The sequence below is a fragment of the Alnus glutinosa genome, chromosome 13 (assembly GCF_958979055.1).
Source record: "Alnus glutinosa chromosome 13, dhAlnGlut1.1, whole genome shotgun sequence".
NCBI lineage: Eukaryota > Viridiplantae > Streptophyta > Magnoliopsida > Fagales > Betulaceae > Alnus > Alnus glutinosa.
In genome coordinates, this window is record NC_084898.1 from 21284122 (window position 1) to 21349415 (window position 65294).

General features: G+C 35.1%; 4 protein-coding genes and 1 pseudogene across 4 annotated transcripts; 3 read left to right on the top strand and 2 right to left on the bottom strand.

The window, feature by feature from the left end:
- Window positions 1-5099: 5099 nt before the first annotated feature.
- LOC133853966 (probable receptor-like protein kinase At2g23200) lies at window positions 5100-7920 on the top strand. Its single transcript, XM_062289985.1, has one exon. It carries the CDS (start codon window positions 5100-5102, stop codon window positions 7596-7598), a length of 2499 nt encoding a protein of 832 aa, XP_062145969.1. The 3' UTR covers window positions 7599-7920.
- Window positions 7921-28122: 20202 nt separating this feature from the next.
- LOC133854829 (probable receptor-like protein kinase At2g23200) lies at window positions 28123-30351 on the top strand (annotated as a pseudogene).
- Window positions 30352-41968: 11617 nt separating this feature from the next.
- Window positions 41969-53800, top strand: LOC133854888 (secretory carrier-associated membrane protein 4). Its single transcript, XM_062291153.1, has 12 exons — window positions 41969-42155; window positions 44571-44684; window positions 44779-44841; window positions 45082-45115; window positions 45220-45342; window positions 48602-48664; window positions 48765-48858; window positions 50553-50598; window positions 50696-50763; window positions 51431-51479; window positions 52913-52978; window positions 53594-53800. Exons 1-12 carry the CDS (start codon window positions 42099-42101, stop codon window positions 53624-53626), a joined length of 810 nt encoding a protein of 269 aa, XP_062147137.1. The 5' UTR covers window positions 41969-42098; the 3' UTR covers window positions 53627-53800.
- Window positions 53801-56800: 3000 nt separating this feature from the next.
- Window positions 56801-57395, bottom strand: LOC133853736 (receptor-like protein EIX2). The gene has a single exon (XM_062289757.1). The coding sequence runs from the start codon at window positions 57342-57344 to the stop codon at window positions 56850-56852; it is 495 nt and encodes a 164-aa protein (XP_062145741.1). The 5' UTR covers window positions 57345-57395; the 3' UTR covers window positions 56801-56849.
- A 130-nt stretch (window positions 57396-57525) lies between these two features.
- On the bottom strand, window positions 57526-59855 carry LOC133853967 (receptor-like protein EIX2). Its single transcript, XM_062289986.1, has 2 exons — window positions 57664-59855; window positions 57526-57562 (listed from the first exon to the last, which is right to left on the bottom strand). The coding sequence occupies exons 1-2, from the start codon at window positions 59853-59855 to the stop codon at window positions 57526-57528; spliced, it is 2229 nt and encodes a 742-aa protein (XP_062145970.1).
- Between the last annotated feature and the right edge of the window lie 5439 nt (window positions 59856-65294).

Below are 65294 nucleotides of genomic sequence, written 5' to 3' on the forward strand. Positions count from 1 at the left end.
CAATTCTATATTATATGAAAATAAGTTTCTCAATGAGTAGAATACTCACCTTGGCTGAATTAGACCCATAACTCGAATTTTACATTGGAGAACCCATTGAAGTCTCAAATCCAGACACTATCTTGCAAACATTAATAACATTAGACTATACTATTGAACTCTATACTCTATGACACGTATACTACCCACGTGCTCACACGTCGCGTAATCCGCTTCTAAGGCTTGTTAGGTACCTTGGTTATCATTATGTCGATCATTGGTTATAGGTTCATATTTATTCATCTTATTATCTTTAAGGTACCCATATTATCTTATTTGCTTATTTATTTATTTACCAACTTAGCATTATATATCGAACTCATATACATGTATATATATATATATATGTGTGTGTGTGTGTGTGTGTGTGTGTGTGTGTGTGTGTGTGTGTGTGTGTGTGTGTATACATATACATACAACGCAAGTTAAGTTTAAGCCTAACTTGATAATACATTTAACTATTCCAAATGGATTCAAAGCCTAACTATGTATCTTAAGCTATTATTAGGCTAATCTTTGGTTCTAGGTTTTTATTATATTTTGCTTATTAACACAAGGATGTATTTATTATTTTCATTAGCTTATACATATTTGTTGTATCACATTATTATTGTTAACCCTTATACATTTATTGTATTGTCTTAGGACACCCGTTCTACACTAATTCTTCATCATTCCTTCTCTCAAACCCTGATCAATCTATACAACAAATCTCTCAAAATTAGCCCAAATGATACTTGAAATTCTCATTTACATATTAGAATCAATCCCTCTATGAGTCATACAAATAATCCACAACCCATAATCAAACTATACTCCAATTTAAAAATGAACACCCAATCCCAAGATATTGGTAATTCCAAGATAAAATCAATCCTCCAACAAACAATACAAGGATTAATATAATCATTCAACAAACCATAATTTACCTTCAAGACTCTATATACCCAATACCAATGCGTCAATATTCAATGAAAATCAACTCTCAACAACCTAAATTGCCAAGATTTCCTCATAACCAATGATGAGTGCCAAATATTGTATATGTGGACCCCTTAATTTGCATTTACTAAACCTTTAGTTTTGTTATTTTCTAATTTTTTTGTTAGTTTTGGTATTTTAGTATTTTGCAGGTCATTGAGAGAAAACAATAGCTTTAAGGTGAAAGAAAGCACACTTTGAGAAGACCTTGATGATGTGGTTATGTTCAACCAAATCAAGGAGAGGACAAAATCGAAATTTCTTTAATTGGAGTCAAAATCGGATTATAATTTAGATTCTGCACATGTCATAGTATTTTGGCTATAACTTTCAGCTCAAATATCCGATTAAGCTGAATCAAGCAGCGTTGGAAATCTAACTCAATTTTTCTACAAATAATTGTGAAATACAATTTTCCTAATTCGGATGTCTTCTATGCCAAAAGTGTCCCGCAATAAAAGACCGCAAATCTGAATGAATTTGGAGTCATTTTCCTTATTGGATTGAGTTTTGAGTCTCCTACTCAAACTAGGAGACTAACCTCCGATTTTAATAGGAATTATAGGGCTTCTAGGATTTGTTTTCTACCTATAAATAGACATCTAAGGCTCAAGAAAAAAGAGAGTGAGAAGCTATAGACCAAATATATTCTTTTCTTTTTAGTTTTTCTTTAGGTAGGTTTTTATTTTCAATAATCATGTGTAGCTACTTTTTCACCATTGAAGAGCAACAATATTTTCATGTAAGTTTATACTATCCGATTCTATTTGGTTTAATTTTTCCATTGTTTTACTTCTTTTCAATTTGTGGAATGATTCTTGGATATCTATTGTGATTTACGGATACATGTGATGATTTGAGATAATTTCACATAATTGATTGCTTGGGTTTTTATTTATCAAAACGTTGGATATTCATTGTGTTTCGTTCTACGGATACATTTGATGATTTGGTTTAAACCGGATATCTTTTGTGATTTGTACAAAGAACAGATTCATTGAATGATTTAATGATTTTTTGAAGCATAGTAGAACATACATAAGAATTGTATGGTGAGAACTTCGGATGTGTATTGATGAACATGAGAATATGTTGCTATGATTTGGTGGGTGTGGATTCCAAAACCTTAGTACATTTTCTTTTGTTTTATTTGGGTTTTATTTTATTTATGTTTTTTTTTTCTTTTTATCAAAAATAAAACCTTTTTTGGAACTAGGTTAAGATTTAATTAGTTTAGACATAAATTTGTTTTTCAAAAACACAATTTCCTGTGGGATCGACCTCGCACTTACTAAACCCTTTATTGCAAACGATTCGTGTACTTGCGAGTACAATTAAAATTCACATCAAGTTTTTGGCACCGTTGCCGGGGAATTGTTTGAATTTTTGAAAACTATTTATTTCTAAATTGATTTTATCTTTCTACTAGTTATAATTAGGATTTTTATTATTATTATTTGCAATTTGCAATTTGTTTTTGTTATTCCTATTTCTAAAAAAAAAAAAAAAGATTTTATCTTTTCTCTGTTTTCTTCTATTGTTATTATTATTATTTTTTTAAGAAAAAATTTGGTTGATGTTTTATTTGGGATATTTGCATGTTAAAAAGTGAGAATGAAGCATGGATTTTTCTAATTATAGTAATTTTTATGCACAAGATGCTCCATCTAATGGTAGGACACCTGCTCCTACCAACTACACTCACAATTTTTACCCACATAAACCATGTTCATATTGTTTCAATCCTTATCATCATATTAGTGATTTTCTAGCATCTAGATAATTTTCTAATTCATCTTGTGAACAAATAAACACAAATTTCTCCAACCTAAGGTTTAATTCAAATTCCAATTTTTACAACCCGGATTGGAGTAACCATTCTGATTTTTTGTGGCAAACTCAAGCCATGGGAAATCGTGCTTCCCAATACCATGAACTGCACCATTCTGAATATCCGCAGTTCGATAACCAATATTCCCATCCTTCATCCTACAATTATCCAGCACAAGAATTATCATTTGAAGACACAGTCAAAGCATTAATTCTATCATTTAACAATTTAATATTTGGCCCTATATATATTTAAACTACACTTTTGTTAATGTAATTAATTATTTATTCAACTGAACCCACTATAACAACTATAATTATTTTCCTATCATTTTACCTTAGGCTTATTTTATTTTAGTAATATAAATATTATTATCTAGAAAATAATTATAAATCCCATTTATTTTATAAATATAATTTATTAATTGCTAAGTTATCTATTTATTTTTTTGATCTTTACATCTCCCCCTAGATCAATATTGAAATGTTTATTCATATGATTATGTTGGCAGCTTGGACTTGCGGAGAAGAACATTTTGAACTTTGAATTTGATTTGGTGGCCTTGGACCCTAGTGATGCTAATACAAGCAATACTACTAGCTACTTTGTTCTCGGATGACACAAATGACAAGTCTCGCAGGAGCATCAATCCTGAGATGGGATTGTCAACCCATCAGGAAGATGAGGTGAGTGTACTATGGGCTTGGAATTTGGTTGCTCAAAATTATAAGATCACCTCTGCGTTATGAATTAATTGATTTGTGAATTGTGACAATGGTTGGCCCTAATGACAATGGAATGTATATAAATTGTGATTGATTGTATCAATTCGAGATTGACTTTACAGGTTTAGTTATTGCTTTTTCAAAATCTGGTTTTTGAACATTAGTGTTTTTTTTTTTTTTGGGTTTTATTATCAGGCTTGGTATCACGGCAATTGGCTCAAATATACCCCCCCCCCCCACAAAAAAAAAAAAAAAAAAAAAAAAAAAACAAAGAAATATTTGAAGAAATAATTAATGAACACTAGGAAATTTGCTGGTATACTGCAACGCAGGTAATCATTTTGATGCTGTCAGAATCAAGATTCTATCATTTTTGGCTAACTTTTTGTATGATGGTTGGCATGGTCCATCAGGATTTATTGTTGGCTGATCAATATTCAAAGTTGAAGGTGAGTGATGTTAAATTTTCTTTGATTAGCTGTGTTGGCAATGATGATGAACTAAGGTCGTGGTTAAATTATTCAAAGACTTAATGGTTGTGGCTGGACAAAAATGCTCATTTTTCTCAAATGTCAGTTGATAATCTATACTGTATATGAGAGTTTGGATTAGTACCAACTTATGGGACGAAATGAAAGGAATGGGGTGATCTGTGCTGCCCAACAATGTCAAATGAAAGGAATTCGATCAACTTTTAAGTAACTAAAAGGAATGCAAAGTGGCTAATTTTATGTTATTCCGTTCTCGATCTGGTTGTACTTTGTAAATTACTAGGCTACTATAGTAAATATATTGTGTTGGATTATGGTTAGCTTCATAGTAAGTTTGAATTGTATTAAGTTCCCATCTATTTGTATATTTTATCCTTTTCTTTCTTGTGTATAAATTACGAAATATATATGAAATATATGTATAAATTACTAATGGCGTATTAAAAAAATTAATTTTTTTTAAGGTATTAGCGTTGACTAATGACCTATTAATTTATTTATTTTTTTTAATTTTTTGGGTATTAGTGTTGACAGGGTTGACGCTAATGGTCTATTATTATTATTATTTTATTATTTTATTATTTTTAGTATATCAGCATCCACAAGAGTTGATGTTGATGATAAACCATTACCAGCCGTCGACATTGACTCATGGTATATGTGGTATAGGTTTTAGCATTGACCGCATATAGTATTAGCGTCGACATATGTCGACTCTAATAGTCTATAATCAGGGTCGACCCTTGAATTAACAATGATGATCGTCTGATGAGCATCAGTGTCGGGCTTTTAGTGTCCAAAAGTCAACGCTAATACTCATTAGCGTCGACTTTTAGACTTTTAGCGCCTACCAAGTGTCCACACTAATGAGCAAATTTTTTGTGGTGGCGTAGAATATATCCAATTCTGTTCATAGTCCTAGCTTGTTTAATATTTCCATTTTCATGAATGATTGTTGCCAATTAACTTTACGAGTTTCCACTCTCAGATACCCAAACCCCTGAAGAAGTAGCAACTCTTACCAAAAAATCCATGGAAACGCTTCACTACTCCTGTAAGCTTCAGCTTCATCTCCAACTCTGTCTTCTCTTACCTCTCCATTTCTCTTCCCTTCTGCTTCTCTCTTCAGCTTACACTGTTCCTGATAAGTACTTCATCAACTGTGGATCGTCCGACAACATAACCTCTGCCGATGGCCGGCGGGTCTTTGTTGGCGACCGAGTTTTCTCTGCTGGAAAAGGCAAAGCTGTCAAAAGCAGCAACTCATCAACAGACCCTCTGTATCAAACAGCAAGAGTTTACGAAAAGACATCTTCATATGAGTTCAAAATCAATGAGAACGGTACATACATAGTACGCCTCCATTTCTTTGTCTTCTCTTCATCTCCTGATCTGTCTGTTGCTCGGTTCAATGTTTTGGCTTCTGGGTTTTCACTTTTGACCAATTATAGCATCCGAAACGTTACTACTTCTCCAAGGATTGAGGAATTCTTGCTCACCATCTCAGAAGGAAATTTTAAAATCTACTTCAAACCTTCTCAAGAGCCATCTTTGGCTTTCGTAAGCGCCATAGAAGTCTTTCTTGCCCCTGACAAACTCATCCCCGATAGCACCACTCCCAGAACTTCTATAGGAGATAACGTTACCTACAGTGGTTTGATCTCTCAGGTTCTACATACAATCCATAGGATCAACGTTGGAGGTGACTATATCAACGGTGATGATTTATGGAGGAATTGGGTGCCAGATGATAATCACTTACTCAGATCGGCGACTACGAGTAATACGTCCTATAGTTCAACGCCTGAATACAAGACCGGAAACCAGTATTTTGCCCCAGATGGTGTCTATCGGACAGCCAAGCAGTTGAATGCAAATGATAGCAGCAATTCCAATGTTTCAAATGCAACTTGGAGTTTTCCCGTCAATAATAATGCTACACACTTTGTTCGGGTACATTTTTGCGACATAGTAAGTATTTATAGAAGACCTAAGGAGTTGGATTTTGTGATGAATTTTGGGTTCAATCTCTATATCAATAGGAACTATACTATGATCAATCCTTATAGTATAACTAAACGGTTGGCTGCTCCATTCTGCTTGGATTTTGTGGTTGATTCAGATGATTCTGGATTTATGAATTTTAGTATAGGCCTGCTGGAGGACTCAAGCATTCGTGACGCATTTTTGAATGGGCTGGAGATTATGGAGTTTATGAAGGAATCAGATGTTGTCCCTATTCACAGAAAGACAAAAAAACGTGTTGTTGTTGTAGTTGCTACCGCTTGTGGCGCGGCCTTTGTCTTCGTTTTGGTAGTGCTGTTCTTGTTGGGTTTGAGATACAAGAAAGCAAAGCATGTTGATGGAGTAGGTTCTTTGCCGGTGCTTCATGGAAAAGGAAATTCTTACGGTAAAGGAAAATCGAATGCCTCCCCTGTTCGTAATGTTAACCTAAATTTGAAGATGCATCTTCTTGAAATACAAGCTGCAAGTCATAACTTTGACACCAAACTCTTAATAGGTGAGGGTGGGTTTGGAAAAGTTTATAAGGGAACTCTTCGGGATGGTACGAAAGTGGCTGTGAAACGATGTGATCCGAAACATGGGCAGGGCCTTCCAGAATTCGAAACTGAAATCTTGGTCTTATCCAAAATTCGGCATCGCCATCTCGTTTCCTTGAAAGGGTATTGCGAAGAAGGGTCTGAGATGATACTGGTGTATGAATTTATAGAAAAGGGCACTCTGAGAGATCATCTCTACGATTTGAAGGAGAAGCCTAAGAGGTCATCTAAAAGGTCCAAATTGTCTTGGAAGCAACGGCTTGAAATTTGCATTGGTTCAGCGAAGGGCCTTCATTACCTCCACACTTCTTCAGCTGGGGGAATCATTCACCGTGATGTTAAGTCAACAAATATCTTGCTGAATGAACAGTACGTGGCTAAAGTTGCTGACTTTGGCCTTTCAAGATCAGGGCCTCTCGATCCAAACCATTTCAGTACTGTTGGCATAAAGGGTAGCTTTGGTTATATGGATCCTGAATATTTTAGAACCTTTGAGTTCACAGACAAATCTGATGTCTACTCCTTTGGTGTTGTACTTCTTGAGGTGCTTTGTGCCAGACCAGTTATAATTGACTCGCCCAAGAGGGAGGAGGTGAACCTGGCCGAATGGGGGATGTTTTGGCAAAAGAAATGGCAACTTGAAAGAATTATCGATCCGTTGTTAGTGGGAGAAATTAACCCTGATTCATTGAGAAAATATGGTGAAATAGCTGAGAAGTGTTTGAAGGATCATGGAGTTGACCGGCCTTCCATGCTTGATGTGCAGTGGGACTTGGAATATGCACTGCAGCTTCAACAAACTGCATTGCACAGTGAAGACACTACGACAAATGCTTATTTGGAATTGCCTTTGCCTTCTGATAGCGTCCCACATTGGGAAGATGATCATGTGCCCATACCAGCGGATGATGGTTCGGAGGCAAGAGATAGTGAAGTGTTCTCTCAGATGAGAATTGATGGTGCCAGATAGTCTCAACTCTCAACTGCGAGATTTGCTGTTAAGATTTTTTTTTTTTTTGATACCGAAGAAGAAAATTACATTGAACTAGGGCTGAGCAACCTGAAATAATACGAAAGTACATAAAATCAATGCTTTCGAAGATGTGAGCCTATTTATTCTTGGCACGGATGACAAGAACGGGCCACTAATGAAGGTAGTAAATGGTGGATAAGAAATACAAAGGACCATGCTGTTAAGATTGTTATTTTTACTTTAGTTCCCCTGTAACTGTTAGGATGTTTCTGTATGCTTTTATTTGTCTTTTCACTTTTAAGTTTTGTTTTTGTTCACTATTAAGCCCTGTTATTTTTTGGCTTAAAATATTTTATGTTGAAAAATGTTTTAAGTTTATGGAAAATTAAATGGCTATTTTCTATTGTTTATTTGCCATTAGTGTTTAACTCATATATATGAAAAATTGCTAAATATTTATTATATTTTCATATAATTTGAGGAGGAGCTAAGAATAAAGAGTGTGTAAAAATAAAAGGCTTTCATTGATTAGATTGAAATCGAGTGCAATTGCATATTCATATTGCTTGCAATTTGGGCAAACGATTATTAGAGATTTCTTGTAAGACTTACTTGTCCAAGTAAGTGTTCAAACAACCCAAAACCTACTTAAATAAGCTCTCTCATAATTGTCTCATTGGAAGTGTGAGAAAGCGGTATAAAATAATTTACACAAACGAAAAACGTAAATTATTTTTAATATTTTATGTCTTGTAAATGTTATTTTTCCTAATCAACTGAAAATATTTTTAAATTTTTTAATATTTTATATCAAGCTAAACAGTAAAAAATGTATATATAAAAAAAAAATAAAAACCAAAAATTTTAAAAATTATTTTACTTTGAAAACAAAACACAAATAGTGTCGTTGAGGCCTGAGAGAGAATTTAGATCCTATCCATTTAGTTGTAAGCTAAGGGCATAATTATCTTTTTACCTTCTATAAAAATATTAAAAGACAATTATATCCTTGATTTTATTGTAAATGAGAGACACATTGCATCATGTCTTTCTTAGAAAAGCACGGAGGGTGGAGTCACGGATTCCAATATGCTAATATATATGTAGACTGTAGAGTCAATCAAAGCGGTAGATGCAAAAGCTATTAAAGAACGTGGAAGACTTTTCTTCTTTGGAAATGACTTTGACGCTTATTCTAGACATTGATTGGATTGGGAAATGAATATTTTGTTGAGAAAATAAATAGTTATTTTTAAATAAAAAAAAATAGAATGAAATAATTATTCTTAATTTTTAGTTTAATAACAATACATATATTTTAATTGAAATTTAATCAAAATTACTAAAAAAAAAACTCCACATTATATATATAAAACTACAATTATAAAAAATTAAAAACAAAAACAAAAAAAAAATTGAAAAATAGTGGGTAGGTGGTCGGCCACCCACCAAAGAGCCAGGGGTGGCCACGGGGGTGACCCGTGCCACCCCCAATTGCTCCGAAGGTGGTCGCACCACCCTTGACACTCTAAATGAATGGTCGGCCGGCCAGTTATTGTGTAAGAGATTGGGTCTCTTTTTTTTTTTTTTTTTACTTTTTTTAAAAAAAAATAAGAGTGATTTTTTTGAAAAAATAAAAAATAAAAAATTGTAGTTCATTCTTATTGAATTAGCTATTCCTTTAAATTTTTTTTTGTAGAAATAGTATTCCTCTTTTAAAGGAACTATTCTAAGAAATAAATTCTTATTAAAAAAATAATTATTTTATACGAATTGTCTTCCTATTTCAGGAGCCTATTTTGAAACGAAACGAGGGTTAAGTATATGCGGATTATTCTTCTCCTTTTCCTTTCAGTGGTCCAGTACTCTCAGCGGTCAGTCAATCAAAGTAGTCCGGGCTCATGTTCCTCCTCTTTTCCCTACTCGGTAGATGCAAAAGCTATTAGAGAACATGGAAGACTTTTCTTCTTTTGGAAATTGGAAATGACTTTGACGCTTACTTTTCAAACATCGATTGAAGTCAAGAACACGCTTTCTTCTACGAGAAATGCTAGGGGTACTTAAACTTTTACAAAGAGATCTTTACATACTGACGTGGCACATACTTAAAGACGAAAATGCCCTTGTAACAAAATCCATTATTTCAAGACCACTCGTGGCCAGACGACTCACCGGACGGAAGACCCCCTTGATCCGTGGCCGGACCGAAGACCACCTTGTTCCGTAGCCAGACGTCTCGCCGGACTGCCGGTTCGGAGTTTCCGGCATGCTCCGTGATTTCTCCATCACGGCCAGTGGCACTGGGCGTCATCCAGCCACTCTGGATCCCGGCCAGACCGGTGGGATCCGGCCCATCCCCGGTTGGATCTCGGCCGGGATCTGGATATTCGCCGACCAAAAGCGTGGTCGGGGTTTCGGCTTGCTCCGTGATTTCTCCAATCACGACCAGTGGCGCTGGGCGTCATCCAGCCACGCCCGGATCCCGGCCAGACTGCCGGGATCCGGCCCATCCCCAGCCAGAACGGCCGGATCTCGGCCGAGATCTGGCTCTTCGCCGACCAAGAGCGTGGTCGGGGTCGTGGTCGAGCCCTAGATTGTCTAGGATGCTGTGTTTTTTTCCGATGGGTCTGTAATGCTGGGTTTCCTGTGGGTCGGGGTGCTGGGTTTCTGGTGGTCGGGGTCGGAGACGTGGTGGCCGGCGTGGTGAATTTCCAGCGGTCTAATGGTTTCCGAGGGTGGGTTGAACAGGAGATGAAGGGGTATTTTTGTCTATGTATTAAAATTTGTTTTAACTTGATTTAATTATTAATCTGATGTGGAGCCTCAAGAGAGGCTCCACGTCAGTTTGTAAGCTTCCCTTTGTAAAAGTTTAAGTACACCTAGCATTTCTCTTCTTCTACATCTGCTCATGACAAATTATTGTCATCCACAAGATTGCTTCCGCCATTTTTAACTGATAAGGTTCGCTTTCAGTCTCCCACAAGAAAAAAAAAAAAGAAAAGCTAGCAACTCCTACCAATTTTCCATGGAAAAGCTTCATTTCAACCCTATTTGCTAGTCTTTAGATCACTTTCTGCAATACCATTTGCTAGTCTCTCTGCAGTATCTTTCAATCTTTCAGTCTTGGCTTTTTTGTTAGCAACCGTCTACCACTTCAATACTCCCATTTCTTAGCTTCATCTCCCCATGGTTGTCTTGCCTTTCTTTCTTCTCCATTTCCTTTCTCTTTTGCTTCTCTCATCAGCTAATTACATTCTACCAGCTGAGTATTTCATCAATTGTGGGTCAAAGTCCAACATTACTATCGGCGGTGATCGGAGCTTCGTTGGTGACTTGAAATTCTGGCTCCTCTGTTGGAACAAGCTCTGATGTCAGTGATACCAACTCAGTGAAGAAACAAATAATTTTACAACACTTGTTTTGGCTTCCACACCTTGAACGTGGAAGGTAGACATTGAGTGTGCTTTAATATGCCCCCCTCAATCTCAGCGGAGGAAGGTAGACGTTGAGATTGTTTCGTAATTGAAAAAATCGTACGTGCAGTAAGGAGAGCTTTAGTAAAAAGATCTGCTAACTGTTCTTTGCTTGATATAAACTTGATGATATAATTGTAATGTCCGAAAAATTATTTAATAATTAAAGTATAAATTTTAGTAAATAATTGGTTAAGTTAATTTAATGTATTTAAAATGTAAGAGAATATTTTTAAAAGATCAAAGTTTATAAAATGGGTTTATCAAGATTAAATAAAAATAAATTTATTTAGTGTCGTAAAATAAAATAAAATGTTTTATTTTTATCCTATAAATTCGTAAAGGGTGGCCAAGAAAAGAAAATGCAAAGGAATATTTTTAAAAATGTCCAAAGAAAATAAATGAAAAAGAGAAACTAAGTAAAAAAAATATTAAGATAGAAAATAAAATACAAAAAAAAAAAAAAAATTAATGAATAAAATAAAATAAAGAAAATTAAAGAATTAAAGAATTTAAAACAGAAAAGAAATAAGAAAAAGAAGAAGAAGAAGAAAAAGAATAAGAAATAAGAAAGTCAAAAGAAAAAAAGAAAAAAAAAAGTGTGGCCGCACACCTGCGCCCCACGTTTTGTAAATGAAGGGCCAAATGGACCTTCACAAATAAAAGAGGAAGAATGGGCCCTTTCCTCTTCATTTCGGTGGAAAAAAATGGAGTCTTTGTTTTGGAAAAAATTGCGATTTACGAAGATCTAACCGTTCAAACTTAAATTCGACTTCAGTAGCGTGATCTACGAAGCCCGATCTACGTTTCTATCAATTGGTTTGAGGTATTTTTATAGACTCTTGGTCTTTGAGATTTTAAATTAAATCTAAAGATATATGAGTTTGATTTTATATGTTCTTAGGATTTGTTGTGAGGAATTTGCTAAACACTCCCTAAGTGTTGGATTTACATTTGATGGATTTTTGTGAGTTTTTCTCAAACCCTAACTTTTAGGTATTTAGTTTTAGTTGTATTTTTATGTGATTAACATTTAGTAAATGCTAAGGGTTAATAATATTGTGTTTGGGATAGTGATTTATTAATTATGGGTTTAAGTTTGAAAACTCTAATTTAATGGGTTAAATTAATTTAGGGGTTTTAAGTGTTTAAAACCTAAATTGTTAATCTGTGAATTAACTGTGGTTATAGTGATGATTAATCCCAAATCAACTATGGGTTTTGTAAAACTAAGTATTTATGGGTTATGTTCTAATATTAGTAAAAACAAATAATTATGGGTATTTAGTTTAAATGGTATTTGCGAGGTTAACCCTAAGATTTTCTTATGGGTTAATGTTATTTTAAATGTGTTAATGAATTATGTTAATAAGTTAATAATTATTGTAAAAGATTAATGAAAATAATTTTAGGGTTAATGATATTGAGAAAATGTTAATGAAAATGATTTGTGGGGTAGTGGAAATAATTGTGAGTTAGTAATTAATATTATGAGTAAATAGTTAAATAAAAATTTTAATATCTAGCCCTTAGTAAATATGTTGGGGTTAATTTTTTTAGGTTTAATTAGTATTTGTTACTATGGGTAAGAGAATAAGATGTAATTTTAGTGTCTAACCCTAAACAAGTGTTTTGGGTTAGAAGTGTTGTGATTAAAATTAGTAAATAAAGTTTATAGGTAAACGTTAGGAACCCTTAAAATATTATGGGTTTTCCATGGATTAGCTCTTGAGCAATTTAAGAGTTAAATGTGAATCCGATATTAAAAGTTGTCAATAATGTGCAATGTATTGTTTTTACAGTGATACATTGCAATGTGGTGTCTAGGAGACCTAGTACTTAAATCCGCGTAGCCAATATGAGTATTCTACTCACTGAGAAGTATTATTTTCATATATAATGAATTGCAAAATATATATTGTTTTACAAACTTGAACCAACTGTATGTTGATTATGAACTGTTTTGGATGATTTGAGTACTTTTGAGTATATTGAAATTATGATGATGTTTTGAAGTATGAATATGATATATGGAGTTTAAATGAATGAAGTCACTGTATATTATGGTTGGGAGTTTTGAAAACTATGATTGCAATGGAACATGAATATGATTTTATAGTGAGTTAAGTTATGCAAATTGTTTAAGAAATGACGTGTTGAATTGTTTATGTTTTTATAAAGAAAACATGTGTTAAAGGCATGATTCATGAAATGAAATTTATATTGTTTTAAAGCATGAGGCATAAGCATATGAATGCTAAAAGTGCATCGAAGTGAGGTTCAAAGTCCACGAGAAATTATACATGAGTTAGATTCTCATGAGGTGACTACTTGGGTTAGATTTTCTTGAGGTACTCACGAGGTACTTACTTGGATTAGATTTCCTTGAAGTCCTCGACCATGGGTTAGATTCTCATGAAGTGCCTACTTGGGTTAGATTCCTTTGAGGTATTAGTATTTATTTGGGTTAGATTCCCTTGAGGTACTCACGAGGTACTTACTTGGGTTAGATTCCTTTGAGGTCATCGACCATGGGTTAGATTTCCATGAGGTGCTTACTTGGGTTAGATTCCCTTGAAACACTATATTTAAATTAAATTCCCAAGGCATAAAACAATGAGCATGAGCATGTATAGCATTGTTTTTATGAGTGATGTTTTTATACTATGAGTAGTTTTGCTAAACGTATTAATATGCATAAGAGTCTCAATGAAAAAAGCTTATGTTTATTTCTATCGGATGGTTGCATGATTTAAATGTCATTGTTTTCAAAGTCTCATTGAATCAAAAGTAATATAGTAGGTGAGGATGTATGTAGTTATTTCCAACAATGGAACTTCTACGTATAAGCTCAACTGCATAGTATGCTTTAAATGTTTTCTATTAGTCGGTGTGTGCTATATCAGCTATGGGGGTTTTCAAACAAAAGTTTATAAAACTGGTGATTGTTATAGTGTACGCATGACTAGAAAAGAAAAGTTGGTTCTTTGCAAAAACTCAGTGAATAGTACACCTCTGAGGTCTTAGTGTATTTATTTATGCTAAGACAGTGGGCTCATAATTTCACCTGTGCGGATGCGGTAACCCCCGCAACCGTGCAAACATTGATACTTTGGTTGCAGGTTCTGCGGATATAGATATTGACTCGTCCACCTAGCGTATGGGATGCTATGATTGGAGCACATCGCGACAGTTATAAGTCGCGGACTCATGTGTAATCCGCATTTGGGTATTTAATTTATGGCTCGTGTCCTACGTAACATATGTATTTGTTGAGCCTGTATTTTAGTATGTAGTTAATGTAATGTGTTTTATAAGCCTAAATAGATAAACTTGTAAATGGCTCTTGTTGTAATTAACTATTAAGTATTAGATGTATTTCCGCTTATGATATGTGTTCCACTGCACATTGATTATTATATTCCGCTGTTAGATGTAACTCTGATTATCACGTGCATGTTATGGGACATGCGCCATATGTTGGCTGAGCAACATGTAGTCGTGCCACTATAAAGATTCGTTTCTATGTTTAAAAAAAAAAAAAAAAAAAAAAAAAAAAAAAAAAAAAAGGTCGTCACAATAATTGAGCCATTGGCGACCTTCTCACGAACAAAATGCACATCAATCTCAATGTGTTTCGTTTTGGCATGGTAAATTGGATTTGCTATGAGGTAGGTTGCTCCGATGTTATCACACCACAGAGTTGGGGGATGATGAAGGAAGACTCCTAGCTCCCGTAATAAGGACTGTAGCCATGTAATTTCTGCAATTGTATTAGCTATAGCCTTGTATTCTGCTTATGTGGAAGACCTTGATACTGTGGCTTGTTTTCTAGAGCTCTAAGATACCAGATTGGAACCTAAGAAGATACAGAATCCACCTGTTGACCGCTTGTCGTCAGGGCAACCTACCCTATCGGAATTAGAAAAGGCTTGTAAATTAGTAAATGAGTCCTTTCAAATTAACAGTCCCAGAGATAGCATATGTTGTAGATAACGAAGTATTCTTTTGATAGCACTCCAATGGTGAACTGTTGGTTTGTGCATGAATTGACAAACTTTGTTGACTGCAAATAAGATGTTAGGTCTCGTAAGCGACAAATATTGTAAGGAACTTACAACACTGCGGTATAGAGTCGTGTCCGAGAAGGAATCGCCATTAAACAACAAAAGTTGAGCAGTGGTGGACATTGGAGATGCCACCGGTTTGGGCTTTGTTGATGTTCGTCTTCTTGAGAAGGTCAATGATGTACCTTTGTTGTGAGAGAACCAAGCCTAAAGGAACTCATATTGCTTCTATTCCCAAGAAAAAAGTAAGTGGCCCAAGATCTTTGAGGGCAAAGTCACACTGCAGTCGTTTAATTAGCTAGGCAATGTAAAGACCAAGAAAATAAATAGGAGATTTTTTAATTAATAAATTGTATTCATTAATAGATATGATTAATAATTATATTTTAGGTAATAATAATTGTGTTATCGAAATAAATTAAGCTTAAGGTAAAATAATAAAAAGAGTAATAATTATTATGATGTGGTTTAAATAAGTGTAGGGTCAAATATTAATTCTAAAATTATAGAAATAATATAAAATGGGGTCATAATGTAATTTACATAAGTTGGGGCATTTAAATAAAATGTAATCCTCCTTACCACGTGTCAACATCTGATTGGCTGTGAGAAGATAACACTATCTTCTCCCAACCACTAACACACGGACACATCTCCCACTCACCCTCTCTCTTCCTTTTCTCTTTGAAAAATATAAATTGACTTCTAAAAAATGAAGACAAGTGTGTGTGTGTGCGCACAAAGTGTTAACAAAATAATGCGAAAAATAAATAATACATAATTTTTGTTAACGAAGTGAAAACTCAAGATGATAAAAACCACTCCCGGGCAGCCAAACCCAGGATATCCACTATTCAGAAGACAAAGCTAGGTACAAGATAGTAGCACTCACATACCCCTGATGCAATGGTCGTACCTTGCACTCTAACGTGTACCCTAATACGAACGCCTCCCAATCAGGTCTCCTACCTGAAGGAGTCTTCAATGGAATCCTTTATCTTAGGGCCGACCCTTAAGATAGACTTCAGTTTAAGCGCAACAACAGCATACACAGCAACAACTTCAAAGAGAACAAATCAACTCAATAACCTCACAAGATAACTCTCTAAGCTCTAGTGGAATTTAGTACCGAATTTTTGCAATTTTCAAGCACAGGGGCCTCTATTTATAGGCTGAGGACTCAAATGAGCGTCTGGCTTGATAAAGCTGGGCGCCGTCCGAACGGTGGTCACAAGCTGTCCGGACGAACAACTGTGCAACCAAAATTCTGATATTTTCGCTGAAAATCTTTCTTGTTTGAGAGCCACGTCTGGATGGTGTTGCCATGTTGTCCAGACGGTCGCACGTCCTCTGCAAGTAATTTCCATATAAAGGCTTCGCGAGTTCGGACCGGAGGAATGGTCGTCCGGACCGTCGATCAGATGCACACAATTTCCATATTTGATGAACGGGCGTTCGGACCATGGTAGACCGCCATCCGGATGGTTGAGTTTGAATTGAGAACTTGCCTTAAGGAGTAGCGCGTCCGGACGGGAATCCACGTCGTCCGGACGGTTGCAACAATCTTCCCATATTTACTTTTGGAAAGAAAATTTGAAGCTTGGTCGAACACTGAGAGTTGTCCGGACGGGCTGCTGAAACGTCCGGACGGATGCAAACTAGAGTAGTTTGAAGCTTCTCGACATAGAGGAAGATCCGAACGTGAATCCACGTCGTCCGGAAAGATGATGCTTTAGTCTGATGAGCGTCCGGACGGTATGACATGTCGTCCGGACGGCTGGAGCTTTGGACAGCTGGGAGTCCAGACAGGAAAACACGTCGTCCAGACGGCTGACTAGGAACCGAATTTTCTGTCTTGCAAACTGTGCAGAATCTTCTAAAAGTACTTCTGAATAGCAAAATCCCTGTTAAAAGCACCTTTACATATAAGTAATTTTGTCCAACAAAATGTGTCCAATTACAAACTAACACTCTTCATTTTTCCTTTCTTTTCTTTTCCTTTTTCTCTCCTCTCTTTCAATGGACAATAGCTCCTCCATCCCATTTTCTTTTCTTTTTCTTCTCTCCCTTCTCCCCTGCCGCAGACAGCAGCCCCTCCCCATTTTCTCTCTTCATCCTCTCTTCTTCTCCACGCACGTAGCTCCTCTTCATCACTTCTCCTTCAACCCGTCACACACCCACATAGCCCTCTAGCCGAGAGACCGAACCCGAGAGATGGAGAGACCCATGTGAGGACCCGATCAGTGGGTCGTCGACCGCAGAACCAGACGACGCCAGTGATGCTAGGAGGTGCGATTTTCGGTAGACTAAGGGTGATTTCCGGCAATTCCCGGTGGATTTTCGGTGATTAAAATGATATCCCCAAGGTAAGTAGATTCTTGCAATTTAGTTGATTAATGGGTTTATTATAGTTGAGGAGTGGGTTCAATTTTGGAAAGAAAATTGGTTAATGATGTTGATTGAGAATATGGATTGAATTCTTAATGAAATCCGAAATTTGAGTTGATTTTTAGTTGTATTCTTTTAAGTGTTGAATATGAAATATTAATGATTTAATGGTTTTCGAAGTGTTATTTGAGGATGATTATTGTTATGAGATTATGGGAAGAAAAATTGATGAGTTTTGATGGGATTCAAATCTGGATTTGGGAATTGTAAATTGAGCTTTATGCTTATGGATGGGATTTAGAGCATTTTGATGGGCTGATTTGGAGTAATTATGATGGTGATGAATTGTTGAATATTGTTTATGTGTAGGTTGTTGAGAATTGATTTTCATTGAATATTGACGTATTGGTATTGAGTATATAGAGTCTTGAAGGTAAATTATGGTTTATTGATGAAGGTTGTAATTGATTTTAAGTTGTTTTTTTAAGAAATTAACTATATGTTGGATTTATCGATACCCATTGGTTGAGACTTTATTGTGATATTAGAGAATGTAATTGTTAATGGTTAATGATGGTTGTTGTAGAATGATGATTTATAATTATGTAGTTAGGAGACCTTGTAAGGGTTAATTGAATTATGGTTTATGGTGATTTTAAAGAAGGTGCCAAATGGAGTGAATTTTGTAAGAAGTGTTGGTCTTCTTTGATGTTCGATTTCTAGTGAATGGAATTAAGTTGAGGATGTTTGTAAAAGATAATTAAAATGAAATTTTGAATCTATCAATAGCAAATATGTTGTAATAGAAAGTAAAGGCTTAAACCAAATAGTAAAGTAATCAAAGGGATTAGGTTTAAGTATTGTATGTGTATATGTATATACATATACATGTATATGGCTTAAATGTATATTGCTAACTTAGTAAATGAATGACAAACTATAAAAGGATTAACAATGATAAATAATTGAATTTCTTGCTATAGTTTATTTAGGTGTTTTGGTTATGTAATGAGATTTTAGGTAATACCCTTTATAGAGTTAGATTGTTTTGATTAGTCTCATGTTATAGTCCTAATAAGATCCTTGGGTAGTGATACTAGTTATAGGTGGGATAAATAGATCATAGTCTTGGTACTTAGTGAAAAATGATGAATGTAAATGAAAGCGTATAGGAAATGGATGGAATACATAAAGATTATAAAATGTTAAATAAGGTTAAGTCCTGAACCTAAACTACTTGGATGGTTAGTAAATGATAGAGATTAAGTATTAAATATAATGGTTAAAATGTAAATGCCGTAGATTGGTAAATTGTCCAATTAAATAACCTTAAGACAAGAAAAGTAAAATAGCGGTATTATGGGAATACCTATGTAGACTCTAAAGTCAAATAGTATTGGAACCTTATGATAATGTGACTTAATAATAGTAAGTAAACAAGTATAAGACTTATAGTTAATAACAATAATAGATAAACTAATGAATATAGTAAATACATATTTGTATTAATAAACAAAGATATCGTTAGAACCTAAACTTAAACGTTAACCTAATAATAGTTTATGATACTTAACTAGACTTAGAAGTGGGTAATGCGATGTGTGAGCGCGCGAGTAGTCTATGTGTCATAGAGTATAGAGTTCAGTAGCATAGTCTAACGATACCAATATTTGCAGGATAGTGTCCGGATTGGAGACTTCAATTGGTTCTCCAATGTAAAGTTCAAGGCAAGAGTCCAATGCAACTAAGGTGAGTATTCTACTCACTGAGAAAATATATATTTTTATATGTAATAGATTGATAAAAATATATATTGTTTATGAAACCGAACCGACCATATGATGAATTATATGCTTTGAGATAATTTGATTAGTTTCGATTATGTTTAAACTATATCAATGATGTTTAAGAAATGATGCAAGAGTGAAATGTATTGAATTGATTTAAAGTGTTTGAGTATGTACTGCAGTTGGGATTTAAATTATGCAAAGTTGTTTGAGAACATGTCATGTTGAAACTCTTTATAAATGGAGACACTTATACCCATGATGTTGTGGGCTATATCCAAGAAAAACACACATTTTGGATCTATAATCCATTTTTTGTTTATTCTATGGCCGGAGATGCGGCCAGCAAACACATCCGAAGACTCGTAGAAATTTATAATCTGGAGGACGATGGAATATTTTCTCAACAGGAGACATATTCTTGAGCACATGTTGTTGGCAGTCTGTTGATGAGAAATGAAGCAGTGACAAATGCTTCGTCTCAATACCGTCGTGGAACGGAAGAGGAAGCAAGTAGTGTAAGGCCAGTCTCCACAATTTGTCGATGTCGTCATTCTACTGTCCCATGTTGTTGATGGGTATATAGGCAAGCCATCTGATGTAAAATGCCATGGGTGGACAGGTAAGGAATCAATGTCTGAAATTCTCCCCCTCCGTCAGTTTGAATTGCTTTGAGTTTGCAAAAGAATAGTCTTTCAACATGAGCAAGAAATTTGATAAATACTAAGTAAACATCAGATTTTGCTTTAATCGGAAATAACCAATTGAATTTACTATAGTCATCCACAAATGAAATGTAGTAGTGATTTTTATTGACTGATAATGTGGGTGATGGACCCAAACATCACAAAATACTAATTCAATTGGAAAGTTTGAAACAGATGGAGAAGAAAAAAATGGAAGACAGTGACTCTTGCCTAACTGACAAGCGTTACAAACTGAAGTGGATAGCTTATTGGAAGAAACAGGAAGCTTAAAATGGGAGGTTACTTACTGGACAATTCAGGTAGAAGGGTGCCCAAGATTTTTATGCCACTAATCCGTTGAGGTTCTTTCACCAATGTAGGCAGCAAGTGAGGAGTGGTTTGTTGCAGAAGGGATCAGAGGATAAAGTCCATCTCTATGCTTGCCTTGTAGGAGTATAATCCCGATTGCTTGGTCCTTAACACAAAATAGGTCAGAATGAAACTTGATGTGCAAATTTTAATACTCGCAAGCGCACGAATCATTTGCATGTGCAAGTGCGATATCGTATCCACAGGGAATTGCGTTTTTGCAAAGAAAATTTATATCCAAATTAATTTAATCCTAACCTAGTTCCAAAAATTAAGAGTTTTTTTTTTTTTGTGAATAAAAATCAAAAGCATAAACAAAATTAACTAGAGTGAATGTAAACAATAAAAAAAAAATTTTAAAAAAAAAGGCACTAAGGTATCGGAATCCGCACTCACAAACTCATAACAACATATTCTCATGATCAATAATATTTCTCAAAGTTCTCGCAATAAAATCTTAAGTATATTTTACTTTTGCTTCAAATAATTAATCAAAATCATCCCATGTATCCATTCTTTACACAAATCACAAAAGAAATCCAATTTAATTAAATCATCAAGTGTATTCGTAAATCACAGCAAGATATCCAATTTAAATCAAAACATCAATTGTATCCGTAGAATAAATCACAAGGGATATCCAATTTTTTTAAACAAAGAAAACTAAGCACAATCAATTCTATGAAACTATTCTAAATCATCAAATGTATCCTTGAATCACAAAAGATATCCAAGAATCATTCCACAAAATTGAATTGAAGTAAAACAATTAAAAATCAAACTCATTAAAATTGGAAAATATCACATCACATGAGAATATTGTTGCTAATCATAAGTGAGGGCCACTGAGGCTTCATCCTCAACCTTAGTTGAAGGTTTAGCCTCTCATGGCTAAAAATAACATGCTAATTTGAATTGAAAACATTAAAAAAAAATTAAAAGAACTTACAAGAAAAATTGTTGAAAGAAAGACACCAAAATTCTGTTCTACCCTCACTTACTTTTTACAAGAGAAAAAGGACCTATATATAGTGCTAAGGGACGGCTAGAACAAGCTGGAATGCAGTATCTCCAAGTCCTAGAAAGAGAGGGATTAGGTGCTGCCAGCTTACATTCTCTTCACTTTCTTTCCAATTCGGTCCTGCACCTTCTTTGGAAAGAATCACGTGGCTCTCTTATTGTCCATGGAGATCAACTTGTATGGAAAGAGTTAATGTGAAGAGCTGCTGTCGTTGCTATCTTTACTGCCAGATTTTCTTTGGATTCGGTGCTGGAGCAGTTTGGGAAGGAGAAATCGGTGCTGAACCTTCCTTAAGAAGACCCGGTGGTGCTTTGGAAAGAATCTGCATGTGTGCTGCCAGCTGTGCCGTGAAGAGCTGCTCCTCTTTTCTTGTTATGGAAATTCTGAAATCAGCTGCAGGTTTTGGAAAGAAATTGGTGCTGCCCATCTGTCTTAATTCGATGCTCCAGCTGCATGGGAAATGACGTGTTTCAAGCTAGCTTCTCCAGGATTCGGTGCTGTCCAGGTTTGTTAAGGAAAGAAGTCTTGTTTAGTGTTGCTTGGCATTTGTCCAGGTAAGGAAATAATTACTTATATGCCAAAACAATTCGGTGCCCAGATCTTGGAATAAAAGACTGTCTTTCCAATTCTGTTCTGCTCCTGCATCTTCATGTATATTCGGTGCTGGCTTTGATCTTCTTAAGAAAAGACTTGCATCTTCCCGCGTCTCACGTTTTCAGTTATGGAAATAATGAGCTGAAAATATTGTGCATGGTTGGGATTTTTGGTGCTGCATAACGTGTGCTGCCTTGTTTTGGACAGAAATTAAGTCAAGTACTTTCATGCTGCCACATGTACAACGTGTCTCTCAGTCCCTTGCATGGAAAGACTTCTTGCTTGTTTGTCGGTGCTTTGGAGAACAAAAACATGCCTTGGCTTGTGCTAATAATATATAATGCACACACTGGCGCACTCCACATGCGTTTCAGCTCAATACAAAAATTGTCTTCAAATCTTGTACCGCACAAACATTTATGTGACCGGTTTTCCCACTTCTTTGTAATTCTACATAAATACTATCATCAAAACTCAAGTATGGCATTGTTATCATGAGCAAGTTTATGGACAAAAAATAAATTTTTGGTAAGCTGAGGCACATGAAGCATATTTGGTAAACATAAATGGTGTTTTTGAAGTAGATTAGAGGCACCAATATGGGCGATATTCAAACCTTGCTCATTTCCAACTTTAACTTGTCCTTGTCCAGTGTACTCTTCTGATTGCAGATTCAAATTGCGAAGATCAGACGTTATGTGATTGGTGGCAGCCGTATCTGGATACCAAGACAGATCTAGTTGGCTAGATGGTGCCACCATGTAAGCTACCATAGAGTTGCTTTCATCACCCTGAAACGAGTGATCAAAACGACGAATGCTGTGTGTCCACTTTTGCTACAGACTTGACACATAGGCCGAGCATTTGAGGAGAAAGGCTGCTATTTTGTGCAGGTCCACGGCCACGCCCCCTGCCTCTGGAACGAGAAGAATATGAATTTCCTCTGCCAGAGTTGTAGCTGGAAGATCCTGAGCCGCCGTTGTTGTTTGTCTTTGTGACAAAATTTGTTGAAGGAAAACCAACATCAACTGGTGGATTGTTTGCTTCCATGCGAGACTCAAAGGTCAGAAGATGACCATAGAGATCTTCAAGCAATATGGTATTGATTCGTGTGGTCACAGTTGTGACAAAAGAATCATACTTCAAGTGTGACAACCCTTTTTTTTTTTTTGGACAACATACAAATGAGTCATCACAGTGGCACGACTACTTGTCGCTCAGCCAACATATGGTACACGTCTCATAACATGTACCTGATAATCAGAGTTACATCTAATAGCGGAATACAATAATCAATGGCAGCGGAACACATATCATAGTGGAGATACATCGATATAAACATAACTGATAATCAACAATAAGAGCCATTTACAAGTCTAACTGTTTAAGGATTCCATAACATATTAATCTAATTACATAACCAAAAGGCAGACTCTAAAAATACATGTGTCACATAGGACACGAGCCATAAACAAAAGACTATCAAAATGGGATGCCTTAGTCCACACAGCTACGACACCAGCGATATGCCTCAATTGCAGTACCCCAAGTATCGTGCTACGGGGTCATCCTCTAGATCTGTTAAATCTGCAGCCAAAACATCAGTATCTGCACGGTTGCGGGGTTAACCTCCGTACTGGTGTAAGTATGAGTTCACCACCTCAGTAATAATTTACTGAGGTCTCAATGATATAAGACTCACTAAATTTTCTCATAAAACGACATTTTACTTAATCTCTTGTTTACGATAACAGTTATTGTTTTGGTTATGAAAACCTGTCTCTTGAAGTCACATCATAGCAAATAGAGTAAACATAGACACAACATAACAATATTGTTCTTATTCCAACATGCTCACATACAAATCCATACTATATCTCAATTGACAATTCATAACTATATCTCAATCATCAATTCATAAATATAGCTCAATCAACATAACCAACTCAATCCACAACAATGCAGTACAGTGCCAAAGCGAACACAGGCCCTACGGTCCTTAACATATGAGACTGTGCCAAAGGGAACACCGGCTCATAGGTCTACAACAACACTGCCAAAGGGATCACTGGCCTAGAGGTCTTCAACAACCTATGCCAATGGGAACTCAGGCCCAAGGGTCTTCAACACGCTATGCCAATGGGGACTCTGGCCCAAGGGTCTTCAACAGCCTATGCCAACAGGGACTCTAGCCCAAGGGTCTTCAACATCTTATGCCAAAGGGGACTCTGGCCCAAGGGTTTTCAACATACTATGCCAACGGGAACTCTGGCTCAAGGATCTTCAACATCCTATGCCAACGGGAACTCTGGCCCAAGGGTCTTTAACAACCTTTGCCAACGGGGACTCTAGCCCAAAGGTCTTCAACATCCTATGCCAATGGGGACTCTAGGCCAAGGGTCTCCAACAACCTATGCCAATGGAGACTCTGGCCCAAGGATCTGCAACAACCTATGCCAATGGGAACTCTGGCCCAACGGTCTCTAATCACACAATGCCTTACACTCAAAACTTTATATACTTTCCAACCCCATGCTCATGCTTTTGGCACACAATGTTCTCACAAAACATCAATGTTCCAACCAGTCTTTTTCACAGATCACACAATGCAGATTACAGATCAAGCAATAAAACTCATCAAATATTCTTCAAATCACAATTCGACATTCATATTTCAAATCACTTAAACACCTTCATAATATCTCAACATAATTGAAAATATTTAAAGCAATCAAAACACATAATCAACATATGTCGGTTCGGCATAAAAAACAACATTATTTGTACTTTTATAAAATACATAAAAATAATATCATTTTCTCAGTGAGTAGAATACTCACCTTGGTTGTGCAAATAACAAGATCAACTATAGATTCCTAGACAACGTCTTGCGATGAACCACTACATTTCACAATGCAATAACGCATTAAAACTAAATTGAAACACTCTTAATTCTAAACGCCACATAGGTTCTTGGTTTGTCTCAAGAACCTATCACTATGACAACCTAAGTAATTTCTAGGGCTTACTTGTATCACCCATTAATTAATTAAGCCAATAACTAGAACACTCATAGGTTTTTAATAAAAACAAACCTCTATTTTATACAACTCATTAACATTAAGACCTAACTTCCTATATACCCATTTTCCATAGAGCCCATAAATAATCTAGGATTAATTAACACTCTAAATGTAATTAATCCACAAATTAATAATCTAGGGTTTAAATACCTAAAAGCCCAAATTAAAACCCTAAATTCGGATTTACAAAAACCATAATAATCCATACTATTTCCTAGCTCCAAAAATTAATGGGTATATATTAAAATCACTAGAAAAACTTCAAACCTTAACATTTTAGCTTCTAGGGACAAGATGCCCAAACAAACAACCCAAAGATCAACAATATTCACTCAAAACCGAAACTCATACCCATTTTTAACCTAGAATTTGAAACTAAGAAAATTTCTAACAATCTCGATGGGTATCATGAAAAAGAATGGAAATTTACCTCATAAATCACCTATGGCCGAATTCCCCTCTTCTTTCTTCTCTTCTTCTTCTTTTTCCTTTTCTCGGCACCTTCACAGCAGTTCTCTCCCTCTCTTTCTCACTCTCTGTGTGTGAGTGTGTGCGTGAGTGTGAGGGAGAGTAGAAGGGAGAAAGACATAAAGAAACGGAAAAGAAAGAATGGAAAGGGAGAAATATTGAGGAAGTGTTGTGCAATGGAAAGGAAAAGGGAAAAGGGGGAGTTGACGGGTTGACTTGCCCCAATGTTTATATATATATATATATATATATATATATATATATATATATATATATATATATATATTTTCTTTTCCTTATTTTCTTTTCTATTTCATTTCTCTTTTTTTTATATATATTTTATTTGGACCTAAAAATATTACTCATATTTTATTTTCATGACTACCATTTACAAGTTCATAGGATAAAAATAAAACACTTTATTTTATTCTACCACATTAAATAGACTTATTTTTATTTAATCCTAATAAACTCATTAAATATTTTCTTGGACATTACACCGAGCTCAATCCAGCCAAGATATACGAGACCACTTCACAATCAATGAGTGGTTTATCAACTGCAGCCAAGGTATCGACAAATTCTTTCATATTGAAAGTAATCTATTATAGAAAGGCTTCCTTCACTACAAAAAACACTCCCATTTATTGACGGTTTTTTGAAAACCGTCCGTAAAATAATAAATTACAACGGTTTCAATTAAACCGTTTGTAAATTTTCAGACGGTTTGAGAAAACCCTATAGAAATTTAAATTTTCAGACGATTTTTAATAAAATCGTCTGTAAATTTATAAACAATTTAAAAAAACCATCTGAATTTTTTTTTTCTTTGTTTTTTTCCAAACGGTTTTAGGAAAACCGTCTGGAATTCGTTTGTAAATTTAATGAAATCCTTATGTTTGAACTTCTTTTTTTTTCTTTTTTTTCTTTTTTTCTTTTAAAAGAAAGACCCAGATCGATCTCTCTTCCTTCATAAAAAAAATCTCTCTCTCGAGCCCGACCTCATCTCTCCCTCTCCCTCTCGTTCTTCTTCTTCTCTCCAGCTGGCGACTGAGACGGGCAACGAGAATAGGACAACAGGATTTGGACACGGAGTCGATGACGTCGCTGAGGTTGAATTTGAAGCGGAAGGTAGGATATCCGGCCGGATCTGGCCGAAACCCACGCCCGATCGGATCTCTGTCCGGATACAAAGACAAATCCGGCTGGTTCTTTCTTCCTCTCTCTTTCTCTCCCCTCCTCCGGCCTCCTCAACACCACTCTCTTCCAAACCATCGGACAAATCTTTGATTTTTTTTTTTGGGTAAGTGAAATTCTTAGGTTAGATTTACATTTTGTGTTTGTATTGGGTTTGAATTGTGATTCTTGGGTTTAGATTGTGAAGGATTTTTTGATTTGTGGGATTTTTCCTTTGTTTTGAGTTTGGATTGTGATTTGGGTTTGATTTGTGAATGATTTTTTGAATCTCGGTGACCGGATCTACCATTGATTTCTGGTGGAACCCGAAGGAGACCGGTAGTGACCGAAGAAGCCCGTTTCTCCGATGGATTTTCGGTAGAACCAGAGCTGATTTACGCTGGTAGACGGAGCTCGATCTGACTAGTAGACATAAAAATAAGAATAATAATTATAATTAAAAAAAAAAAAAAGACAAATTCTTGATGGTTTTGGGCAAAACTGTCCATAACCTGGATTAGCGACCCATTGTCCTGGACGGTTTGAAACCGTCTAGACCGTTTTCCTGACGGGTTTTTCCAATTTCTGGACGGTTTGAAACCGTCTAGAATTCCTGATTTTTTTGTAGTGCTTTCTTGATGGTAGCTCGGTTAACCCTCAGTTATATAATACAGCCCTGAGATTTGGCTTTGAAATTTTTCTCTAGAGCTTCCCAAAGAGCCCGAGATGTTGAGTTGCCTACTACTTGAGTGAGTATGGACTCGGTCAATGATGAGAGTAGGACACTAAGGATCATTTGATCTTGTTGTCGCCATTGTTGAAATGCTGGATTTGGAACCAGATTTCATGACGAGCCAGTGATGGTTCTTGGTGGTGGTGGGATACTGCCATCCACATATCCAAGAAGTTCTTGGCTTTCCAGATATGATATTACTTGGAGTTTCCACACAAGATAATTTGTCTGTGTGTGTTTGGTTTGAATGGAATGTTGAAGAGGAACAACAGCCATGGTGGGAGCAGGTGGTGTGAGAGTAGTCATGGCGGGATCTGCGGAAAATGACTGGAAAAAAAAAAATGACAGTGGTCAATAGAGGGGCTCTGATACCATAAAGAAACAAATAATTTCACCACACTTGTTTTGTGGCTTCCACACCTTTGAACGTGTGGGCTCTTGTATATTTATAAGACTTTCAGTTACAAACTATTTTATCAACAAGTCCATCTTCTATTCAAACGTAATACATTTAAATTGCAAGTCTATCTAGCTGTTTAGGAGGTTTCCATGTATCGTAGGATCAATTTTGCTGTTAGGAGATTTCCCATGAATCGTGGGACCACCAGCTTCAATATCTTGTGAAATGGGATTTGATGAGTGTGCTTTAATACTCAGCAACAGACATGTCTCTCTATCAAACTGCAAGAATTTTCAAAAACCCATCTTCATATGAGTTTGATATCATCGATCATGGCATTTATTATGTTCGTCTCCATTTCTTTCCATTCATGTCCGGAAAAACTAATCTGATTAAGGCCCAATTCGATGTTTCAACTTCTTTTTTTTGGCTGTTGTCTAACTTTGGTATTAAAGAGAATAGTACTTCACCTGTGATTGAGGAGTTCTTACTATCAACGGAAGCAAGTTCAGCATCCACTTTACTCCTCACAGAAAATCATTTGCTTTTGTGAGCGCCATTGAAGTCTTTCTAATCCCAGATAAAGACTTCATCATGGATGATTTTCCTCTAGTTACTTCGATCTATTGGGAGCAATGAAACTTACATTGGCGTAAGATCTCAGGTTTTACGCACAATTCACAGGGTCAATGTTTGAGGTCCACAGATCAATGACACACTGTGGAGGACTTGGATACCGGATGATGATTATCTACTTTCCCGAAGATCTGCAAAGAACTGCCCCCTAATTATAACGGTACACTTATTTATAATGTTCTTGGTCTTGGTGTAACTGACTATAGTGCCACAGATGTTGTATACAGGACTTGCAAAGAATCAAATTCAAATTCGTCCAACATAACTTGGCATTTTGGTGTAAACAAGAACGCCAGACACCCAGTGAGGCCGCACTTCTGTGATATTGTTAGCCCATTGGATGATATTGCCATGTTCGATCTCTTTATTTGTAGCAACTTCAGTCAGATGATCTATTCTGACGATTGTAAAGGAATTGCGCAGTTTGCAGATGCATTTTACTATGATTTTGTGGTTGATTCAGATGATTCGGGAGTTATGAATAATAGTGTAGGGCCTAGGTAGGATTCGACAAATAAAAATGCCTATCTGAATGGGCTGGAGATTATGGAGTTTACAAAGGAATCAGATGTTGTTCCTATTCACGGCAAGCCAAAGAAACGTGTTGTTGTTATAGTTCCAACCGCTTGTGGCGCGGTCTTTGTCTTCATTTTGGTAGTGCTGTTTTTTTTGGGTTCAATATTATTGCCAGTGCTTCACGGAAAAGGAAGTCCTTACGGTAAAAGAACAGCGAATGCCTCCCCTGTTCGTAATGTTAACCTGAATTTGAAGATGCATCTTCTTGTAATACAAGTTGCAACTCATAACACCAAACTCTTAATAGTTGAGGGTGGGTTTGGAAAAGTTTACAAAGGAACTCTTCCGGATGGTACGAAAGTGGCTGTGAAACGAAGTGATTCGAAACATGGGTAGGGCCTTCCCGAATTCGAAACAGAAATCTTTGTCTTATCCAAAATTCGGCATCGCCATCTTGTTTCCTTGAAAGGGTATTACGAAGAAGGGTCTGAGATGATACTGGTGTATGAATTTATAGAAAAGGGCACTCTGAGAGATCATCTCTACGATTTGAAGGAGAAGCCTAAGAGGTCATCTAAAAGGTCCAAATTGTCTTGGAAGCAACGACTTGAAATTTGCATTGGTTCAGTAAAGGGCCTTCATTACCTCCACACTTCTTCAGCTGGGGGAATCATTCACCGTGATGTCGTTAAGTCAACAAATATCTTGCTGAATGAACACTACGTGGCTAAAGTTGCTGACTTTGGCCTTTCAAGATCAGGGCCTCTCGATCCAAACCATTTCAGTACTGTTGGCATAAAGGGTAGCTTTGGTTATATGGATCCTGAATATCTTAGAACCTTTGAGTTCACAGACAAATCTGATGTCTACTCCTTTGGTGATGTACTTCTTGAGGTGCTTTGTGCCAAACCAGCTATAATTGACTCGCCCAAGGGGGAGGAGGTGAACCTGGCCGAATTTGGGATGTTTTGGCAAAGCATAAGGCAACTTGAAAGAATTATCGATCCGTTGTTAGTGAGAGAAATTATCCCTGATTCATTGAGAAAATATGGTGAAATAGCTGAGAAGTGTTTGAAGGATGCTGGAGTTGACCGGCCTTCCATGCTTGATGTGCAGTGAGACTTGGAATATGCACTGCAGCTTCAACAAACTGCATTGCACAGTGAAGACACTGCAACAAATGCCTATTTGGAATTGCGTTTCCCTTCTGATAGCGTCCCATATTGGGAAGATGATCATGTGCCCATACTAGGGGATGATGGTTCGGAGGCAAGAGATAGTGAAGTGTTCTCTCAGATGAGGATTGATGTTGCCAAATAGTCTCAACTGCGAGATTTGCTGTTAAGATTGTTATTTTTACTTTAGGTTAATTATTTATTGAATTGTTTTAAATCTCAAGAAAGAAAGGGGTAAGTATACCCCTTTTTCTTCCTTTTTTTTCTCCTATTTTCCTCCCCTAGATTTGCTCACGCCTCATTTGATGCCCTTATCCGGCTAGAGTTTTCTCTAGCCTTATCTTCCTTTTTGGAGGCTTTATCTGCTCTTTCAAAGGTCCTGCTTACACTTTTAAAAGCTTTGTTTAGCTTAATTTTTCTGACTGCCATCGATTCACCGATTATCTGCCTCATTCACCATGTCCCAGCCCTATGTTTTTCTTTCTTTTTATCTTTGTTGAAGTACTTTAAAATACATTAATTGCTCGAACTCACTCCTAGATTATTCAATTCTACTTGTTGAGATGACTCATTAAATCTCATTAACATTTTTTTAGAAAGAGAAATGATCCCTACACTCATTTCTCACAACAGCCTCACAACAAGCTGAAGTGGCAGGTAATATTTTATAATTTTTTTACAAAAGAAAACAAAACAAAACAAAAAAAATAATAAAATATTACCTGCCACGTCAGCTTGTTGTGAGGCTGTTGTGAGAAATGAGTGTATGAATCATTTCTCTTTTAGAAATTATAGCAAATCAGGACCCTTCTAGCACCACCACGTTGGAGGATTGTTAAATTGTTGTTTTTGGAGACTTTCTTTTTCGCCATGAATTTTAGAAGTTGTCATTATGGTCATTTCTTAAAAATAAAAAAAAAATAAAAAAAAATAAAAAAAGAGAAAGGAGAGTGGGTTTGGAGTGGACGGTTAGGTGAGAAAGAAAAATGTTTCTTGCACACTTTATACACAAAGTATCATGTGGCAAGATTTTTTTATTTACAAAAAATAAATAAATAAATAACTTTTTAAACAAAGTGTCATGTAAGACTTTGTATACAAAATGTGTGCAAAAACATTGCTCGGTGAGAAAATAGGCTAGGGTTGTTTTGTCTCGTCTTCTTTTACGTCCTCAAGTTTTGAGATGTTGGGGTGGAATTAGAAAAATAAAATAAAAAATTTAGACCATTCTAGCTACCATGGCATGTAGGGTATAACCTTCAGCTTCTAGAGAGTTTGTAAATTTTGTATCACCTTTCTCATGATAATAATGTGTTTAGGTCGCAAATCTAATGGTTGGAAAGTGATACGAACCCTTGATGATGTGTATATGCATAAGAACATAATTTTTTTTAAAAAAAAAAATAATGCATGCAATGCTATATGTACGATTATGAGTAGTTAATATAGTATGTTTTTAAATTTTAAATTGTCTTTCATAATTTTGAAGAGTAACAAATTGTGAGATCATAATTATTATCCTATATATATTAAATTTAAATCTAGTCACTCAATAATTTTTTTGAAATAAAATATTGAAGAACAGTACAACATGGCCATCGGCTATTCATCAGTGATTCCTAGGGTTTTTTTATGCAACTTTTCCCGTTTATAAAAATGCTAAAAAAAAAAAAAAAAAAATCCTTATTCTAGTCCATGAAGATTCAAACATGTAACCTTTTTAATAAAGCACAATAAATTATTATAATGACACTTGTCATTAATTTAGACCGAAACTTATTCATTAAAAAAATTTAAAAATTGAAAGGACACTTGTGCTTGGGTTTTAATTCCAGAGCGAGGCGAGCTTGAGCTTGCTGTGAATTGCAAAGATAGTAAAGATATTACATTGGGGGAGGGGGGACTTAAACATTGAGTCCTTGGGGTTGTACATTAACTATGCACTAATTGTATTTTTATCATTTTCAAAAGATATTAGGTTCATTGCAGATCAACGAGCATTTGGCTGTTGAGAAATAAAAAATATTTTTAAGATGGAGTCTGTCAGGATAGTTTTTGGTATAGTGTAAATGGTACGTTCTTCGATGTTCTTCACATTCTCAGGATTACTGCAAAACAATTAAAAACTGACCCCATGTCTTCTTGTTTTTTCTTAAGGTTTTCTCCCTATCTCCGAGGATGGCCCCATGCTGGCCTCTTGAATGTTAGAAAATATATTATCCATATATTAAAGGATTTGATTTCAGAAATTTATTGTAATTATTTGATGGTAATCAAATCAATCAAATCACATTGATTGATTACCATTGATTGATTTGTTTGTGATCAGATTTGATAGTAATCAAATCAATCAATCACATTGATTGATTACCATACTTATCTACTCAAATTCTCCTATAAATAGGAGTCCAATATGTTATTGATCTTTCGAATGTTATGAATTATTCCAATCTGAATTTTGTTTTATGACAAACGACGAGTAAGTTTATCATCGTTGTGGAAGATCTCGATCGGTTTTTTACGGAGAAATCACGTCGTTATAAACGGACGGTGACCGGAGGGGTGTCAAGAAGATTAGGTCACAGTTGGGAAATAACGTCACTCCAAACACCCATCTTTTTTACAATAAAAATAAGAAATAAGAAATAAAATTTTAGTTTATTTTAAAAAATAAAAAATAAAAATATTTTTTTTAGTTTTATTTTTTTTTTAATTGAAAAATGACACATGGCAGAAGTATTATTGAGATATTTTGTCAAAACGGACATTTTTCAAAGGTTTCGGTAGTTTAAAGAGCCATCCGAAGAAAAAATGGTAATTTGAAGGACTAAATTTTATTTTTTTTTTTCTATATATATATAATCTAAAAATTATTTTACTTCGAAAACAAAAACAAATAGTGTAGCTGAGGCCTGAGAAACACATTGCATGATGTCTACTTATAAAAGGACTAAGGGTGGAGTCACGGATTTCAATATGCTAATTAATATATATGGAGAGGATCTTATTCCATATATATTAGGTTGAATTAAGGTCTTTAAGTAATTAAAGAGAGCATTAATTTTGACTAATTCTTTAGGGGAATACGGTAAATTTGGTTAGTGTATCCTCACTAATTCATATAGACATAATTTAAAGCAATGTTATAACTTATAAGAAGGATTAGAATCTTATTTGTATCCTTTCAAATGACTTTAAAATTATTATTTGGTCAAAATTTAATAGTAATTATCTCAAATTTAATAGTTATCATTATAAAAGTCACATAACATTCGAGATGACACCACAAAAAAAAAAAAAAAAAAAAAAAAAAAAAAAAAACTTTTTTGTCATCCTATAACATTACTCGTATGGGATTCATGAGCACAAAGAAGCCCAAAAGGTGGGGTCCATCTGCTTGTTTGTAGATGTTTACAAGACAAATAAAATTCAAAGAAGAAGTTGAACAGGAGAGAGAGCGCAAAATTGATCAGGAATTTTTTAAATTATTTGTCTGAATTTGAGAGAATTTGGACAAATAATTATGAGATACCATTTATAAAATTCACCTGACCGGATAAATAGTTGAGCAACCCAATTTTTATTTGGTCAGGTGGGTCCTATAAGTGATCTCTCACAATCACCTACCTGAATTCTTTTATTTTCAGAGTTATGAGTGTCTAAATCTCTAGTTAAGGCTAGGGATGAAGCCTAGTAGTTTTATTTTGTGTTATTGTGACTATTTTATTTATTCTTCATAGATTAATGATTAAATTTTGGAGATGATTTTTATTTGAGAGTAATTTAATGAGACAAATTTATTTTGATTCATTATGATTTTTGTTTATATCAAATATTTACTTTGTTTGATTTGTTATGATTCAAAAATATATTAAATACTTAATTTATTGTAACATGTTTTTGAAATCAAATTTCCAACCAACCCCTGTTCGATTTATTTTACATTTGATTCGTGCCTACTTGTTCGATCTATCTTCCGATTAAGAGAGTTGATTCTCTACTTAATTGAATTAAAAATATGTGTCTCAAGAATATGTAATATAATGGTAGGTGAATCTTTGAAGCCTTAGTATTTTCCATTAATTTTCTCTAATTCACTTTTTATTAATTTAATTTTGATTTATCATCTCTCTATTTCTCCACTTTATAGTAAAAAAAAAAAAAAAAAAAAAAAAAAAAAAAAAACAAAAATATATCCCATCCTAAACACCACAAAATAAAAGAAAAGATAAAAAAAACTAAAGAGAAAACGCTGTGGCCGAATGGAGAGACGCACCCCCCCTCCCCCCATATGGCCCATATCTCCCTTCTTCCTTCTTCTAAATCCATATGGCTTCCTCTTCTAGTCTTCTTCTCCAAAAACCAGTCTTTCCTTCACGATTTTCCTTTGTAATTTGTCAATTTTTTATTATTATTATTTTGAACCATTAGAGGAGAGTCAAACGAGACCAAGCACCAGCTCCTTTTTCTTTTTTTATTCAAATATACCGTTCAATATACATAATAAGAGAGACTAAAAAGTCTAATGTTGAGAGCTAGAAAAACTCCCTTTAATAAACTAAGCCAGAAAAACATGGAGTAAAATTTCTTTCGCCTAAATAAAGTCAACTCAGATCATAGCAAACTATAGCTGTTACAAAACTACTTAAACAACAGAAAATGCCTCTACGTTACATGAGTATCTGCTTGATTTAGGAAATGACACACGTTCTAAGCTATAAAATAGCTTTTACAAACCAGATTTCATAAAAACATAAAAAGAGAAGGCTGCATTAAAAAGTTTTTATTGAAATAAAACAAACAAAGAAACAGAGAAAAAAAAAATCTGGGTTTGTGTGCGATGCATGCAGCCATGCAGAGACAAGTCTGGGTTGGTGGGCCTAGCCACAGCCCACACCATTGTTGCCCGAACCATGGAGCCCCCGATGAGGTTCTGATTGCTGCGCCTCTGACGTGCCAAAGCACGGTAGGCACTACATGTATGTTCAAAACGTGCATCCCCCAAAAGAGTGCCATCTGGACACATAACCGACCCATGCCCTAAAACAGCGGCAAGGTTGGTTTCAGAAAACACTAACCTCCATATCTGCATGCCATCTGGCTTTCCTTTGTTTTGTTCCTTTTTATGAAAAAATTATACTATTTATATTTGTATTTAGTCTAAATTATAAATTAAATTTTATGGTAAAAAAAAATTAATTATAAAATTTTTGTGGTAGGCAAAAATTACAAATTACTTCTTAAAGTCGTTTTCGTTCACATGCTTAACAGAAACCATTAGCTTGTCATGTTAGTCCAATAAAGATGTGACGCGTGTCCTTCTTAATAAAAATAATATATTAACATATTAAAAATTAAAAACTTCAAATTTTATTTTTAGATATAAAAAAAAAAAATTGATATTTATGGTGTAACTGTCGGTCCCGCCACCCCCTCCCCTATGGGCAGGGTTGGCCACACACCACCCTCAGCCGTATCTGGGTGGCTCGCGGGTCACCCCAAAGCAAGGGGTTGGCGGCGAGCCACCTTTGGCCTATGGGGTGGCCGCCCGGCCCATTGGGGTGGTGGCGAGCCAACCCAAATGGGATTGGAGTGGCGCACGACCACCCCCAGCCCATGGAAGTTGCTCGCAGGCCACCCCTTAAACCCCTTATTTTTTATTTTTTAATAAAATAAAATTTGAAATTTTTAATTTTCATTTTTTTATTAAGAGTAATGCGTGTCGCATTTTTATTGGATTGACATGACAACCTAACGGTTTCTATTAAGTTTAAAAACAGAAAAATACTTCATTGAGTAATTTATAATTTTTACCTATCACAAAAATTTTACAATTATTTTTTATATCACGAAAAATAATTTATAATTTAGGTCAACTATAAATACAATTTTTCCATGTTTTTACGCTGAGCTTATCTCCTCCAAGAAAAATTGTTGCAACTCTTCACGTCTCTGCTGCATTTCGGCCAGCTAGTTTGGCCTTTTATTTTTTTGTTGTTTTCTTTTTCTTTTCTCTTGCTACAGAAAAAAATATAAATATATATATATATGCAAGCGGTCCTTCTTCTTCATTTTTTTTTTTTTTTTTTTTTGCCTAAAAATTGCATTTCTCCCTCTTTACGTCTGTGTAGTTCAGATTTGTAAAAAGACTTTTGTTCTTTTATGCTCGGTCCATCTTCACATTTTGTCTTCTTTTAGCTTTATTTTAGAGACTTCTGACATGCATTCAAAACATCATCGATCTTGAAGACAGAAAAGAAAATAAAAAATAAAAAAAAGTAGGTCCAAATTGCCTCAAAAAAATTTCTTGTTTGCTCTCATGTAAGATTGTATTTGAGACAGTCAATCTTGGACGGTCGGATTCGGCTCAAATATATAGAATAGGAGCTTGAGCTCAATACAAATTTTAAAGAGTTGTTCGATTTGACTCGTTAAGAGCCTAGCCGAGTTCGAGCTTGGCTCAAACTCGACTAGCTTAAATGCTTAATAAGCTGAGCTTCCAATCGAGCTCGAGTTGTAGTTCGAGCTCGATTGGAGTGTTATAATAATTTTTATTTAAAAAAAATATTAAAATTTAGTACAATTTTAATTTTGATCTATATTTCACATTCTAATGAAACGTTTGTAGTTACTATGTTAATAAGTATACACTATATATATAGACACACACACACATGAGCAAGATAAAAATTTGAGCGGAATGAGCTGAGTCAAACTTATACAAGTCGAACTCAGGAGCTTTGTCCAAGCCTAACCGAATTTATACAAATGTGTCTCATTTAATATACGAGTGGATTATTGTGTTCACGAACAACTCATTTATTTTTTAAATCGAGACCAAATCGAGTTTAAGCAAGTTAAGTCGAACCGAATTCACGAGAAGTCTGGCTCATCTAACACCCATATTCCCACGTGATGTATGAGATGTCTCATACATTTCTTTTTTTTCTTTTTTTCTTTCTTTTTATATATTTTTCTAAAAAAACAAAATGATTTGCATTAATATTTATTTAAGCTCACTATTAGTAATTGAACAAAATTTCAAAATTAAACATAAAATGCAACAATTGATACAAATAAGGTATGAATTAGCTTACTTTAATTAAAATAATAATAATAATAATAATAATAATAATAATAATAATTAAAAAAAAAAGAAAAAAAAAAAAGAGGAAGCCCATTTAAGCTATTATCGGTTAACAAAGGCTTGAATAAGAAAATCCTCGATCAAATCATTCTTGAAGTTTATTTTCACTACCTAGTTCTCCTCCTTTGAATGTGCAATCAACTTGTCAGAATTCGTTATGGGGATGAGATCCCAATGTTGCCTCACTGCAGTCACGCCTCCCATATGGTGTGCATCGAGACATGCGTCAAGCTAATTTTGCATTTGGTATATATATATTATAGACAAAAAAATTTGACAATAGGAATTATTTATAAACCAATTTATAATGGTGACATGTATACCTTGCATGTGAGAAATATATATTTTTTTTAATTGTATGTATTTTTTATTTGCCTTTTTAATAGCTTAAATGACACATATCGCTTTTAAAGACCAGATGAACATAAATTTTCAGAATTTTTTACAAATCAACTTTTAATAGTGATATGTATATCTTGCATGTGAGAAACACATGTTTTTTTTAATTGCATATACTTCTCACATGTCTTTTTAATATCTTAAATGACACATGTCACTTTTAGAGACCGATTTGTATGAATTTCCTACCAACCAATTTGAATGAAATTTGTTTCCCTTCAACAATATTGTGGTGGATCTGACACGGAAATATATATATACGTGGCACGTTAAAAAATCAAAAGAAACGTGCATAGATCAATGCAAAGCGTAATGAACTTCCATATAACAGCCTAGATAAAAACATAGAAGAACTAGTGGTCTCTCGAGCCCTTGCCCCCTTCTCTCAAAAAGCCCCTCCTTAGTACCCAGATAGGGAGGAGGGAAGAACTCCCTCGCACTCACGTGAAACTTTCTACCCTCCCCTTGTAAATTTTATTGTTTTTATCTAATATTTTTCCTGAACTTACATAATTTACTGGAATCCTGTTATTTTCAGGTACATGTTCCTATTCGGTGGATAACTTTTTAGGAGATTTCTCTTCAAAAAGCTTCTCTTCGAGTGATTCTTTTCCAGGATAATTTTATACAAAAAATTTGAATTGATCAATTTTTATTGTCCATTTTGTGGGTATGGCATCTTCAGGAGTGCTGATTTCATTTTATTGTGTTTTTCTCTTCCAGAGAATCTAATCATTTGCATCAATCGGTCTTCCACACTTCAGGTGTGCCTTAGACTCATTTGCTATTGTATTTTATCTTTGCTGGAGTATTAACAACTAGAATATGAGACTTAACTATTTTCTTGTTGTCAGTAAATACATCCGGTAATTGATTTGCAATACTCTGCAAATGAATGATCCTCTCTGAACTTCTAGTTCATACTGATTTGTACGAGGATCAAAATGAAATAACGTTGAATTATTCAAAGTGATTTATTGTCGTACTTCTGGCAACGACTTTTCTCTCTCTAGTGATGTGAATATGTTTTCATCAAAATGATAATCTTCAAAACGCGTTCTAAAAATATCACCAGTTAAAGACTCAAAGTATATAATAATAAATGGAGAATCAAAACCAACATAAACTCTAAGTCTACATTGAGGTCCCATCTTAGTGCGCTGAGGTAGAGCAATTTGAACATATACAGCACAACAAAAAATGCGAAAATGAAAAATATTTGATAGTTAATCTCAAATAATGATGCAGCATGTAATATTGCATGTTCCAAAGCATAAATAAGTAGTTTTGATTTCATAAGCAAAGGTCAAGCAATTAACTGAAGTCGTTTAATAAATGATTCAACTAAACCATTTTGAGTGTGGGTATCATGAATAACATAATGTTCAACATCAATTTTAATTGACATGCAGTAGTCATAAAAATGTTTGAAATGAAAATTAACCCGCATTATCCATCTTAATAGATTGAGGATAATCAGAAAATTGTACTCGTAATCTAATTATTTGGGCAATAAGTCTATAAAATGCAACAGTACAAGTAGAAAAGCATGCAAACATGTGACCATCTAGTTGATGCATTTGTTAAAACCATAAAATATCTAAATGGTCCACATGAAGGGTGAATCGACTGACATATATCCCATTGAATCCTTTGTAAAAATGATGGAGATTCAACAATTATTTTAGAATAGGATGGTTTGATAACAAATTTACTTTGAGAATATGCAGCACAAGGATAATCATTTGGCAAAATAATCTTTTGGTTCTTTAAGAGATGTTTATGTGAGTTCTCAATTATTCGACGCATGATAATTGTTCCCGGATGTTAAAGATGATCATGCCAAAGCATAAATATTTTTGGATCATAGCACTTCTGGCACATCACAACATGTGATTCAATTGTTCTAATTATTGTATAATACATCCGAAAGAGAAAGTATATAGTTTTTCCAATATGAGGTTCTGAACCAAAATTATTAAAGTAATATAAGATATTTGTCACTGCATTCATCAGTGGTTTCAATATGATAACCATTTAGAAGAAAATCCTTAAAATTGCTTATAAATTTAAAAGAATACAAAGTATCATCAATAATTTTTTTTTTCATTTGATAGTATGATATACGTTCTTCCAGAGCCTTCAATTAGGTTTGATGAACATGTTATTGTATTGACACTAGCTTTATTTAATATTAAATATTGAAATTTTTTCTTATTTTGAATAATTTCATCTGTATGACTTATACCTCAATATATAAACAAAATATATATTAAATTTCATTACTAAAAAAGAAAATAATAAAATATAAATAAAGTTAACAATGTAAACATGATGTGATTAAGACATATAAAATGAAAACATATTAATTGTTGTAGACATATTAATCTCTAATCGTTTTTATGTTAGAACCTACAGAAAAATTAGAATCATCAAGATGAGTGATACCTCATCCATTTAGAATATCAAGAAAACAGAAGGATCTACAAGATTATTGTGATTAACAAAATTCATTTCAATTATTATTATTATTATTTTTTTAATTTTTAATTTATATTTTTTTAATGGAGGCTTGACATAGGTCTATCAGATAGTTAGGTGTACGACAGGTACTCGACCAATATCCTTTTATACCTTACCTTTAACATTTAATTTTATAGTTCTTTGTAAGTTTATTCTGTAAACCTTTTGTTTTCATTTTGTTTCGCCTTAGTGTGGTTTCACTTCTGGTGATATAAAACATTTTTTTTGTAAGAATTATGAATGCTTTCTCATTGACCTCAGAATTCAAAAAGATAGAACTAAATGGTCATCCACCAAATACTTACATGCATTCATAACAAATGAATAGTTTAACACATACTTTTTAAGGACAATAAAAATTGCTAAAATTTACAGTCAGATAAAATAATAAATAAAAGTACGTATAACAAATAACCATGAAGATTTGATTGCTGGTCTTTTGCTCATGTTAAGCGTGAAGGGAATAAGGTTGCCCACTCCTTAGCCAAATATGCTATTTTTCACCCTCAAAGCCGTGTGTGGTTAAACTCTTTCCCCTCCTGTGTGTTGGGGTTGGTCTCGTCCGAGTCTGATGTGTATTCTTCTTCTGTTTAATACATGCCAACTTCCAAAAAAAAAAAAACAAAAAAAACGCCATTTTTGCTATCACATTAAAAAAAGTAAAAACTTAAAAATGAGCAAAATGAGCGCGTAAAAGATTCAAAAGAACGTGTATCATTTCTTTTAATCAATCCTTTCCTTAAACGTTGGTAAATTGTCTATCCAATTTATTTATTTTTATGAATTCAATTCTCTCAAATATGAGCCAACCAAAAGTCGGTTGAGTGGAATTTTGCTAAAGAAAACCATGACCCACCGTTTCGATGCGTCAAATTAAGGCAAAAGGCACCTCAAGGCCCCCCCTCTCTCTCCCCTAAAAACCAACAATCTTTGCCACGTCACAAACGCCGCATCAAATTTCACCTGGAGAAATGATCCCTACACTCATTTCTCACAACAACCCCACAACAAGCTGACGTGGCTGGTAATATTTTATTATTTTTTTACAAAAAGAAATGAAAACAAAACAAAAAAATAATAAAATATTACCAGTCACGTCAGCTTGTTGTGAAGCTGTTGTGAGAAATGAGTGTAGGGATCATTTCTCTTTCACTTGCCCTCTGACGTGGCACTTATTTTTCTTTGTAAAAATTCTGCACATAGAATCGCTCACATTTTTAAGTGCATATATACATATAGAAATGATTATTACACTCATTTCTCACAACAGTTCCACAACAAGTTGATGTAGCTGGTAATATTTTATTATTTTTTTTGTTTTGTTTTGTTTTCTTTTTGTAAAAAAATAATAAAATATTACCAGCCACGTCAGCTTGTTGTGGGACTGTTGTGAGAAATGAGTGTAAGAATCATTTCTCATATATATATATATATATATATATATATATATATTTTACAGTAAAATTATTATTGAATTTGAATTTACAGTAAAATTATTATTGAATTTGAATTTACTTAGCAGTAAGTAAAGTATAAATTAGTATTAAATTTAAAACCAATTTAAATTTAGTGAGTAATTTTTTACTGCCATAAGATGCATCTTTTCTTCTGTCAAGGACCACATCGAAGATTCGAAATAACCACGGAAATCACGCAAGGACATTAACGTAAATATGTTCAGATCCAGGGGGCAAATATATCTTCAATTTCTAAAACTTTTATCCCGCGCGTAGGAAACAAGCGGAACAAAGAGTGACCCTCTGTCTACCCACTCACACCTCTCTCTCAGGGTGTGAATTCGGAGCTTCTTTTCTGCAAAAATTTAGGGATCTGAAAAGTAGGGAGAGAGAGAGACGATGAATCGGCACAACGATCCCAATCCATTTGATGAGGAAGAGGTCAATCCCTTCTCGGTAATTCTCTCACTTTCGTCCTTCATTTTTTTTTTTTTTTTTTCAATTTTTTTACTCTCAGATCTACTCTCGTTTTCAGCTCTGAATTTCTGTTTTTTCTTATCTTTTTGTTTCGTTTCAAGTGTTTTTCAGTGGTGGTTTTAGTCTTCGTTTTGTGATTTGTTAGGGTGTTAAATTTTTTATTTGTTGGGGGGTAGTTTGGGTATTTGAGTTGCTTTGATCTGGATCTGATAGCCCCCGCTTTTTGCTCCGTTTGGTTGCCGAGAAAATAGATTTTGCGTAGTTCATGTGGGAGATATTAGCGTTGTATTCTAAAATTTGGATAGAGTTTGGAATAATGCGGTTAAGATATTTGCGATTTTGAAATAATTTGACTGTTTAGTGCTTTTTAATTCATGAAGATTGGGAACTTCTGAATGGAATTGTTAAGAAATTTTATAATTATATGATTAAGGAATTTGAATTTCGCAACAAGTTGAGCGTTGATTCATTCGAAAAGAATTTAGCACCTGACACTTGGTTTCAGATGCCAATTGTATAACCATTGCAAAAAGAGTAATACACTTACAACCCCGTGGCAGACAAAATTTGCACGCCTCTCCTCCTTATCGGTGCCAGCCCCAACCACCCCCAAGGTTGGTTGGGGTGGCCGACCACCCCAAGGAGGTGGTCACCGCCTCACCGGGGGTGGTGGTGGTGGTGAGGTTTGGTTGGGGTGTACCATCCATTAGGGAGGCTGGGTAAAATTTTTATTTGAAATGATGTGGCAGTGCCATGTCAGGGGAGTTGTACAAGTGTAGCATTTTTCCCACCTTCTTAAAGAGCCTCTGTAATGCCTATTTTAATTTCTTATCTTCTTTTTTCATTTTTTGGTTCATTCATATGATTGAATTGAAGCACTAAAACATCTGTGTCTTAACAAGTTTCTAGCAAAGTTTAAGCGACTTGGTAAATTGATTTTTTTTCCTTCGAAGTGATAATGTTAAGGAGTTTTTTTTTTTTTTTTTTTAATAAATAATTTAGCATATTGTCTGTTATTGAGCTATGCTTCTTTTTATGACCTGCACTTTGTCTCAGCCACTTGGCTTTTTATTATTCTAGTGTGCAGATTTTGTATTTTAGACAAAAAAATTAATGTAATTACTGCTCTTTAAAAAGAAAAAAGGGCAGTATACTCCCTGTGTACTCCTTAGGCATTTCTCTTTTATATTCCCTGTGTACCTGGGTTGTGCTTTGCGCTTTTAATGATATTACACTTAACAAAAAAGAAAGAAAATAAGAAGGGGCACATATTCCCTACCATGTTTGTCCATATATGTCCAAACAGGTCCCATATGGGGTGGGGTTCACATACTGGAAGGCTTGTAAAATAAAAAACCCCTAAAATCTATTTTAGTTTTTATATGTCTTGGACATATAAAAATCGGAGACATAAAAATGAAAATAGATTTTAGTTCGATTCTTCGCTTCTCCCTCCCCTTTTTTTTTGTGGGGGGGGGGGGGGGGGGGGCGGGGCAATTACTATTAAAAAATAAAAATAAATTATGTCTTTGAATCCTAAGCAACCTGGGATCAGCTCTATTAGTAAAGATTAAGGCAAGGTCGCTGTAGCTCTTATTGATAAAAGAAGTCTTTTTTTGAACCCCAATTCCTTTTGTCCCTGTCAAATAAAAGCTTCATGAAAGCCCAGAGGTTCCTACTGGTTGTAAAAGTTTAAAATTTCTAATTCTGTTTATCCTAAGAAACCTGGGAGCTCAAAACCTTTTTCTTTTATTCTCTTTTTTCTTGGACTGCTGCGTTCTTAGCTCCCTTAGTGATTAGCTTTAATGATTTCCTTCTTTTTTCTTTTCCTTCTTAGACGCTTCTCTTGTATACTCCCTGTGTACTTGGTTGCGCGTTTAATGATATTACACTTATCAAAAAGAAATTTCTAATTCTGTTTAAAATTGAAATTGTAAAATATCAATGATCTTTTGATAGGTTGGATGATCATTAGGTGCTAGTGGCATCACTTATGGTGATATTGATAGTTAATTTGAGATGTTGTACTGTAATGGAAAGTGTCACATTATATTGCCCAAGTATTTTTTTATAAAGTTCTAGACCAAACTGTTTCTTTATTTCATGCATTTTAAAATTAAGGACCCTGTGGTTGTAGAAGCATGTGTGCACAATGGAGACATTCTTGCTGCAAATTAATTAAAAAGAAAAAAAAAAAACTCATCTACTGCACTTCATCTACAAAGTGAAAGTAAGCCACACTGGGTTTTTTTTTCTTTTTTTCTTTTATGACTTAATGGTTGCGGTGTGCTTGTGGGACCATTGCAAATTTCAATTATCATGCATATTCTTAGTGTTGAAAATTACTTTGTTTATCATTTATTTGATCGTGTCATCAATCGGGAACCTTTGCAGAATGGAGCTGCTGCTCCTGGGTCAAAGCCGCGCATTCCACCATTGGGATCTGGAACCCTGGGCTTTGGGCAGAAACATGATGCAACAGCGGATATGCCATTGGATACAATGAGTGTAATGAAGTTGCTGCTTCCTTTGCTATTTCTGTTATGTTCTTTGATACTTTCTAGAGAGCTGAGTTATGTTCTTGATGGTTTGCTTTATGTAGGATTCCAAGAGCAGAGAGAAAGAGCTTGCTACTTGGGAAGCAGATCTTAAAAGGAGGGAAAAGGTCAGCCCTGCAATTCCATGTTTGAATCTGACAGCATTTTCAATTTTTTTTTTCCTAGATTGAAAAATCTTTCCATTCATTTCTAGAAATTAGGTTTTTTTTCTTCTTCTTCAAGCTAGGGATCAGATTGTTCCCTTACATAACAAATAAATTCATGGTTGTTATGCTAACCCTCGAATATAATATAACTTTGCCTGTGATTCTAGTATTTCAATCCACTTTTGAACTTGCTATCTACAGGACATAAAGCGGAGAGAAGATGCTGTTGCCAAATGTATGATGCGCAACCTACAACTTCTACAGTTTAAAATTATGCATTTTCTTTTTACCTGTCTTGCTCTTTCAATTGGTAATTCTGCTTTCAATTTTGTATATCAGCTGGCGTCCCTGATGATGATAAAAATTGGCCTCCATTTTTTCCAATTATTCATCATGATATAGCTAATGAAATACCAGTTCATGCTCAAAGGCTGCAGTATTTGGCTTTTGCAAGTTGGTTAGGTAAGGGAGGTCATATATTTCAACCTATTATACATTATTTTTCTGGTGTAAGTTCTTGAAGTCTTCTCATCTTGCAAATATTACAATACACGCAGCTTGTTATGGAGTAGTGATTCTGTAATTTAGGCCTGTCTTCTTTTGGTTCTTTGGCGAATTGGGTGCTGAAAATTCAGGCTGCAGTGTTGCTCACAGATCAATATTTCCCCTACATTTTTCTTTTTGGACTGGCTAGGATTTTTTAGTTTCGAAATATTCTGTTGTCTAAAGTTTAGTAGAGGTGCCTTTTTTGGTCTTTTTGTGTTGAATATACTTTTTTTAGTTTTGAAATTTCCCTCCATTATAGAAGGGATATGTCATCTGATTTTGTAATGTAAGGGAAAACGTCCAAAGTGAAACCTCAGAATAGCACAGACCAATTTGACAAGCTAAATTTTCAAGGATGAACATGAAATTCGGGTTATTTTTCAAGGATGGGATATATACTTAAACCCCATTTTTTTGAACAGAAGATCGAATTGCTAGAAGGTTTTTGTAGGTGCATAGCTTCCATAAGTTTTTTTTTTTTTGATAAGTAATGGCAATTATATTAAAAAGCGCAAAGGGGCGCAACTCTTATACATGGGAAATATACAAGAGAGCCCCTAAAAGGGTCGGACAGGAAATACATTTAGAAACTCTACAAAAGTAAAGACACTCAAACTATGATGTGGTGCTATCTAAGAATATAAAGTAGTTAGCCACCCCTTCCGTAGCTCCATCATAGTCGTCTCTACATCTTCGAATTGGCTAGTTCCAACTATTAGGCAATTCTATGATTTTGGATAAATCTACTTTGGCGTGGATTAATCTCTTGAGGAGCTCTGCTGCCAAATGATGTAGTTTGTGATGGAGATGATTTTCTACTATGCTGACCCTTGGCCTTCTCTCTCTCTTCCCCAAACATTTTTTTTTATAGGTAAGCAGAGAAATTTTATAAAAAGCGAGTATACAAGAAGTATACAAAAAGGACACCAAAACAGAAAAAGAAAGAAAGAAAACAGAACCTGCAAAACCCATAAAAGGTGGACACCCAGCACCCTAACAGGAACCAACCCACAAAACCCAGAGAACAATACATCACAGCAAGGGCCCTCTTGCCTTACCCCGGCTAGAACCAAAATCCCTTTACATCATAATTAATCAAGCACTCTAAGTTCTTTACCTCTCTACTCCCTTTACATCATACCATCTCTCAAATGCCATTTGATAACCACTAAGACTTTCTTTTTCTCTCTCGCTTATACACACCTTCATACGATGGCACACATAAATATTCTTGTTTGATCTACAGATAAATCAGGGTTGACTTTTCATTGTGAAATTTCGCAGCCCAACATCAACTACTTCTTTCAGGACTTTTACTTCAGTAATTAGGTTATTGAAAATACTTGTTCCATGCAGTCTTGAGAATGTGAAAATTAGAATCCCTTTAAAATTCCTTATTGATCCTTCCTATTGTCCATGGTGACTTGAAATATTGTTTGTTTGAAGGAGGAGATGAACTGCTTGATTTGCTTCCCTTTAATATAACAGAGTAACCACAACTCATTTGGGTCAAGACTAATATTTACAGATGCAAGGAATCATTCGCTAATGATGTGGGTTGGGTATCCTCAAGCGATTGACTGATAGGATGGGGATTTACCGATATGGTGATGACCTTTTAACTCCTGGAACAAAGATAGAAAGCAACACTTTCCAAGATCCCTGACATTGACTTCCACATGGAAACACATTGGGATCTCAGCTAGCATTTCAAATTCATTTTTGAATATAGTCTTATATACAAAATACACGCGTGTGTGTGCACACACAAACACACACACATCCTCTAATATTCCTGATGGATGCAATCATAGTGTATTTCAATTGTTACGATTGTCAGTACTGCCAATTTTCGAAGAATAGGAAAGAGGAACTAGACAAGTTGATGTCTGTTAGAGAGTTTAAAATGAAGTGTACCATGTTAAATAGATAGTTACATAATGGGTTTTTGTTCAAAATGGACAAACAACTTATGACCTAATTCTCTGCTTTTCACAGTCCAATATTTATTTTTTCTATTAAACTTGTTTTTTTTTTTTTTTTTTTTTTAAATGGATGCAATGACTAAAGACTCAACTTCTGTTAGTCTAATCTTATGGCTGCTTTTAATGAATAAAATTGTTTTAGTTTATGCGAGTGCCACTTGTCAATGCCTGGTATTTTTTAGATTGCTTACGTGGATTTGAGAGTTGAGACAGTTTTGGAGGGGAGCGATACAACCATGTTTGGTTGAGAGGAAAGAGGAGGGTAGGAAAGGCGGGATGGAAAAATAAGAGAGGAAAGGCCTTTCTATTGTTTGGTGGGATGGGGAGAAGAGATGACAAGCTGATGTGGAGGGAAACCACATCTAACTGGGACCAGAAATTTGTTTCCAAACAACAGGAGGCTAGTGTTGGCTTTTCTATATCACCATGCAAATATATTGCTCAAGTTTATGAAGTTAAATCAACATAAGGTGGTGTACGATCACTTTTGTGTTTTTTTTATTTTATTTTATTTTATTTTTACCTCTCTCTAGGAACCAAACAACGAAAATAATTTCCTTCCTTTTCTCTTCTCTACTTTTTTTCCCTATAACCACAACGCAAAGGAGAAACTCTTCTCCTCCCCCCTCTCTTCCCTTCCCTTCCCTTTTCTTGGCCGTTTTTCTCTTCTTTCTCCTTTCCCTCTTTGCAGCCAAAATAGTTGTATGGTTTTTTGTCCCCCATATTTCTCAATTTTATTTAGGATAATATGTGTTTTTGGTAATTTCTGATTTTATTTTATTTATTTTTTTCTTTTTGCAACGGTTTTCTTGCTTGCTGTTTATTTCCTTTTCCTTCTGTCTAATTCCTTTGTACTTAGGTTGTGTACTCTTTGTTCACTTATTAGTTGATACCAGAAAAAAATCTTTAATTTGTTCTGCCACTTTTTTGTATTTTTTTTTAAAAAAATCTTAAATCAGCTTCGTATGTCTCATTCCCATTTATCTTTGTACTTCATTTTCCTCTTTTCTCTTTTATGCTGCTCCCCATTTTTGCTTGCTATACTGCTACTTTTTCTCTAAATGTCGTCTAGATCAGAAATTCCCATGTTAGGGATCCAGTTGTGTTTTTGCTTGGCAATAATATTACTTAAAACCATTCATTGTAGCCTGCAGAAAATATCTGATGCTCTTGTAGTACTGTTTGTGCAGGTATAGTTCTTTGTCTTGTTTTTAATGTGATCGCTGTGATTGTCTGCTGGATCAAAGGCGGGGGTGAGCTTCTATTTCTTTCGTCATATTTGTGCATTTAAGATATAATTAGGCATTGGTTTCAGTGCAATTTAGATCCTCTGTTGAGATTCACTCTCTGCAGGTGTCAAAATATTTTTCCTTGCGACAATCTATGTTCTACTTGGATGCCCCCTTTCATATGTGCTGTGGTACAGGCCTCTCTATCGTGCTATGAGGTTTGTACTTAAAAATTTGCCTAATGGTTATGAAGGATTTTATTTTTGCCAGAATAGGCAAATGAACAATTCTGTGGCTACTAACTTTGATATCTAGGTCTACTTTCCAAGTTGGGGTGTGTTTTTGACCTTCCCTGTTGATATGGTTGTCTCTCTCACTTGACCACTCTAATCTTATCACTTATTATCCACGGATGTTTGCTAGTAACTGGGGATGCATATTGATTGTTGTCCAAGTGTTGACATTGATGGGCGTGTTAGTATGGTGGAGGTAATAGTGGTTTGATGGAGTTGAAACTAATTTGCCGCGTAATGTAAGCAAAGGAATAAGACTAAAGTGTTAGGGGAAACTAATCTGTTAAGAAATGCAATCAGAACGTGATGAAGCTTTAGTCTTTCCTATTATTCTTATTTATGAAAAAAAAAAAAAAAAAAACTGAAGTCTTGGCCTTTATTGTGTGTAGAATAATTGATTAATATAATCATTGAGTCGATTTGTCCCACTCGAGGTGATATACTAGTGACAATTGATTATAATGGGAAATGTTGGGACATGTTATTTCATTGTCTTATTGTGGTGCCATTATATGCTCTTTTGTGTGTATGTGCGAGCTCATTTTCTGGTGTTGAGTCAATCAGTGGCATGTTACTTTGTTGTCTTATTGTGGTGACATTATATGCTCTCTTTTTTTGGTGTTGAGTCAATCAGAGCCTTAACATGATTGTTTCTTCTTATAATGGTTTATAGATCTTATTTGTTGTTGGAAGGTGCCATGTAATATTGTAGAATGTAAAATTTCGCCCTGTAAGTATCACAAAATGTTTTGGACTTGAATTTGATTTTTAGCTTCTTCTGTTATTACTTTACTTTTTGGAAATATAGCCTACTATTTCTTTTTTTTTTTCTTTTTTTTTTTAAAAGTAAACACAACTCAAAGCTCATGGGATTAAATCAATGAACTTACCCTCCACTTATTTTTTTATTTTTTTTTTTTGGGCCGGGTGATGCCTTTTGGTCTAGAGACCATTGGCAATATTATTTGCATCTAGTACAAAGTTCACTTTCAATGTTCTCTCTCTCTCTCTCTCTCATATGTGCATGTGCATGTGTGTCTTTGTAGCATATTCAATATTTTGTGGCTTTTATGATTGTTTGTGTGACAATGATATCACATGTCATTCAACTGGCGAGAGAAACACTTGTATCTGGTGTAACTGGTATCAACCTAGCTAGAGGAACTACATATTTAATTATGGACAGAAATTTCCTACAAACTAGTTTGTAGGAAATTTTCTACATCATACATATAAGATTGACATGTGTCTCTTGGCATGTGAGAAACACATGTTATTAACACATGTTATTTTAATAGCATGTGCTTCTCATATACTTTTTTAATAGCATTAATAAAAAAAAAACATGTGCTTCTCACATGCTTAAAGGGCACATGTCATTTTTATGTGGGTTGTAGAAAATTTTCAACAAACCGGTTTGTAGAAAATTTTTGTCATTTAATTATTTGGTATCAAAGAATGTCTTTGGGTGTCGGCGCATAGCTTGGGTAGTATGTATACTTCCTGTGTACTAGGGATGCGCCTCTCTGCGCTTTTTAATGAATTTTTTACTTATAAAAAACAAAGTGTGGCATTAGGAGTGCTGATGGTTGTTGCAAATGTCTTTGTTTGCAATGCAGGACGGATAGTGCTTTGAGGTTCGGTTGGTTCTTCCTGTTCTACTTGGTAGGTGCCATGTGTTATATCATGCTGCCTAAGCGATTCTCCTCATGAATAGGTGGTATACTTTTTTCTTTCTATTAATCAATTTGGCATTATGCAGATTCACATTGGGTTTTGTATTTTCGCTGCTATTGCGCCTCCGGTTGTCTTTCATGGGAAGTCATTGACGTAAGTTAATTGTTTTCTGAGCTGTGTGGACTGAAGTTTCAAATGTGTTTGATTTTCATATTAATGTAGCATAGAAAATATGTTTGTAATGATGTTGTGGAAGAACACTTGATGAAAATAATGCTTGAGGATTTTGGTTATATCTGACATGTTTAGTGACGGGAATGAAAATTGTAGTTGAACACTACAATGTGATAATTATATCTACAGTCTTGATCTTGCTGGGAATAAGATCCTTAACAATGAACGTATGGTAAAGGAGCTACATTGTCTTATGGAATTTTTGGGGCCTCTTGTCATTTTTCTTTTTGTATTCTATAGCTGATTCTGCTGCCCCCACACCTCAAAAACCTTTTTTTCTATAGTCTTGCTGTAGATAGTAAAGGAATTGGAGATTTTTTTTTTTAGAATTTGCTATCATCATATTGTTGATTTGCATAAAGTAAGATGAGACAGCCTGGTGCTGCAGTGCACTTAATTTCAATGATTCAGAAATGGTTGTCAGAATATAGTACATAACTTTCTTGTAACTTTTCCATAGTGTATTTGTGAAGTTGATTCAGGCTTGTTGACGAGCATTGGGGCTTGCAATAATTGTTATGATTTTTTTTTTTCATAATTTCATTGTTAATTCATATTACTTTCTATTTTTCTTTTTCTATATCAGGGGAATCCTTGCAGCAATCGATGTCTTTGATGACCATGTATTGGTTGGGGTAAGTTGTTTCATGAATTCATGTGTATTCGTGCCATATTATGGCTCTTATTACTGCCTATGTTGATATGAAACTGTAGTCATGGGATGTTCATGCAATTGGTGGGGGTAGTTGTTAATGAATTGTAGGTTGATTTATTGTACTTCTTATGCTCTTCATATTATAGAGCTGTCTAATGAGAGACATGTCATGGTGTAGAATGTGTTGCAAAAAGAAAAAGAGTGCTTTTATTTTTCCTTTTCCCTTTTATTTTTTATTCTTTTTTTTTTTTTTGGGGGGGGGGGGGGGGGCGTGTGGTGAGGGGGATTGGATTCAACCTACCTTGGATCCATATGCAGCTGGGATATTGTAGCTTTGATCCGCTTCACCTTGTCTGCATTTTAAAATATTAAGCTCATTGATGTAAATGATTCAACATTACAAAAAATGAATGCATTAGAGTTTTTTGTGGGAAAACAGACCCATGCACCTAGAAGATGGCATAACAAATTTTGTAAGGGTTATTTGCCTTTTTTTCTCATAATGCTAGCTTTCTAAGAGCACTCCCAATAGACTCCCAACTATTTTCCCTATATTTAGGGAATAAAATTACTTTTTAGATTCTCTTATATTTCCCTATATAAATTAAATACTCTTTTTTACTTTTATTTTATTATTTTCTCTTTCCTAATTTTATTTTTTTCTTCTCTCCTCTCTTGTCATCTCCGTCCTCTCTCTCTCTCTCAAAACCCACCACCAACCCTTCTCTTCCCTCTCTCTTCTTTTCTTTTCCCTTTTTCATCTTCTCAATCCTTCATTCCTCTCTTCTTTGTGACCCAATACAGAGAGAGTGAGAGAACCCGGGAGAGAGACCAAATAAGGGAGAGTTGGAGGGGGAGAGATCGAATCACATAGAGAACCGGAGATCAAGGTCCGATCTCCAGTGGGTGATGCTAGGTCGACGCCGGCGAAACTGAGGGTGCGATTCCGGTGGCTTGAGGTGCGAACTTCCGGTGAAACAAGAGGAAATTTCCGGTGGAATTGAGGTGAAGAGGATGGAGGACGGGGGAAGGAGAAAGGAGAGAGGAGAGAGATGGTTTTCTTTTATTAAAATAATAGGTTGGGAATCTACGGTAACCATGTAAATATACATGGTTACTGTAGATTCCCAAGCAACTTATGTAAATATAGGGTGTTTGATGTAGGGTGTTTTTTGATGTTTTTAATGAAATTTTCCCTAAACATAAGGAAGAGAACCAATTTAGGGATACTGATGGGAGTGCTCTGATGCTTCTTACTTTTAAAAGCAAATTTACCATATTATGGCCTTGAACAGTGATGGCCAAAATGCAGTCTGGGGAATAACAAATGCAACATATTAATATTTTATATTCATGCAAGTTATTTGATTTGGTGTTGGGGTTTAGCTAATGTGTCGATTGGTTGTACTGCAGATATTCTACTTAGTTGGCTTTGCCTTGTTTTGCTTGGAGTCGCTTCTAAGCTTATGGGTAGTTCAGGTATATCAGAACATATTCATTGTCTTTCTCCAAAGTATTAAAAGTTATTATGGTAGCACTTCATTCATTAAAAGTTATTACCTCTCATGTATACCCGTTTCCCCCTGGGATTCGGAAATGATACAAATTCCTTCACCCGCGTTGGCATGTGTAGTGATCTCTCTTTTCTCTTTCTTTTCTCCCTTGCTCCTCCTTCCCAATGTGGTTGTAGGCGAAGGGTTTTCCTATCAATTAATCTAATTGGCTGCCCAGTTATTGCAATTGCCTTTTTGGATAGTAGACCACTTGTGAAGTTCTTATATTGGATTCACTTATTAAGGATACAGATCGAACACCTCCTTGCGCTTTTGTTTTGGCCTGGGGGGTGGAACGAATAAGTAGTACGTTCTCAGAGAATTGTGTAGGATTCTGTACCTCATGTGAAAGAACTGTGACAAAAAATATTAGCTGAAAAAATCACTGAATGTTGTGTGTACATAGATGTAATGTTGACTATGATTTGTCTTCTAAGGAAACAGACACGCATGGTTATTATCATATGCTCATTGCTGTTGTAGAGCTTTTTCTTTCTCTTTCTCTGACTTGGTTTGTCTCATTTTTCTTTGGTTTGTGCAGAAAATTTACTTGTATTTCAGGGGGAACAAGTGAGATGATTTTGGGGTCGTGATCCAATTGGAGTTGTACAATATCGCTGCTTGTTAGGGTGGCTTAGTATATCCTTCATTCTCCTATTACATTGTTTGTTTCTTTGTGATGATTGTATGAGTTGATTCAAAGATTAGTAATATGCTAAAGAGATCCTAGGAGTTCAAAGTTTTCACATATCTTATGTGTTTTGTTGTACGCCATTTTCAGCATAAATTTTGGCACCTTTATTTTATTTTATTTTATTTTTATTTTTTAAACATTTGATCTCTGATCACATTTTGCTTTTAATTAACGGATGTGATATAATAGGTATTTGGTCTTAGGTTCTACTGGGGTGTGGTCAATTTGGTCCTAGGAATTACCAGAGTCCTACACACAAGGGGTACCTACAAAACCTCACACATGCTGCCAGATCTTAAGCTTGTGAACAAAGTGTCCATGAAAAATTTCAACATGGCTTAATCAAAACATTTACAATGCACACATAAAAATCACCTTCCATCAAATAAAACAATTGACGGAAATTGGTCCAGGAAAGTTGGAGTGTGTGTAGCATTTTTCAAAACAATTTCAAGAATCAGCAGGCACTGAAGGATCACCCTTCGAGGTGCCATCAATACTTTGGAAAGTGGCTGGAAAGGCCATGAAACTCACATTCTTACCCTTAGACTCATAGTGGCATTCACATACCTAAGAGTGGTATGCATGGCTTGCCCCTTTGAATTCTTCAAATTAGGACACTCGGTCCTAATATACCCAAAACCCCGAGCACTCAAAGGCTCAAAGCATTGAAAGCTCCGAGTATTCTTGTCTTTCCTGGGCCTAATGCTCTTGCTACGGGTGATGATATCCCAAGCATCCTTTGTTTGTTAAATGAGTGTTTGTTAATAATATTGTTACGAGAGAAGAGAGGACAAAAAATAAAAAACGACAGTTTAGTAAACATAATCATTGATTTTCTAATAGTTGTACTATTTTAATTTCTTGCTTCTGTTTTTTAGTGGCAACTCATAAGATACGTTTTATGATTTTTGTATTAAGGAACTCATAAGATACTTTGTGTCATTTTCCTGCTCAATCATAGAGATTAGAGAGCCCCACTTATCTATTAATAATCTTTTAGGCTTGCTTCTTCTTCTTATTCTTCTTCTTCTTATTTATTTATTTATTTTTTATTATTTTTTTAAATAATAATAAAACTAGGTGCGTATCCCTAACACAACATTTAGGGATGACAATTTTTTACATGACCTGTGAACCTAACACGAAATTAGCGCGTAGAGTTGAGGGCAGGGGCAGAAACACCCCCAGCCTTGGGGGGTTTTGAGCCCATCCAAAATTGAAATAAATTTCACAAAAATTTGAAAAATTCTTTTAAAATTAAAGTGTTTTGTATGAATGGACTTCCCCAAATTAATTTTTACCCCCAATAAAATGGTTTTGTCCCCCTCTCTTAAAATTCTAGTTCTGCCCCCGGTTAAAGGGTCTAATACATTTAATTAAATTGATCGGATTAATGTTGACCTATATAGTCTTTCTTATACCCATGCATTGACACAATTCAAAGTTGACACGTGAATATAAATTGCCACCCTTAATTGAGATTGTTCATGTGCTTAAAAGGATTTAGGCATTATTTTGATGCTTTTTTTTTTTTTTTTGTTAAGACATTTTTGAGAGAGAAGTTATTTCTCCATCTATACCAATGAGAATATGAGATGCTTTATCGGTGAAAAATATATTATTAATTTCATTGTACTTTTTGGAGTCAAACATGAAAAATTGGCCAAGTGGGATGGTCGAGCCAATCCCTATGGTTGACCACTCCCAAATGGATTTAAGTAATTTATGCATAGCATGGTAAGATTCATTCTACGGAATTATCATCAGTTGATTTTTTTGGTGATCATTGCCTTTTACAAGGAAATGCTTTTGCATTCAAAATCTGGTAAGAATGGATGGAAGTTTTTTTTTTTTTTGATGAACTAAAAGCTTTATAACCAATCACTTCAAACTACACTCCAATAAAAACTGGAATCAATGTTCCAACAAACCCACCTAATTGCTAGAAAAGCAGCAAACCAGCAAACTCAAGCTCAAAACAGAGCATCACCAACAAAACAAACAAAGAACAACAAACACAATCAGACTTACACAAAACAAAGAGAAGCAGATCAGCGGCAGTGAACCATTTGAACTATAAATTTGGTCATCACTCTAGCTCTAACCTCGCACCGAATTCTGGAGATGATTTGCTCTTCAGTTGCAGGGGTTTTACCATGAAGAATAGCATTCCTTTGAGGCCATAAATGATAAACAGCAGCCCCCAAGCATAGTTTCCGAACACAGCTCACCATATTATTGCCCTTCAAAGCTACAACACTCCAAACAACAATCTCAACCCAATCAGATGGATAGTTACTCACCAAACACTCACTCATAAGAGACCTCCAAATCCTTTTACTGAAACTACATTCAAAGAAAAGGTGGCTTTGACTCTCCGTGGAAGCTCTGCAAAAAAGACATAAGCTATCACCAACAAGACTCCATCCACACATCTTCTCTCGGGTAGTAATAGCTTTATGGAAAGCTAACCAAAGAAAGAAAGCATGCCTGGGAATAGCAGAAGCAAACCAAACAATGTTATACCAATCAACCACGGTATATGAATTATTAGTATGTGAATTATTAGTGAATAGTATGCATGGTTTTGCTCCATCTGCAATTGACCATAGGAATCATTTTTTTTTTTTTTTTAAGCTCAAATCCACTTTTGTTTTAATTGTAAAAGTTCACTAATAAGTACCTATTAACTGTTTTTTTGGTTGCGTAATCCATATTGGAAGCAATCTCTGAAATTTTGGATTGACTTTTACATAGTTTGGATATAAAATCATGGTTTGATATTAAAATTTGAATTCAAGTTCGATATGCATTTGTTAGAACTTCTTTAGCCAACCTTTTGCTTACAATTTTATTGCAGCACCATTCAAATATTCCAGAATGAGAACATAGTGATATATGATGACAAATGGTTATTGAAAAATGGGATGCAATAAAAGATTAAGATAAAATGTCTCACACACTTACAATTGTAAAATCATCTATATATATAACTTGAACAAGTAAAGATTAGAGAATTTATTATTACAGCAACATGAAAAACTTACAATGCATAACTGTTTCATATTATGGAAAGCTTCAATGCCCATACCCTCAACTCCTACTTGAACTTCCTGAGCAAGCGAACAATTTTGACCATGACGAACACAGCAATCTTGTCTTTCAAATTATCAAAGCTTCGAAAGTAAGCATGTCTCCATGATGTTTTGATTATCAATGTGCCACAAACTCCCCAAAAACCGACAATAAACCCCGCTACCATGCTAATGTAGAACGAGATCGACTCAATTCCCCTTCCTTTTTTGTTGGCTACGCTAGGTTTAGTTTCATCTTCTAAACACTTGGTCGAAAGAGGAGGCCCACAGAGTAAAGAGTTACCTTCGTAGATAGAAGAGTCATTCAGTGTTTGAAGTTGATTCCCATTTGGAATTTTCCCAGACAAGTTGTTGAATGACAAATTCAAGTGACTTAAGAAGGTCAAAGAAGACAAGCCTTCAGGGATAGGACCAGAAAGCTCATTCATTGAGAGATCAAATGATTCTAACATGTGTAAATCCCCAATTTTTTCTGGAATTCTTCCAATAAGATGATTCATTGATAAATTCAAGTTGACCAATCTTAAGAGGCTTGTTATATTTCCAGGTATTTCTCCGGATAAATTATTATTCGAAAGGTCTATGGAATGGACAAGACCAATAATAGAACTACCATATAGATATTCTCTTCCTTTAGAAACTAGCAGCATTTCCTCACCAAGGTTAACATCATTATTTCCATCATAACTGAAGTTTCCTAAACATTGAGGGATTGCTCCTGAAAAATCATTATGTGCAAGGTCTAGGATCTGAAGACTTGAAATTAGACATAATTGATGTGGTATGTTCCCGTGAAACAAGTTGGACCGTAGGCTTAACCTCAATAAAGACGATAAACTTTCTCCTATCCATGCTGGAAGTTTTCCAGAGAACTTGTTTCCTCCAAGATCAAGGATTTGCAAGTTTCTATAGTTTCTAAAGAAAAAAGGAAGCTCTCCTTCAAGATGATTTTGGCTCAATGATATTAGCTCTAGTGATTTCAAATATTGCATTGAACTTGGAACACTGCCAGATATATTGTTCTCTGCTAAGTTCAACACCAATAAATCCTGTAAATCATTCCAATGAGGGGGGAGTTTCCTCGAGAGGGAATTATTTCTCAAAACAAGACCTATCAATTCCTTAAGCATTCCAATAGAGTGGGGAATTCTACCAGTAATTGAATTTGAAGAAAGGTCCAACCAAGATAACTTGGGCAATAGTTCACTTATGTTTTCAGGAATAGGTCCAGAAAACATATTGTTTTGAAGAAATAGTAGAGACAGATTACTACGAAAAAGAGGAAGTGGACCCTCTAAGTTGTTGGAACTCAAATCAAAATAGTATGCCCAATGCGGAAATTCAAAGTATGGTACCTGCCCATGTAGCTTGTTACCGGATAGTCTCCAAAAAGTGACGTTTGGGCAGGACTTCCAGAGGCCATGCGGAATGGTGTCCGAAATGCCAACATTGTCGAGCACAATAAGTCTGAGTTTATTTTGTGTTTGTAGCCATGCTGGAAACTTTGGGCCGATCTTCATGTTTCTTAATTGAATCTTTCTTAGCTTAAAAGGAGGAACCCAATCATGTTTGACATCAAGAACTAAAGTCCATTTCGAAGAAAATTTCGTATCCAACCAAAGAAGTTTTAATCTGGTGAGATTTTGAAAATGAGCTCCAGTTAGGAAACCTGCCCAAGAATTCGAATAAAGTCTCAATGCAACAAGCATTGACAGTTTCCCGATGCTTTCTGGAATGGTTCTGTTCATTTGATTATCTGAAAGGTCAAGTGTTTGCAATGACGTCAAGTTTCCAATAGAATATGGAATTGAACCCCAAACAGAGCTTCGAGAGAGGTCAAGTATTTGCAATGACATCAAGTTTCCAATAGAATATGGAATTGAACCCCCAACAGAGCTTTCAAAGAGGTTAATAATTTTCAACTTCTTGAGACCTCCCAATGAATAGGGCAAGTTTCCCCCAAGGAAGATATTTTTACTCAAATCTAGATACTCAAGGCTACTGTTGGAACATTGAGACAAGCCATCTAAAAACTCAACTACCTCCCCACTTATGTTGGTGGACTGTAGATTTAATGTTTGCAAGTTGCAAAGGTTTAAAAATGAGTTCGGTATCTTTCCAATTAGATCGTTGTCAGCTAATTCCAAGCTGCGCAAGTTGGCTAGATGTCCCATACCATCTGGAATAGCACCTCTAAGCCAATTGTACGCCAGATTTATTGTTGAAAGGCTACTCAGATTTGACAACCAATGAGGTATTAAAGAGTCAAAATGGTTGTAAGAGAGATCAAGGACTGAAAGCAATGTCGAGTTGTTGGAGAAAACAGAGTGAGGAAGACTAGCGAGTTTACAGTCAACTAGGTGTAACTCCCCCAAGGAAGGGAGCATGTTAACTGAATGAAGCCAATCGGGTACTTTCTCAAGATTTACACCTCCCAAATTAAGGTACCTAAGAGAAGGAAAACCAACCAAACACTCCAGGTTTTTGACTTCCAATCCCCATGGTGGAAAGGAAATGACCAATTGGATGTAGGATGAAAATGAAACTGAATTGAGGTCTAGATATTGCAGCCTTGATAGATTTCCAAGTTGGGGAGGAACAACTCCGGAGAAAAATGAGAAAGAGAGATTAAGATACATCAAACTCTCAAGGGAACCCAAAAACTTTGGAATAGTGTTTCCACTGAAATTATTCAGGCTTAGGTCCAAGTAACTCAAATGCTTTAAATTGAGTAATGAAGGACTTATCTTACCCCCCAAGCAGGACTTCTCGTAAGCTTTTATTTTTTCATCACTGTAATCGTCATCTTCTGTTGGATAATATTTGCCTTCAATAAATTCTAATTCAATCACCGGTAATGAGTTTCTGAGGTCCAACTTGATGACATGACCTGTGCAATTGTCACAACCAACGCCTGTCCAATTGCAGCAATCCTCACCAACCCAAGAAGAGAGACGACCCGATGGATCTGTGAGACCTTCTTTGAAGCTAAGAAGGGCTTTTGTCTCCATTCCAGAGCATCTGAAAATAGGGCTTTTAGTGCATGAAACAAGTTTAATAACTCGTAGGTAGGATGCAGTTCCAATGAAAGAGAAGAAAAAAATTAGGAGGAGATGAACAGTGGACATCATTTTTGGAAATGAAAATAGTCAAGACATCAAAATGCATGGGATGCCTAGACATGCGTGGGGTTCAAGTATTTATTGTAACCGATAATAGAGGGCACTACCTTCATCAACTTAGATTGGAAGCAGGGGTCCAGTCAAACTTTGCTGGCTATAGCCAACTGTCATATTTTGTCCAAGAAACAAAGGAGATGTAAGAATTGCTCTATTGGTCCAAAGACTCCACGCTTCGAGTCTTCTTAATAGAAACGGTATTTTTCATGTTTACTACTATGAAAAAAAAAATACTAATTAATGCTCCGTTTGTTTCGACATAAAATATTGTCTGTTGTAAAATATTTTCAACGAAATCATTTTTCAAAAAAAAAAAAAAAGATTTTCCTGAAAAGATTTTTCGTTGTTTGGTTCATACGAAAAAATTTCCAACGGCGAAAAAGTCATCGGTGATGAAATTCCAGCGATTGTTGCCGGAATCATGCAGCACTGGCCAGTTTCGCCAAAATCTGGTACAGTGCAGCCGGAATCCGGCTACTATTACCAGATTCCAGCATCGGATTCACTAGATTCTGGCGACAGTGGCTGGAATCCGACAGCTAGTGTTGGCGGATTTCGGTGCCCAAATCCCAAAATCCGAAAACTTTCGGCTCAAATTTGGGCCGCCAACAAACTCTAATGTCCAGCGGTGGCAAATTTTCACGAACATATGTGCAAGAATGAAGAGTTTAAATTCAAAAAACGATTTACAGTTTTTAAAATTGTAAATCGTTTTCTAAAAATAAAATAGGTTTTTTTGGGTCAAATTGAAAATGATTTATGTTGACTATCATTTTCGGTTGCACCAAACATCGAAAAATACTAAAAATATTTTTCAGAAAATATTTTACGCCCAAACAAACGGAGCATAAGTCATTAAAGTGGTGAAATTAAAGGTATCAATTTGTATTTTAGAAAAAGAGAGAAGAGAAAAGAACGTGGATGCAGTTCTTTCTACTTTTCTTCTTTCTCTTTTCAAGTCTTGGAATTTTTTTTTTTTTTTTCCAAAAGGTTGTTGACAATGCTAATTAGTTGGGAAAACTAAGCAAATTGGTCTTTGATCTCTAATTCCAAAATAATCCGATTAAACCATTATGCACGGTAGAGTTTCCTTCAAGATCCTTTGGACAGAAATTGGTCTATGATCTCCAATTCCAAAATAAATTGTATAGTAAAATGAAGTTATATCTACGTATAGCAAACTTAATCCCAAATTCCCTCCTAATGTTACTCATTTTTCTTAAATTGTACTAAGTACATATAATAAGTTAAGGTTATATGCATTGTAAATATATATATACACACACTTATAATTTTTGTTTTTAAAGAATTTAGATATATGTTTTGATATAGATTAAGGTTACGTTTGGTACGCGGAATGACTATTCCATTAAAAAAAAAAAGAATAACTTCTATTATGAATGAAAGAAGGTTGAATAAAATAGCATTGATGTTAGAGTATATGATAAGGCTCTAATACTTGGAATGTCCATTCTCATTACTCATGAACGAATTCATATTCCTTAAATTGAGGAATTGTTATACCTCTCAAATTAGAATGTCTATTTCAAAGCTATTTCATTCTACCTCCACCTTTTTGTATTTTTAATGAAAATTATTTATTTTCTTTTATGAAGGGGTGGTTCAACCAGAGTCTCAAATTGAATGACTTTTGGGTCAAGCCCATTATTAAAAGCTAACTCTTAAAATATAAATTAAATATTACTAACCATTACAAAAGAATATCGACTTTTAAAAATAAAATAAAACTTAAACTAATATTCTTTCTTCATTCTACATCACAATGATGGCTATTAAGTTGGAAGAAACATTATATAAAATGACTAAATTGCTTTGTAAGTGTCCCACTCATGGCTTGACTGACAAAGCACTAATCACAATAAATCCAAAAAAGAAATTAAGGAGATCTTGTTCCAAGTCCGTCCACTTTGGGTTTGGACTTTCTAGGCTTCTAGTCTTCTTCTTGTACACGAAAATTGAATCTTATTGATGTTGTGAGGTGATAAAAGCAATAAGGAATAAGAATAAATCCAAAAAAATATGATGGTCCATCCACTTTAGGCTTTAAAGTTTGTGGGAAATGCAAAGACGATAGACCCTGGCAAATAAAACAAGTCAAGATTGTAATTACATTGGTCCTTGCACGTAATTGGGTTTACAAGTTTGTGTCAATTTAAAGATGAAAATTTCCAGTTAATTTCCACATGGGCCCCTGATAGTCATCACTTGACAGATTTGGAGATGGCTAATGGGAATCAAAACAGAGTCAAGCTTCGAGTGCTCGTAACAAGTCTTAAGATCAATCACTCGAAACTTTATTAATGATGTGACATGACAAAACTAATGAGGTCTTTCGGAGTACCTACTACTCTCTTGATTAACTAAGAGCATTAGCACATCTTTCCTTAATTTTTTTTAATTTAAAAAATTAAACTATTTTTTGCTTTCTTATTTTAATGTATTCTATAATTGCTTTTCTTTTTCTTTTCCTATATCATTTAAATATTATTTATTTATTTTTAACTTTTTTTCATTGACTTCAAGTTTTGGGATAGAATTTGAAATTCAACAACGTGATGTGATTAGAGCCACTGAGGACTTTGTAACTTTTCCACTCATGTCTTGACTAACTGATCACAACAAATCCAAAAAAGAAATTAAGGAGATCTTGTTTCAAATCCGTCCACTTTGGGTTTGGACTTTCTAGTCTTCTAGTTTTCTTCTTCTACACGAAAATTGAAGCTTATTGGAGTTGTGAGGTGATAAAAGCAATAAGGACTAAGAATAAGTCATTAAAGTGGTGAAATTAAAGGTATCAATTTGTATTTTAGAAAAAGAGAGAAGAGAAAAGAACGTGGATGCAGTTCTTTCTACTCTTCTTCTTTCTCTTTTCAAGTCTTGCAATTTTTTTTTTATTATTATTTTTTTCCAAAAGGTTGTGGACAATGCTAATTAGTTGGGAAAACTAAGCAAATTGGTCTTTGATCTCTAATTCCAAAATAATCCGATTACACCATTAAGCACGGTAGAGTTTCCTTCAAGATCCTTTGGACAAAAATTGGTCTATGATCTCCAATTCCAAAATAAATTGTATAGTAAAATGAAGTTATATCTACGTAAAGTAAACTTAATCCCAAATTCCCTCCTAATGTTTCTCATTTTTCTTAAATTGTTCTAAGTACATATAATAAGTTAATGTTATATGCATTGTAAATATATATATAGACACACTTATAGTTTTTGTTTTTAAAGAATTTAGATAAATGTTATGACATAGATTAAGGTTACATTTAGTACGCGCAATAACTATTCCATTAAAAAAAAAAATAGCTTCTATTAGGAATGAAAGAAGGTTGAATAAAATAGCCTTGATGTTAAAGTATATAAAAGAAGTTACATTTGGTATGCGGAAAACTATTCCATTAAAAAAAAAAAAGAATAGCTTCTATTAGGAATGAAAGAAGGTTGAATAAAATAGCCTTGATGTTAGAGTATATGATAAGGATTCTCCATTTAAAAATGTTGTCTTCACATCTAGTTGATGTAATTCTAAATCCATTTTAGGTACAATAGACATGATTATTCTGATAGAGGTGAACTTTGCTACAGGCAAATATGTATCTACCAAGTCTATACCGGGTTGCTGAGTAAATCCTTTGGCTACCAACCTAGCTTTGTATTTGTCGAGGCTTCCATCTGCTTTAAATTTCTTTCTGAGTACCCACTTGCGTCCGATTGCTTTCCTTTGACTTGAAAGATATGTGAGTTTCCATATGTTGTTGTTCCTAGGTCTAACAATTCTTAAAGGATGTGGACCCTTTAATTTTCTGTCAGTCGTGATCTCCGATCATGCCAAATTTGGAATGGTAAATTCAACTTGTGGTTCAAATCTACGATTCACTTTCTTATGGCCTTGATGTGAAGATTCTCCATTTTCCCAATGTTTTTGCTGATTTTTATTTTGAAAATCGTATTGATACAAACCTGTAGTCTTCTTGCTAGTCCAATTAGCTTTCTAGTGGTTTTGGAATCGTCTGAATTGGGGTTGAAACGAGCCAAAACGACCAAAATCAGTAAAAACACCTTGAACAGGCCAGTTAAATGGATTCAGGTGGTTCGGACAATTCGGGCGGACTGGACTGGTGTGGAAGAAATCGCGTTGAACTCATGAGTTGGTGCACCACATGGCTTGCGTTGGCAGCTGGGCTGGTTGGTGCGGGTCGAGATCTGGATTGGATTGCGGGCTTGGATATGGATATGGTGTGGATAAGTTCTGGTGATCTGGGTCCGGATTTGGATATGGCTTGGGCCTTGAGTTTCTAGGCTTGGGTTTTGAGAATTGACTTTCGGGCCGTGTGTTTCCACTTTGGGCCATGTCGAGTCGAACTCAAAATGACGTCGTGTTGCAGAGGCAGAACTATGGAAGACCGTGCCAGTGAAATGACATCATTTCTAGAAGGGCCCAATGGCGCCTTTTGGAACTGGCATGGAACGACGCCATTCCATTTAGGTGAAACGATGTTACAACGTCGTTCCTGCTGGGACCTATGGGGCCGAATTCAACCCCCATTTGTGATGATCACAAATGTGACAACCCGGTTTCTTCTTCCTTTTTTTTCAAATTTTTTTTTTTAACATATAAACGGATCTTCACAGTGGCACGACTACATGTCGTTTAGCCAACATATGGCACATGCCCTACAACATGCACCTGATAATCAAAGTTACATCTAATAGCAGAATATAATACTCAATGTGTAGCGGAACACATATCATAAGCGGAAATACATCTAATACATAACAGTTAATTACAACAAGAGTCATTTACAAGTCTATCTATTTAAGGCTTATAAAACACATTACACTAATTACATACTAAAATATAGGCTTAACAAATACATATGCCACGTAGGATACGAGTAATAAACAAAATACCCAACATGCGGACTACCCATGAGTCCGTGATTTATGACTGTCGCGAAGCGCTCCAATCATAGCATCACATACACTAGGTGGACGAGTCATTATCTATATTCGCAGAACCTGCAACCAAAGCATCAATGTCTGCATGATTGCGAGGGTTGTTGCATCCGCACAAGTGAAAGAATGAGTTCACCGTCTCAATATAAAACATATCGAGATCTCAGTGATATTAAACTGAGTTTTCACAAAAAACCAACTTTTAACAGCTACCAATTTATAAACTTTTGTTTGAAAAACCTTAAATAGCTAATATAGCAAGCACCGACTAATTGAAAACATTAAAGCATA

What these genes read in the sequence shown, in the direction of transcription:
- LOC133853967 (XM_062289986.1), bottom strand. Translation starts at nt 59,855, where the DNA reads ATGGAGACAAAAGCCCTTCTTAGCTTCAAAGAAGGTCTCACAGATCCA. An exon ending in AGTTTATCGTCTTTATTGAG is followed by an intron (nt 57,563 to 57,663) that starts GTTAAGCCTACG and finishes ATGATTTTTCAG; the next exon opens with GAGCAATCCCTCAATGTTTA.
- LOC133853736 (XM_062289757.1), bottom strand. Translation starts at nt 57,344, where the DNA reads ATGAATCATCTTATTGGAAGAATTCCAGAAAAAATTGGGGATTTACAC.
- LOC133853966 (XM_062289985.1), top strand. Translation starts at nt 5,100, where the DNA reads ATGGAAACGCTTCACTACTCCTGTAAGCTTCAGCTTCATCTCCAACTC.
- LOC133854888 (XM_062291153.1), top strand. Translation starts at nt 42,099, where the DNA reads ATGAATCGGCACAACGATCCCAATCCATTTGATGAGGAAGAGGTCAAT. An exon ending in AAGAGGTCAATCCCTTCTCG is followed by an intron (nt 42,156 to 44,570) that starts GTAATTCTCTCA and finishes GAACCTTTGCAG; the next exon opens with AATGGAGCTGCTGCTCCTGG. An exon ending in TGCCATTGGATACAATGAGT is followed by an intron (nt 44,685 to 44,778) that starts GTAATGAAGTTG and finishes TGCTTTATGTAG; the next exon opens with GATTCCAAGAGCAGAGAGAA.